We start from the raw sequence: 72089 nt of genomic DNA on the forward strand, positions 1-72089 counted from the left end.
CTAAACTTACCCTATAACCTTGTGGGAAACCACCGCCTACCTGTTATTGTACTGTATAACATTACTCTGATATTGTACTGTGCAACATTACTTTCGTCTGTAAACGAAACAAGATTACTGCTGGATCCCCTAGCCCCCCCCCCCCCCCCCCACCCCCACCCTTCTTCCCATCTGTACCCCCCTCCCCCACTTCATTGTTGATGATGAAAATGTGAAAATTGTCAATAAACATTTCCCAGTGTGACATAAATAAATTAGCATAACTTGGGGCTATGGGGACCAAGTTTGCCCCAAGTTATGCTAATTTATTAATGTCATACTGGGAAAGGACTTTTATTTATCAGGGTCATGAATATGTGGCCAACTTGGTCCTCTATAAAAGATACATTGACAATCGGATTGCTTATGGCAGGGTTAGTGCACTATTCTAGCAACGCTATTGAATTTCAGTTTTCTATATATAAGCAAAGTTAATCTAACAACGTGAAATGATGGTTATCTTAAGTCATATGTACATGTTTCTAGCGTGTTACCACTAATGTTAGGCAGTTACACTACTAGGATTGCTTACGGCATGGTTATAACACCGTTCTTACTTACTTATAATTTCAATTTGTGTTTAAAGCCAAATGTTTAAGCCTGAATTAACATAAAAATGTGCCTCTAATTCATGTGCCCCGCATGTTAAGCGTGGGAAAAAACGGAGGATTGCTTTTGGGGCACCTCTCGACAGCCTGTACAATTTACGTGCACAGTAAAAATAAAGTATTAAAACAAATATACATTGACGACATCTTTATAATATGGAAAGGAACAGAAAATGATTTTAATATATTTTTTAATTATCTTAATCAAAATGAATGGGCTATTAAATTAACCAAACATGTTAGCCACAATTCTATAGATTTTTTTAGATCTAAATATTTTTACTTATGACAACCGAATCAAAACTAGAACTTTTTTTAACCAAGTAGATATTAATAGCTTTATAGAAACAACCAGCTGTCATTATGATCCGTGGTTCCGAAATATACCCAAGGGACAGTTTTTACGCTTAAAACGGAATTGCTCAGAACAAATTGATTTCCAGAACCAATCGTCCCTCCTTAAAAAAACAATTTATACAAAAGGGCTATAAAGAAGAAACAATTAATGATAGTATTAATAATGTTTACCAACTTAACAGATCAGAATTACTCAAATATAAAGTAAAAAAGGACACAGATAAAACTAACCAAATTCCCTTTATTTTTAATTACTGCACTAATATAGGCACCATAAAAAAGGTTATTAATAAAAACTGGCACATTCTCCAACAAGAACATGACATTAAAGATTTCATAGGTGTAGCGTTACTCACCTTTCATAGGTGCCGGCCGCGGTCCTCTCTTCAAGCCGCGCGCGGCTCATCCGACGCTTCAGGCAGGAAGGCGGGCAGTGACCGCGAGATGCGGTCACATGTCCCGCCTGAATCTAAGAGCGCGCCGCGAGTCTCGGGCGCGCTCTTAAAGAGACAGTGGGAGCCTAAATTGCCAAAAGGCTCCCATTGGCCCCTGTCATCCCACACACCCCATACACTTACCTTTTGGGGGTGTGGAAGTGACAGGAGCCAATCACATTAGTTTTGAACCTATTTATACTTACCCTTTTCCCTTAGTTCCTTGCCCTATCGTGGTTTCTGCTACAGTTCCCTTTAGTGCTTGTTGTGTTCAGTTGTGTTTCTCCGTATTTGACCTTGGCTTTGTATTCTGACTTTGTTTTCGCTTTATCCTTGTCTGTACTGTTTGCTGGCTTGCTGATTCCTGTGTACCAGACCCCGGCTAGTTCTCGTTTACGCTGTCTCTTTGTGCCCTTGACCTCGGATCGTTCCTGACTCTGTACTTCTCCTATTACGTCGAGTCCGGCCACTCTAAGGTCCGGTAGACGTATCTCTCCTCTGTGCTGTCTTCTGTTTGGCTGGATCCTGCGTGTAGGGGTATATACTCGTTACAATAGGCCATTACATAAGCCTAAATTTATTTCTAGAAGTGCTAGAAACTTGAAACAGATTTTAACATCAAGCTTTGTTGATAGTGAGAGGGGACAGACTTTTTTGGATGATTGGTCAAAAAGGCAAAAAGTTTTTTTTCACTGTGGGAATTGCAATGCTTGCAAAAACACTACTATTAACAAGAGAAAAAAAGAGAATTTTATGTCTGTAGTCACTAATAAATCTTTTAGGGTGCCTGGTTTTATATCTTGTGATTCTAATAATGTTGTTTATCTTTTAAATTGTAAATGTGGGTTACAGTATGTGGGTAAAACTTCCAGACCCCTTAAAATCCGTATTGGAGAGCATATTAGGAATATAAAAAATGTTTTTTTAAACCATAGTGTCTCCAAACATTTTTTAGAAAAACATAATTCTGAACCTAACGATTTGGAATTCATGGCAATAGAGAGGATTTCAACCCATTGGAGGGGTGGAAACAAAGCACAAAATCTTAGTAAAAAAAGAGAGTTTCTGGATTTTTGATTTACAAACGCTATTCCCAAAAGGATTGAATATTGATTTTGATATTGGCCCTATTTTATAAATATATTTTTTATATTTTACAATAGTTTTTTTTTCATTTTTATTCCTCTCTGTAGTTCCCCATGATATATATATATTTTATCTTATTTTTTAATATTCCTTTTATATCTATTATTATTTTTTAAGATGGTTTAATTATTTTTTACTTTTGCTTCACTCCCTTGGATTTTTAAGATAAGGTTTAAAATAGTTTTATCTCTCTACTATTAATTGTTATGTTTACATAATTATTGGCCTTATTTTTGCCTTTTATTATATTGGATTAACTTCATTTATCTTTTTGCCCTTTTCTTTTCCCTTTACCAATATGGCCGATTATGAGCTTTTTATATCGACTAGGACATATGGACTGAAGTTCCCTTGATTGAAGGGAACTATGATAAGGACGCACCGCCCTTTTTTTCTTTTTTTTTTCTTCTTTCTCCCAAACGGACGCCAACCGGAAGTGACGTCTGTCAGGATCCCGCGAGCGGCTGCGAGGGGAGGCTTCAGTCCGCTCGCGGCACTCACCCTCCAGCCGTCCGCGTCTTCCTCTACGTCCCCCAGCGGCAGCATGCATGACGCTGCATGCTGGGAGACCGCCCATTTTAATAAACGCCGGGGTCAGCCACCTGACCCGGCGTTAAAGGCACAGTGCCTCAATCACAGTGGGAGGTCTAGATATCTCCCACGTGTGATTGTTAATTCTGATTGGAAATTATCCAATCAGAATTAACCTATGGATTTAAATACTTACCTTTCCTGTTCCTCTATGCCCTGTTGTGGTCTTTGCTTGCTAGTATTGCTACTGAATTTGTGTTACTCTCTGGTTACGTACTCTGGCTTGTTTATCTGACTTTGTGACTTTCTCCTACCCTTTGACCTCGGCATGTCTCTCGTTATTCTGTCTTCTGGTTCCCCTTACTCGGCTTGTCTCCTGAATATTCTTTGTGTCCTTAGCCCGGCCACTCTAAGGTCCGGTACTGCACCTTTTCTGTGTGTGTGTTAGCATGTTTGGTTCCCGGAATCGTGAAGATGTCATGATGAAAACCAGAAGTGACTTTACGTTTTAATAACGGAAGTCACATGATTACTACCGGAGTCCAGTCCATGCTGCCATCTTGGAGAGGTCGGTTCCCATGAATACCAATGAGGATACATCACACATCACCATATTGTAAAAGGGATGGCAAAAACGGAATTACCATATATGGACATGCTGGGAGTTTTTTTTGTAATTATGTTCATGTGTTTTACATTTCCACTTTGTTTGTAAGGTATTTCAACCTGTTATTTGCATTGAACTTATCTTCACCTGAGGAAGACCGGTGTATTGGTCGAAACGCGTTGTGCTAGTGCTTCTTGTATTTACTTTTATTTAATAAAGAGCTATTTGAGCTACCTTTGGTTACTGAACTTATATCCAGGTGAAGTGGAAGTTCTCTTTTTCCTGGGGGACCATCATCACTACGGCTACTTACCTGCCCTCATCGTAGAGAGCCGACTTATATGGCTCTCTAAATTGTGAGTGTTTCCAGTTATACCTATATTTGACCATTTTTTCCTATACATGTTGCCCTATGAAGGTTCTGTTATATTTATTACAGATTGTTGCAAATTTATCCATTGTGTGCGCCAACCTCTCTTTTGTATCCAAACTTGATGTAAGTGTTTAAGGTGACATAACACTTGTGTGGTTTGAGACACACTGGGATATACATATTGATTTATACATAGCGCCACCTATACACCTCTTTTTCTGCTTGTAACTCCACTATCGCCTGCTGCTGCTTGCACAGTCTCTCCAGCATGTGCAAGGTGGAGTTCCACCTTGTGGGCACGTCGTATATGAGGCAGTGAGCAGGAAGGCCAAAGTTATGCTGCAGTGCAGACAGGTGAGCAGCAGCAGCAGGGTGAGAACGCTGTTTGACGGTTCTATTTGACTCTCAGATATGAAGTGCACCGCAGGACGCAAATGTACTCTTTAGTGCTCAAAACAAATAGAATTTTTCAAAGTGCGCTGTAAGCACAGTGTTTGACGGCTCGATTCGACTCTCAGATATGAAGTGCACACCCCAAATTTACTTTTTATCACCCAAAACTATTAGATTTTTTCAAAGTGCGCTATAAGCACAGTGTTTGACGGTTCTATTTGACTTTCAGATATGAAGTGCTCCGCAGGACGCAAATGTACTATTTAGCACAAACAAAGTGATTTTTAAACCAACAATGTAACAGTAGTATTTAAGGGTTTTATTAGACTGCAAGAAATGCAGTACGCAAATGTACTATTTAGCACCCAAAAAATTGCAGTATTTAAAAATGCCTAGATGTTGCCCACTGAGCTACCAGAACAGGATTAAAGCCATGTGCCTGGTGCACATGCAGTTGAAGTGCACTGCACTCTCTGTGGCACTGGGCTCAGGGCAGGGTACAAAAATGTAGTATAGCACCCACAAAAATAATCGCTGTAGTTTGAATAATCGTTGTAGTTTGCAGATTCAACGCCAGAATTCTTTCCTAATCTGTCCCTAACAGCTGCAGCATCCTCTCCCTGCACTAATAAGAGCTCATGTGCGTGCGGCGCTACATGACTCCAGCTTATATATAGAGGCTGGGTCACATGCTGCACTAGCCAATCACAGCCATGCCATTAGTAGGCATGGCTGTGATGGCTCCTAAGGGCACACGAGTCAAACGCTTGTTGATTGGCTGCACTACAGACTTTCAAAACGCGCCATTAATTCGCAGAAAAACCGAACTCCAATCCAAACATGCAGTGAAATGTCCGTGTTCCAAAAACCGTAATGTTCGGTACGAACCCGAACTTTGCGGTTTGGGTTTGCTCAACTCTAATCATAACCATTTTTAATGTTTCTAACATGTTCCTATATTCTTTTGTGTACAAGTAATTTGGTTCTATCTACATTGTAGAGTTGACGGGTATAAAAAAGATCAATGACTTTTTTTAGTAACGTTATTATTTTATAAATATTTGTATTGATGTTTTAATTGATTGTGTATTTAATTTTTTTTTTAAATTGTCAAGTGCAATAGGTTCATGTTTTATGTTTCTTGTAATTATGACATACATCTTTGAGGTCTGATAATTCCTTTTTGGGAAAATTAGCATGTTTCATTTTCTGTAATTTTATAAAATAAACTTTAATTGAAATGTAAACATTATGTATTTGTATAATAGACAATATGAGCTTTTTGGACATTTTTAATATATGTATATATATATAAATATATATATTTATATATGAATATATATATATATATATATATATATATATATATATATATATATATATATATATATATATATATATATATATATATATATATATATATAGTGTAGATTGGATTAGCCGTATTAGTCCCGTAGACAAGATGCCAAAATACCAGAGTATTGCAGTATGCAATGATATCTTTTTTATTAGACTAACATAATATTTCAAAGACAAGCTTTCAAGAGTTTTCAGGTCTGAAGCAATACTGATCAATCTGATCGAGTTAAACACTTAAAACAACTGATGTTAGAGAAGGGGAGGGAGGGGGGTGAGTGGATGTTTGGAGCCTTTATCTCTGAAAAAGGCATCTTTAAATATGAGTTTCCATTCACTCACTTTTTATACTAATTTGTACTTACCACAAAGAATTACGGTACACTAGTTTTGTTCATTTTCTACATTTTTTTTTTTTTACATCTCTACATGCTGCCCCAGTACATTCCTTAATGGGTAAGGGTTATCCTCTAAAATTGTTAGTGCTGCACTCACACTTTGTGTTTTTGGTGGGGTATATCAGATAAAAACTGTGTTACTTTATGTTTTGTGCTAGTTACACTATGTTTCAAATAATTGTAATAATCAGATTCTAGTCATTTTACTTAAAAGAGCATTATCTCTCCTCTGTCTATGCATTTTTAGATATATTTTATCACTCTAAGGTACAGTTTTAATTGTATCACTTAATAGCTATTTATAAGGAAGACTGATGCTGCCCAGTATTTATTTTTAAAATCTAATAGGAGAGGGTATTTAACAAATGAATACATGAATGAGGTTACACCCTTTAACTAGCAGCTCTTAGAAAAAAGAGAAACTGCTTTGAAGACTTTGACCTTTGGCAGTAAATCCAGAGATCTCCACAACTATAAGATTATCATTATCTATGTGCAGCTCTGCTGTTTGTTAAAGTAACACTTAAAGTCAAAAACAAACTGAGAGAAAGGGCAAGACAATATGGACACATTTCTTAAAAGATCCTCAGATCTTATAGGATATGTAACATTATCTCAGCCTCTCAGCATCCCATAATGCTTCTTTTAGACGTGTGTATGGCGGGAAATGTTAGTTCTGCTAAATAATTTTTTCTGTATATACATACACATACATACATACATATAGTTAATACATTGCTAAACACACTTACTTTTTTCCCCACCACAACTCTCTTGGTATGTATATGTATGTATATGAATGAATGAGAGCACTCGCTGAATTTTTCAAAAATGTATGGTAGCAAAACAAAAGATCAACGTTTCGACCAACTGGTCTACATCAAGATATTTAAGTGTTGCAGTGAAAGCATATATATAGACAATTAAATAATGTTTGGGCTTACTTACCTAGTGCAGGCGTAGTGACCCGATCTCCAAACCCACCAAAAACATTACCCCATTGAGTGTCTATTGCTCATGTGCGCAAAACATATAGTTACATAATGACATCATGGCATTCAGACGCGCATTAATGAGTGGCGTCTCGTTGTCATAGAGATGCTACAAGATATGTGTGTAGTGATACCGTGAGGAGAAGGGAATGTGACAAAATAAGAATATAGGAGGATGGATGAGGAGATTAATAGAGAATAAATATCTTAATTCAAAATTCAAATAAAAAATAAGGGTAGACATATGGAATCAAACTAGAGAATGTAGGCTCATTGAACAGGGCCCTTCACCTCTCTGTTCCTGTACGTCCAGTTGTCTGATTACAATTACATGTATGTTAGTCCACCAATTGTACAGCGCTACGGAATCTGATGGCGCTATATAAATAATAAAATAATAATAATTATAATAGAGGCTTCGATATGGGAAACTTAATCAATAGAGAGCAAGGATGTGGAGATATGAATAAACCTGTGTTGAAATGTGCAAGGAATGTGAATAGGACGAATGAGGATCAGAAGTGCCGTTCGTTTGTAAAAAAAATGCAAAAAATGTCACTTTTACTTAAAATATCATCATTGTAATTCAGTTTACCTGTTTGAAACACTAATATTTGAGTTCAACGAAGTCTCCCGAGTAAAACGGTACCCCCTATGTACAGGTTTTATGGTGTCTTGGAGAGTTACAGGGTCAAATATAGTGCTTGCAAATTAAATTCTCTGCACTTTCTCATTGTGTTGTCAGGCATGTCAATCAAATTGTAATTAATCAAATCACATAATTATGTTAAAAGATTACTTAAATATACACGTAGAATTTTAATACAGGGAGTGCAGAATTATTAGGCAAGTTGTATTTTTGAGGATTAATTTTATTATTGAACAACAACCATGTTCTCAATGAACCCAAAAAACTCATTAATATCAAAGCTGAATATTTTTGGAAGTAGTTTTTAGTTTGTTTTTAGTTATAGCTATTTTAGGGGGATATCTGTGTGTGCAGGTGACTATTACTGTGCATAATTATTAGGCAACTTAACAAAAAACAAATATATACCCATTTCAATTATTTATTTTTACCAGTGAAACCAATATAACATCTCAACATTCACAAATATACATTTCTGACATTCAAAAACATAACAAAAACAAATCAGTGACCAATATAGCCACCTTTCTTTGCAAGGACACTCAAAAGCCTGCCATCCATGAATTCTGTCAGTGTTTTGATCTGTTCACCATCAACATTGCGTGCAGCCGCAACCACAGCCTCCCAGACACTGTTCAGAGAGGTGTACTGTTTTCCCTCCTTGTAAATCTCACATTTGATGATGGACCACAGGTTCTCAATGGGGTTCAGATCAGGTGAACAAGGAGGCCATGTCATTAGATTTTCTTCTTTTATACCCTTTCTTGCCAGCCACGCTGTGGAGTACTTGGACGCGTGTGATGGAGCATTGTCCTGCATGAAAATCATGTTTTTCTTGAAGGATGCAGACTTCTTCCTGTACCACTGCTTGAAGAAGGTGTCTTCCAGAAACTGGCAGTAGGACTGGGAGTTGAGCTTGACTCCATCCTCAACCCTTCTCATAATATTGTAAAGCGCTACGGAATCTGTTGGCGCTATATAAATTGCAATAATAATAAAAATAACCCGAAAAGGCCCCACAAGCTCATCTTTGATGATACCAGCCCAAACAAGTACTCCACCTCCACCTTGCTGGCGTCTGAGTCGGACTGGAGCTCTCTGCCCTTTACCAATCCATCCATCTGGCCCATCAAGACTCACTCTCATTTCATCAGTCCATAAAACCTTAGAAAAATCAGTCTTGAGATATTTCTTGGCCCAGTCTTGACGTTTCAGCTTGTGTGTCTTGTTCAGTGGTGGTCGTCTTTCAGCCTTTCTTACCTTGGCCATGTCTCTGAGTATTGCACACCTTGTGCTTTTGGGCACTCCAGTGATGTTGCAGCTCTGAAATATGGCCAAACTGGTGGCAAGTGGCATCTTGGCAGCTGCACGCTTGACTTTTCTCAGTTCATGGGCAGTTATTTTGCGCCTTGGTTTCTCCACACGCTTCTTGCGACCATGTTGACTATTTTGAATGAAACGCTTGATTGTTCGATGATCACGCTTCAGAAGCTTTGCAATTTTAAGAGTCTGCATCCCTCTGCAAGATATCTCACTATTTTTGACTTTTCTGAGCCTGTCAAGTCCTTCTTTTGACCCATTTTACCAAAGGAAAGGAAGTTGCCTAATAATTATGCACACCTGATATAGGGTGTTGATGTCATTAGACCACACCCCTTCTCATTACAGAGATGCACATCACCTAATATGCTTAATTGGTAGTAGGCTTTCGAGCATATACAGCTTGGAGTAAGACAACATGCATAAAGAGGATGATGTGGTCAAAATACTAATTTGCCTAATAATTCTGCACTCCCTGTATATATGCATTTATAGGTATTTAAATTCTACGGGTATACTAATGTAATCTTTTATGTAATTATATGTATTTATCTATATATATAATATATGTATATATATTATATATATATATATACATATAACGTCATACAAAGTGTATTTTAATATTAATATATGTACTTATATTAGTATTAAAATACACTTAGAATGACATTCTCTCTCTCTCTCTCTCTCTCTATATATATATATATATATATATCTATATATAAAATACAAATAACCGCAAATATATATTTATATATATAAAAATACTTTTCATTTTATTTTACACATGTCTAAAAAAAATTTCAGACAGTCCCCCTGCTGGTAGATCCACAGCTAGCTATAGGGGGCCATGTGATCGCTCTTTGAGAGCGATCACATGGCCCCCGGGGGCATCATTTGCCGGGGGAGGGTTGTCAGGCAGCCCTCCAGAAGAGGATTGCGGCGGAGGAAAATAATTGCGATCTCCTGGGGCTGAAAGCCGTTACGGCGTTCTATGCCGCCGCAACGGCTTTAAAGCCCTTTTAAGGCGGGACGGCATAGAACGCCATAACGGCGTTAAGGGGTTAAGACGTTTAGGATGTACAGTGTTCAGAGTTTTTATCCAAATCTTTTCTCGTTGTAATAGTGATCTATTCCTATCACCACCACCCTCCTCCCCAACAGGGGTGGTATATGGTCGATCTCCATGACTTTAAGTGTGGGGAGTCTATGATTTAGCTCCAAGAAGTGTTTTGCCACTGGTTTGTCCATTTTCCCATCCCCGTATGCAGTCATAATACCAGACCTGTGGCCACGAATCCTATCACGAAGAGTCAAGTCCATTTTCCCCACATAATAAAGTGCACAAGGGCAAGAAATCAAATATCTAACATGATCCGTGAGACATGTGATCCAATGTTGGATATAGAATCTTTTGCCCGAATTTGGATGTGCGAATGAGAGCCCTGTCAACATGTGCCCATCGGTTACACAACCTGTGCATTTAAAGCAACCTGTTTTGATAACGGTGCTCTTGCCGATGTATTGATCTGGATTATCGCTTCTCACCAAAATAACTCAGATTTTTATTGCGTTTGAAAGCAATACATGGAAACTGGTTGTGTGAAACTCACATTTAATGCGTGCTTTGAAACACAACTCAAGAAGAGATACAAAGTATCGCCAAGCCTCAATAGCAAGCCAGTAACCAATCTCATGCTGATGAGTTGCATTAACAACGAAACAGCTGCCCCTAAGTAACATCACTGCAAAGTTGTGATTTCTGTATTTTCTTTATCTACATAGTTTGAAGTTAAAATTTGCTTAAAATTTCTTGGGCAAGAAATTTTAAGCAAATTTTAACTTCAAACCATGTAGATAAAGAAAATACGAATTCTAATGTTTTAACCAAGTGGTCAGAAACCCAAAAAGGTTTCTATCATTGCGGCAACTGCTATGCCTGCAGAAATACCTATATAAATTAAAAAAAGAAAGTTGATTTTATTTCCAATACAACTAAAAATTATTTTAACATTAACTCTTTTATTTCATGTGAGTCAACTAATGTTATTTATTTATTACAATGTTCATGCGGCTTACAGTACGTAGGAAAAACCTCAAGACCGCTAAAAACTAGAATTTATGAACACATCAGGAATATAAAAATTGGGTTTTTAAATCACAGTGTATCTAGCCACGTTTTAGACAAACATAACTCTAATCCTAAAGAATTACAATTTACAGCAATTCATAAAATACAAACCCACTGGAGAGGTGGCAATAGTGCTATGAATTTAAGTAAAAAAGAATCAAATTGGATATTTGAGCTTCAAACACTATGTCCAAATGGTCTAAACATTGATTTTGAAATAGGTTCAATTTTATAATGTAATTGGTGTTTATGCTTTTAGATTACCAATTTTACTATTTTTTTTTTTTTTAGATGTAAGACACTTTTCTTTTTCTCAATATGTATCAATATGGATATTTTATATGCTTATCTACCTTTGTTTATATATTTCTCTCTTCTCTTATGATTTCTATGCAAAAATGGACTAAAAAATGGAAATTGGGGTGATAATATGAACATTCCCCTACTTTTGGGACACGGCCGTATGTGTAATTACAAATACACGCCCCCTCCGGTGTCACGTGATCGGAGCCATACCACGTGACCGGAGCAAAGTGAAACCGGAAATGCTGATGTACATCCACATGGCAAAGACGCGCGGCCATCTTTGGAAGGTCGCGTGCACCTCTATAGAAAATACTATGCGGCGGCCATCTTGAAGGAGGCAATTACTGCCGGAAACGCTCCATATATGGATATGAGGACGGACTCCACAGATGTAAATGTTTGTTAGTAAATTTACCTATTATGTACACTATATAAGAATGTTGTGGGACTGTATAATGTTATGCACCTGAGGAAGACCTATTGTATTAGCGTGCTTTATTTTTATTCTTTTCTTTAATAAAATTAACATGTGAAAAATGTATTATGTCTTGTTTCGTTTTTTTCTCTCTCTATTTCATTTTCTCTTAGGTCCTCCTCCTTTTTGTCCGACCGGCCGCGTTCCGGTTGCCATGGTAACACCCAAACGGACAGGACGTAACGGAGGGTTAATGAGAATTGTCCTATAGAGGTGCCCGGAAGTATGGCACAACTAAGGAGACGGTGGGGTCTCCAGTTGCCTAGAAACGAGGTACACACGGCCAATCGAATCCCTCTGGTCTAGTCACGTGGGCTAGGCACCCGGGAGTGAATTTACTTCTGTGCAAGAGATCGGAGCGCGCCCGGCGGCGGGAATGGATGAGAATCACCTGGATTCATAAGTACTTTAATTAAGAAATTTCCTATATAAGCCTTTTTATTTTAATAGTTTTGATGTCCTGATGAAAGCTCCATGAGGAGCTGAAACGTTGATGTCCTGTATCAAATAAAGAATATTGAAAGATTGAAAAATTCCTGGAGTGCCGGTATTTACTTGGATATGTGATTATAGCTGCCAGAGCATCAGGTACCAAAAGGTTTTTTCTGGGTTGGAGTGCAAGAATTTTTTCTATTTTTGTATATATATATATATATATATATATATATATATATATATATATATATATATAACTATTTAGCAAAACACTGATAGGCACATTTTCATGTCATTTTTTCCACTGCTCCTGCTATGTTTCCCTCTATTTGTCACTTTTCATTTGATTCGTGAATAAAATCAACATAACCGTTCCCTGGCCATCATTCATTTTTCTCCCCATCAATAATCTCTGTTTGAGGCACCATGAGCTAAAATCAGAATAGTAAATAAATCCATAACAAAATTCCACAGCTAAATTTCAGACAGCCTGAATTTTTTTTTTTCAAACAATTGTTTCAGCTGATCCAAACTGTTCCACCATGAACAATCTAATAGCTAATGTTGCACAATAAGCTGAAATTAAAAAAAATCAAGATAGAAAAAATATTGAAATGTGTCGGATAGAAGATATGTGCTAACTATAATCAGCTACAATTTAAAAACACAAATAAATAAATATGGCAAAATTTGCACTACTCAATTTTTACCATAAGTTTCTTTTTGTACTTTGAACGTTTAACAAAAATCAATAAAGCAAATATAATAGTTGGTGTTATGAAAAATACTGAAATAGTGCACATAAAGTCTATTTTTGCTGCAAAATGTTAAATAGCAGTAACTGATCAGCAATGCCGTTCTAAGGTAATGGGCTACTATGGAAATATAAAAACATATAAAATATTTTTAAGTAAAATTATCTTAGTTGGAAAAATAGCGGAGTTGGTGAATTTGGTTTTGTTTCGCTATTATTTTGAACTAAAATTTCAACACAATTCAAATATTAGTGGAATAAAACAATTTCTATTTTTTCTCGCCTTTAGCACGTACAGATTTCTGAACAATTCGAAACGAATTTCCATCAGAGCTATTGTCAGCTGTTCAAGTACTTATTGAAAACCCTAGGTGGTGCTCAGCACAAATTTGTGCAAAGGCCTGACGTCTATGGATAGGAAGGGAGGGGGCTGAGTAAAAACAAAGCTGGGATTGGTGGAGGGTTTGTCTGCTCATTGAATAACTAGAGAAACGGAACAGTGAATAGACAGACAGTGCAGGACTATGGCTTCCTTCCTGTGGAAGGTCATTAGTAACTACTGGAATTCTGCTAATATCTATCAGATCCTGCATTTAGTGTCCGTTATCTGCACAATACTGGTTCTGCTGAAACTCAGTGCATTTTATAATAGGTGGAAGAAGCTGAGCACAGCTTTGCAGAGCTTCCCTGGACCTCCCAGTCACTGGCTATATGGACATATTCACCAGGTGAGTGCCTGCTTACTCTTAGCGTCAGCCAGGTGAGTGTCCACTTACTTTTAATATCAGGCAGGTAAGTGTTCGCTTGCTAATTAACATCAGCCAGTTGATTATCTACTTACTCTTACTGGTTTATTGACTAAACTCTGAATTGTAGAAAGTCGAGAACCGAATTGCAATTTTTTTTTAAATAGCTGAACTGGTACTTTTTTCAAACTCGGCTATAGCCTCAGGTTGGCTATTTTTGCCTAAATTTTGTAATTCGGATTTCAGCTTGCTACAATTAATGTCAGTGTCTATTTATTATTCACTAAACACCAGCCGTACAAAGTCCGGCGAAAATTACCGATTTCTGATCGCACTGTCAATTCTCAAATTTCTGAATTTCAGCCGATTGTTGGCATTCGGTCCGCCTGAAGTCCAGACCAAATTCAGGCCCGTTCAGAACCTGAATTACAAAATATTGTTAAATAGTGTAAACCATATTCAGGTATTACAGTCCAGATGCCCCAATGTTTTTGCTCCATTAGTTAAAGGGACGTTTGGACTTTATTGAATAACCCCCGTTAGTGGCAGCCAGGTAAGTGTACACTTACGGTATGTCTTTCAATTTGGCTGAAATTTATTAGATTCACTTACAGATGAATTGAAGCCAAAGAAAAATGATTCTATTGATACAATAATTCGAGCACTAGTTTACTCTTAAAAATACATTTCTATACATTTTAATTCATTATTATTTTTCGAGTGTGATGCTTTACATAAAAATAATTCAGTACAAAATTACGAGGAAAAAAGCCAATCTGTGACTTTACCTGAATTGGAGATTTGTTTCCAAATCAGCTGTTTTGGGCTAAATTTTACAATTCAGCTTGCAGCTCACCACAAATCACTGTTCAGTGAATAAACCGATACATGAATACTTGCCTTTTAGTACATCAATACATTTTTATCTCCATAACAATAGTGTTTGATGGTAAAATTATTCAATTTTTGCCATCTGTATTTTCCAATAACTTCATAATTTGGTGTAATTAAATCGAGCATAAATGCATCACGTGCCAGTGTTTATTTTAATAGCGCCGTGACAGGTTTGCTATCTGTGCTGTCATCAAATCACCTTTGGTCTGCTGTTAAAAAGATCCGTTATCGGCACCAGGAGGCAATAAACCTTGTTAACTGCTTTGCTAAATACATGATAATAGATGTCTCATTGGACTGCTTTGCAGGTTACAAAGTCTCTTTGGGGTCATGTAGACTGCTTTACATAGAAACATATCTAGTCTGTGCAATTTTCTAAATACTCTCATTAGTCCCTGGCCTTATCTTATAGTTAGGATAGCCTTATGCTCATCCCACGCATGCTTAAACTCCATCACTGTGTTAACATCTACCACTTCAGCTGGAAGGCTATTCCATGCATCCACTACTCTCCCAGTAAAGTAATACTTCCTGATATTATTTTTAAACCTTCGCCCCTCTCACTATGTAACAATGTTTGGATTTTGCAGACAATGTTCCTGAACTTGGTTGGATATCAGCTAACTGAACCCAGCCAGACAGCTGAACCTGGATTGTTATCATCTAAATAATTTGCCCACTGGGAGTACTAACAGTGAGTGGGCATATAGTTAACACTTGGGGGTGTGAGGGTTAATTATGTGGCATCTGGCCAGAGCTTGTTTGCCAGCCATTACGTTAGTAAGTTCAAATACAAAACAGTCTATTATTATTATTATTATTATTATTATTTTATTTATATAGCACCATCAGATTCCGTAGTGCTGTACAAAGGGTATTATTGGGGTCATACTGCCATCATATTGATATAAGGGAGATTTAGACCTCCCTTTTGCACCCACCTGCCGCATGACACATATATAAGACAAATAGGCTAATGAATGGCCACCAATTGCTGCCCTATCCCATGGGGCCTCTAAAATAACAGTGGGTCTAAGTGCCCCGTCTGTGCAATTAGAAAGAATTGGAGCTCAAAGACGGTTAGAATGTGGTTATACTGGATAAAAAAGTTAGACCCCCTTAATGCGCATACATTGTTATAAGTAATAGGATATTTTAGTGGAAAACCTTTATCTCTCAGGGATGCCTACATGTATTCATGTCTTTATATTTATGATTGCAAATGCTGTACATGTAAATACAGTAATTACAGGTTTTATTTGGAATATTGTCATGTAATGACAGGTCATGTATGTAATGTCAATTTGGGGGAAAAAAACAATATATATTAATAATAATTATTATTATTAATAAGAATTCTGTGCCCCCAACTGTTAGAATTCTGAGGGTGTTTTAAATTAAAATACTGGGGACAGACAGATCACTGTCCATCCCACTTCCCCCACTAAATTAAAAAAATTGGGGGGATATCCTAATGTCTCATCTATGCCCCCAACTGGGTGTATCGAGTGGTGGCTACTAATTTTAAACCAGGGGACCAAGGGTCCCTCCCAGCCCCAACCCATAGGTGGTGGCTGTGGGCTCTAATTAAATAAACAACAGGGGAACATAGTCACCCCACTGGGGACTATAATGAAATATTCAATTGGGGGTGTATATGCCATTGTCCACACAGCCCTGAAATTGTAAAAAAATGACAAGGTCTCAAGCCCCTAGCCACCAGTCAATAAAATAAAGTAACCCTACCAACCCTTACCCTAAAAATAGTAAGGGGGAGCAATACACCTAATACCTGTATTATTACCTGCAAAAAAATAAATAAAATATATCTATCATGTCTTGATCCTGAGGAAAGTCCACAAGATGGACTGAAATGTCGATCCTTTTTAAATGAACCAATAAAGCATTGAAGATTTTATATATATATACTAACCATCAAAAGTCTTCTTTCTTGTACAACTTCATCTTCCAAAAAAAGTTGAATGAGAATCCATTATTTATTAACCCTTTAAATGCTGCAAAATCACCCTCTTTTGATAACATCATTTGTTTGAAATTCCCAGTTTCGTCGTGATGGGAAAGATTTGGATCGTCTTTTGGTCTTTGTGGAGAAATATCCTGTAGCATTCCCTCTGTGGCTTTCCAGATTTGTAGCATCATTGATTGTCACTACCCCTGAATACGCCAAGGCTGTGTTTGCAAGATCAGGTATGGGACAAAAAGGGTAACAGAGTAACAAATACTACTGAGAAGGTGCATCTAAACATATCTGTTGAGTGATGATGAAGAGAGACAGTCAACCCTTAGCCTAGAGGAAAAGACAGACATTTGGCAGAGAAAAATACATCCGTAACACATATTTTGGGATGTATAAACATTCCACAACATGATCAATGTCTGGTATCATGTTCTATAAACCGCCCCAGTTACCAGAAGGGGAATTGCATTTTAACTAAGCTGATTTAGAAACACAGAGGACAATGTATCAGTGCCACTCAGCCACAGGTAATGTAATGTACTTTTTATATAGGAAAACTCCGTCATTCCTGGGCTCAATGTGAGTGATTAACAGAAAAAAAACAATTATCTAAGTTTGCAATTTTTAAACAATTAAAAGTTAATAAAGAAGGAATCAGATACATATAGCCATAAACTTGGGTCCTCATTATTTATTTTTCCTGTAACATATTGCAATTGTCTCATTTATTGTTAAAAGTCCCCCTTTACAAAATTCTAAAGTGCTGTGGAATAAATTGACACTATATAAATGCCAATAATAATAATATATTCCAGTATAACGCAGTGTATATGAGTGTATTACTGCAGCAATAACATGTACAGTAATAGGTGTGTATTATATAACTCCATAAACAATATGGTATGAATGAGTACATCACGAAGCTAAACTATAGTATGCAGTGAAAAATAGTGTAAATCAAACATTTTGATTTTATTATAAATAACTTTTTAGATTACATAAGTGATCATGAAAACACACAAAATATGAAAATGTCCTGCAGTGGCTGTTACTTGAAAATGTGTTTCTTTAAAAAGGCTAATATTTGATATCATTTTCAGATCCCAAATCATCGACAGGTTACAATTTCCTGATTCCTTGGATCGGTATGTAATGGTTACATTTTCAGTTTTGCTTGCAATTCTGTTGCAAATGACTATCACATATATGTAGCTGTAGCCTGTAGCTCGGGTGTTCTCCGAGAGGACAGAGAGATGTCCATCTTAGCTATGCATGCGGTGTGCAAAGGCAAACTCACGAGATGCATTGACCTCAAACTGCAAAAGAGGAAGTACATTTCTTTCTTTGATGTCTGAGATGTGCAGTTGAAATTGCCTACACAAAGACACGGTGCATGGCAAATTCCTGTATGGTAACTTTGATGATACAGGTTTGTTATGGTGTTGCTAATTTTAATAATTTTTCTATAAGACACTGCAAGTGTGATGCCTTTTATTACTTCACTAAGTTGTAAAATAGTAGTAGAATGTATTTTATTGCCTACCTTATTATTTCTAGTAGTATTTAGATAGCGCCAACTTTGTCCACAGCAATTTTATAATATTATTAAGAGGGAAATTTAACAATAAATGGGAGAATTATAAAATGTTACAGGGACAATAGGTTGATGTTGCAGCCAGTGGCGTACACACAATCCATGGGGCCCCGGTGCGAAACTGATCCGTGTACAGACAGAGTGACACAGACCCGCACATACAGAGATACACAGACACTTACAGAGACACATACACACACACATACATACAGAGACACAGACACACACACATACATACAGAGATACAGACACAGACACATACAGAGAGACACAGACACATACAGAGAGACACAGACACATACAGAGACACAGACACATACAGAGACACAGACACAGACAGAGACACAGACAGAGACAGAGACACACACATACATACAGAGACAGACACACACATACACACATATACATAGAGACACAGATACAGAGAGACACAGACATACATACAGAGAAACACACAGACACACACTCATACATACAGAGAGACACAGACACACACATACAGAGACACAGACACATACAGAGACATACATATACAAAATGTATGTCCTTGTGACTTTCCCTGGGGGCTCAGCCTGATGGGAGTCAGAGTTCCCACTCTGACTCCCTCCTCCTCCTTCCTCCCGCGCGGGTCCTGATAGCTGGGAGGAGTGACCGGGGAATTACTTCCTCCCAGCAGTGATGATGTCCAATTCATGTCCATCGGGTGGCCCTTACAGCATGGGCCACCCGATGGACCCCGAGCGGGCTGGGGCCGCAAAACGTGGCAGCTGGTACCTGTTCGCGGGGGTCCGCAGGGCGGCCGGGCCCCCTGGAGTGCGGGGCCAGGTCGCACCTGCGACCCCTGCGACTGTGGTATGTACGCCGCTGGTTGCAGCTTACAGTCTACAGGAGGCGGGGTAAAAAACACAATAGGAGGGGCTTTGATAGGGATAGCCACCAAATGTCAGGGTAGCAAAGTAGCAAAACTGAGAAGTGAGAGTGGAATGTGGCCCTTTAAGAGAGAGCAAGAGACAGGAGATTTGTGAAATAGAAAGCAAATATATCCTGTAATTGTAACAATTCTCACAAACTTAAAAAACAAACAGAAATAAACCTATAGGCATTACATCACACTCCTTCCAGACAATCTTGAACTATAAATAACGGTGTCAATATTTCATCTTCCTCTTTCTTTTTAAACAACGACCACAAAAATCAAATCATAAGACTTGTGTAAGGAAAAAAAACAAAAAAAAAACTGCAGATATCACAGGAACAAACGTGAAGAAATCGGTCCCATAAACAGATTTATTACACCATGAGAAAAAATAGAGAATGTTTGGTTAGAAAAATGCATTATGATGAGATAATATCACCAAGATTATCAGAGAAATATTAAAACTTGTAGCAATCATCAACATCTATCAATACGTGAAACGTAAACTTGTAATTTTGACATTCCATAAATATAAGAAAGTTGGTTTAAAACGGCATAAACTGGGAAGGATAATACTTGCCTGCGATAATTTAATTTATTTTACTATTACGTGAAGCATAGAAATTCACACAATGTTTTCACAGAGATTGCTGGATAGAAAAACTGATTTAATTAACAATTTAATTTATTATTACATTTCCTTATGCAGACAAGTAATGTCCTTAACACTATCAGCAATGCCTGGCAGATAGCCATTCCAAGCAAAAATGACAAAAGTCATTGACCAGATTTGCAAAAGTCTACAGCAGACTGTATGGTAAAAACTACTACTAAATGAATCAGATGAACCAAAAGGGTGTGTGCATGGCCAATGTACTGCAAAATATATACGTTAACATAAATATTATATTTTCTCGGTATTTCTTTCAAAGATAAAGTAAGAAAAAGTAGCTAATCGCAAGAAATGGAATAAAAATCTTCGTTTCTATATCTCTTTATTAGCAAAAGTTGTACCTATCCATAAAAGTGGTGACAATACTTTGGTATCTAACTATCGCCCGATATCATTGCTTCCAGTATCGTCAAAAATCTTTGAAAAATGTGTCCACACGCAACTATGTGAATATTATCAGCCAACAAATTATCTGACCCCTGATCAATCAGGCTTTCATCCAAATCACTCAACTTCGACTGCCCTCTTAAAAGTTTGTAATGACATCCAAATTGACATGGAACAAGGAGACTTAACTTTTCCTTGATTTTGCGAAGGCCTTTCTAGACCCAGTAGACCATGGCATTCTTTTGCAAAAAAGTAAAAACTCAGGCATTGGTAATCGTCCGCTAAGCTGGTTTTGATCTTATGTTTCAGACCGATTGCAATATGTGGCCATTTCTTATAGCGCTTCCTTCCCTCTTTCAGTCATGTGTGGTGTTCCCCAATGCTCCATACTCAGCCCCCTACTATTCACATTATTTATAATTGATCTGCCTAACGTCTGCAAAGCCTCAACTGTACAGACCACACTGTAATCTATGCTAGTAAACCCAAGCTACCGCAGCTTGAGGCTGTGCACCAAAATCAATTCACAGAGGTAGAAAAGTGTATAGCGGATAACAAACACTTTCTAAACACTGACAAAACTGTCACAATGATCTTTGGAACTTTACCTAAATGTAAACTACAAAATCAACAACTGTGTATCAGAACAAATTCAAATAGCACACTGACAGCAGTTGGTTCTTTTAAATATCTAGGTATGTTGCTAGACCTCAATCTATCCTTTGGCCTTCACATTGAAAAAATCGCTTCAAAACTTTACCCAAAACTAGGTGCCCTGTACAGAAACAAATCCTGTGTAATGTGTACAGTAAGGAAACAGATAGTGCAACAAATGCTAATGCCGGTCATTGATTATGGGGATGTCGTTTATGCACCGCAAACCCACCTTAATAAACGTAATACGTTATATAATTTGTTCTGCCACTTTGTACTAGAATGTAATTACTTTACCCACCACTGTGACATGTTAAAAGAGCTAAACTGGCTGTCGCTGGAATCCCGACGCACTCTTCATCTTTCCAGCCTTGTGCATAAGAGCATTTCTGGGAAGCTCCCACCCTACCTGAGTAGAATGCTCTCCCCAGCTTCTCCCACCTCCTATAACCTCTGATCCAGTACTAGCATGATATTTAGCATACCGCAATACAAAAAAAGAAAAATAAATCCCTCTCTAAATATCTCAAAATAGAATGCACCTGTCAAGGTTAAATATATTTCTTACCTGTTCTGTGTTAAATTTTGTATGTATTCTGTTTATTAATATTGTTTTGTATTTTATTGTACCCTATTGTAACGATAAAATATTTTGTGGACTCAGGACATACTTGAAAATGAGAGAAATCTCAATGTATCCATCCTGGTGAATTATTTTATAAACAAATAAATATGTTTTAAATATAGATTTTTTTTTTTCTGCTCCTCATTTTTTTGCTCTTTTTGTCACTTCTCACTTAAAGGAACACTATAGTCACCTAAATTACTTTAGCTAAATAAAGCAGTTTTAGTGTATAGATCTTTCCCCTGCAATTTCACTGCTCAATTCACTGCCATTTAGGAGTAAAATCACTTTGTTTCTGTTTATGCAGCCCTAGCCACACCTCCCCTGGCTATGATTGACAGAGCCTGCATGAAAAAAAAACTGGTTTAACTTTCAAACAGATGTAATTTCTCTTAAATAATTTGTATCTCAATCTCTAAATTGAACTTTAATCAAATACAGGAGGCTCTTGCAGGGTCTAGCAAGCTATTAACATAGCAGGGGATAAGAACATCTTAATTAAACAGAACTTGCAATAAAGAAAGCCTAAATAGGGCTCTCTTTACAGGAAGTGTTTACGGAAGGCTGTGCAAGTCACATGCAGGGAGGTGTGACTAGGGTTCATAAACAAAGGGATTAAACTCCTAAATGGCAGAGGATTGAGCAGTGAGGCTGCAGGGGCATGTTCTATACACCAAAACTGCTTCATTAAGCTAAAGTTGTTCAGGTGACTATAGTGTCCCTTTAATCTGTGAATACAATAAACATTTAGTGTTTTTCCCATGGTCATCAATAAAAACGTCTCTATTGCGCGAGTCTATATGGTGGCACGGAAATTGGGAATTTCGTCAATTGCTTGATCAGCACAAGTCCAGACGACTGTAGATATTTTGTCCATTCGACAATTGACTTTTTCTTTTTAAAATAAAAAACAACTATTTCGTGCAAACAAACCCCCAACTAATTCCAAATTGATTATTCTATGCGTTCCAGACCCTAGTGTAAACCTTCCTTCCCCTACTGACACATTTCCTCAATGTACTCCCTGGGTGAATGCATACGTGCCACAGGATTCGACCACTTATACTTACTGGACACTTTCTAAATATCAATCTTCTGTTCAAAGTGTCCATATGTTTGAGCCTCCATATCAACATTCTATTCCTAAGTAATTGTGTCATAATAACTTATGCCTTTTCTCAATTGTTTCATTTCCAATTTTTGTAAAACTCTTGTGTGTAGGGGACCGGGAAAAATATTGTAATAAATGCTGAACGCATCAATGTGATCCCGCCTAAATATTTTTATGACTAAAATGTAGAGTTTCAGGACTTTACGTTTTTTTTTTTCTGATGACATTGGCATTATTCACTAAAGTAAGAATTCAATGTGAATTAAAAATGGTTTAGATTTATGGTCAAAAAGGTCAAACTGTAAAAGTCCGCTGTGCTGTCAGTTGGGTTACTCTAAATTTTAAATTCTCTTTGAATTCCCTTTGCATTTGAACTTTAGTAAATAACCTTGTTAGTAAAGCCTACTCTGAATGTAGATCAATTCATTGGTAATTATATTCCTCATCAGGGCACTGAAACAAATGTCTCCCAATTTAATAGGAAACCCTAAACTTGTCAAACGTTTTATCATCCAATCTATGTAACTCCGTTAGGTGTCTAATTATCAGGACATCAGGAGAATAATCGTCCAAAAAGATGAATGTGTGGTTGGGCATTCAGCATTCTTATCTGAGGCCCTTCCAAAGACCCTTTGTGGAAAAACACATCTTTAGTGAAAGTTTGTAAAGAGCCGCAAAGGTAGTCATATGGAAACCTAATATATTGATAAAGGAAAATAAAATAAAAATCAATACACTGCTGGAAAAAAAGCCAGGGGAACTTCTTCTTGCTTCTTCTCTGTTATCCATCTAGAGATTCTATCGATCACCTCTGGGATCAATGAAAGCAATCCTAAAAAATACAACTTTAGTATATTTTAAAATATGGTACTTGGTAGAAGCACGCGGATTCTCAGTGATTCCATAAATAGCGTGGGCAAGCGGGAAAGTTTTTTGTTTTTTTTTTAAATGAACAAACCTTGATTTAACTATTGGAATCAGGCATTACATTTATTGTACGTTTATAATTACACAGATAAAGAATGTGGTGTCTCTGACTGATGGATTTCTCTGAATGTTCTTCAAGTCATTATGTTGATTCTCTTTTTTTTTACTACAGGGAAGGGTCTGCTGGTCCTGTCTGGGGAGTCTTGGTTCCACCACCGCAGACTACTCACCCCAGGGTTTCACTACGATGTCTTAAAACCTTACACCAAACTCTTTTCTGATTCTACAAATGTCATGCTGGTAAGTGACAGATGCGCAATGTATCGTTACATTAGTGGTCTCTCAGTGGTCTTTAAGTTAATCAGTGCTCTATCAGTAGTCTATCAGTGTTCACGGCTCATAAATCCCACTCTTCATTAGCCAATTGGCAAGTGAAAAATCACCCAGGTCAGTGTGGAAAGGACTCTCCTGGATTGTAGTGATGGGCAACTTATAAATGGCTAGAAATTTAAAGATCTGAATGTTTTAACTGCTGTGATAAGTAGTCTGTTAGTGTTCAATCTGTAGTCTATTAGTGGTCTGTCTGAGCTATAGGCTGGAGCTTAAAATGTACCCATCATCCAGTGCACCTAGCAAATGTAAAAAACTGAATTTAATGTGCTTTAAAAATTGGTCTCTCCGGGGGGGCGGGGCCTGGCAGCTAAGATGGCCGGACGTGTTTCTTGAGAGCTCCTGCATTAGCGGGCAAACGAAGGCGCATCCTGCAAAAAATACCCACGCTGGCAGCACACAAAGACCCACAAGCGAAGCAGGACTGTACGTGGAGCATAAAGATACCCGACATGTGTCACTGCTCACAACGGGCACACGGACCGACCACGCGGCCTACAATGGAGCGGAGATTAAGGCCTGGGGGAGACGGCCGACCCCTTGGCGTGATACCTGCTCACAAGCGAGTGCTGACTACTGCCCTGCTACCCCCCCCCCTCTGGACCGGTGGGGGACATCCCGGTCCCCGCTGGGGACGGTCACCCCCGCAAAGCGAAACAGCTAACCAAGACTGTAAGCAAACGAGATGGCAGAAACGCGACCAAGATGGCGGCACTGGCACACCCGACGCCAAAAAGCACTCACATCCAGCCGCCCAAGCACACCCAGGAGTTTCTTGCCCGGCTATACCACCGCATACGGACAAAGCTCCACTCTAAGAGCCTCTACCTCGCCATGAAAGCAGCAATGGCGTGGATCCGGCCGTCTACACGGCGACGCCTGAGCGGTAATATACCACGGGCCTCCGGGCCGACCTACAGCCGGAGACAGGGCCGGGAAACGAAGTGGAGGGAAGGGGAGGAAGAGCCCCCAAACACTAACACCCCGCCTCGCACACACCGCGATGAGACCGCAGGGCCCACTCACCACTCAGCTACTCCAGCAACCGACTACCACAGAAAAGCGACCCCACGAACAAAGACACGTGAGCTCCGACCTCATGCCAGCGACGGACAACTACGGAGCACCCCTCCGAAACGAAGAGAGGATGGAGCCCTACAACAGGCACCGGACATCTGGGGAACGATGAGGCCGCCCTGCAGAGGGGACGAGACCAAGCGAGATACCGGGCGCACACCGTACATCGCATTGCAACAAATAGGCACCCAGGCGCCCACGAGAGCACTAAGAGACGATGTAATCTCACCAAGCCGAGGAATTGGTTGACAGTACCACATACACTCGAGCAAAGACTTGCATTTACAACCCAGTTTACTGGTACCAAGAGGGACACTGCTGTTTAAAATCTATTAGAGTAAATGTTTTGGTTTAGATTTTTAGTTATACTCGGTTAATTATAAGCTGTCTGCCTTTACCTAATTGTGTCTAACCCCACTTAACTGCCGGTGATGCAGCATACCCTAGTGATGCCTTGCTAATTATTGGTGACTCCCACTAGTACCCTACTGACCCCAATGCCCAGTATCCCTCCAGCCATGAGAGTACACTGCTCCTATCCTACCATTAGACTTGGCAGCCTAAACCGTCCAGAAAAGGGCAACCGCGCAACCCGCACTAGATACCACTGACCCACAAAATATGCTGGCACTACAGGGGAGGCCCTATCTGCGTTATTTTCATTTATGCCACCAGTTTAAGTTATAACGTAGTTGTTCTTATATCTACCATCGAGTTACCTCACCATATGGCACATGCTAGACAAAACTCTACTCGAGATTACGCTCCTGTCTAAATATTTTTAAAATTATTCCGTTACACTCGTTAGTAATTCTGTGAAACGTTAATTTACTAAAACTGTGCAAATATATGATGTCTTTACAACCGCAAGGGCAACCAGCACAGTCACACCCAGCAATCTATGCACAAGCGTCCCTGCCCAAGCGCTCCCCACCTTATCTGAGCAGCATCCATCACACTACAGCCTCACAGCGAGGAAATACCAGTACGTGAATAATCATATCAAGCTAAACCGTAATTATAATTATAAAAATGTGCATGCATTAACATACCCCATTTCTGTTTTCAAATGTTTAAGAAAAAGTGTGAGGATTGCCTTTGGGGTACCTCAGGCGTGTTGTTATCTTTTTTGCACGACAAAAATAAAGAATTAAAAAAAAAAATAAAAAAAAAAATTGGTCTCTCCCTCACCTGTCCGTTATTTCTGTGCGTTGAATGTTTTGCTGTTGGCATAGATGTCATCTAGTGAGCAACAAGGGAGAATGGGGGAATCCTCCTATAGGCAGTGATATTCCCCCAGAAAATGCATGAATGCTAATGAAACCGGCATATTAGTATGGGAGTTACATTAGTTAACATGACAAAACTGTAACTGAGAAAGAAAGCAAGTGAAATAGTAACAGCTCATGAAGCATTTAAATATATGATTCATGTTTATCTAAATGACATATTATTTTTTTTAGGAACTGATAAATAGAAACATACGTGGGATGTTAGATAAACCTTGCCTGTTATCTACAACATTTATAATGATTTCTTCCTACATTAAATAGTCAATATTATACTAATCCTCTCATGCATTCAACTATTTTATTGTAAATAAATTTAGTTTTGTTGACACCGCAGCTCACCTCGTTTTAACCATATGTTTTTCTACTAAATGTGTTACTTTTGGTAGTTTATAAACCAGTATCATATATTTCAAAATAATTTATGTGCCTTGTCAACTTTCAGATCTATTCTACCCAAATTTAGTTTACCGTAATCATTTCTTTAAACTTTGTAAATCGTTTTTAAAAATATAAATCTAACCCAAATTCTTTGAGTTAATGAATATGTGTCCTCTAGATCCCCTTAGTCCCTTCACTGTTGGTAATAAACATAACTCAATTACACTATAGTTAATGCTGATATTAATCTGATAATATGTATATTTTACATTTATATATTGTTATATATTTAAAATTTCATTCAGGATAAATGGGAATCTCTTTGTAATAAAGATGAATCAATTGAACTTTTTGAACACGTCAGCTTGATGACGCTAGACAGCATTATGAAAACCGCCTTCAGTTACCATAGTAACTGTCAAACCAAAAAGTAAGGCTAATACTTAAAGAATTTTGTCTGAATCACAATTGTTACTGTTACTGTTACTATATTTGTCTATACCTTCTGCTTGCTAAAGTAGGAAATATACAGAATGATGTCCATATTGAGCACTTAGAAGTACTATGCTTGTACCTCGGTGCTCAGCTGTTCAGCTCAGGACATTCTACAAAACTGATTGGTGAAAATTGATGTGATTTGATTTGTAATTTATCTTTTAGTTCACTACAGTTTAGTGGTTAGCAAATAAATTTCATTGTTATCTTATCAAATGTTGATAAAACCAGGGCTGGATATCCCATTAGGTAGAGTAGGTGCCTGCGTACATGTACATATCGTGTAGGAGGGTTTGTGTTTTTTTCTGTTTATAGCACTTATAATGTGCTTTTGTGGAACTGAAGTGGGCTGGTGGGGAGATAAGTACCATGAGCCTTGGCCAGTGTCCTCTGTAGTGCAGTCTGTCTACTATGTTTGAATTCCAAGAGAAAGGCAATTTATTGGAACCAGCAGCTACAAAGCGACGTTTCAACCCCTTAGGGTCTTTATCAAGCTTGCCTTTCTCTTGGAATTCATTTGGAGTGCCTGGATTCATTTTCTATTTTTACTATTACATTTAGTCCATTTTGGTACTGGGACATATCCAGTGAAGCACCCTGGATTCCTGGCAAGGGGTGGAGTGCACTTCCATCAATTTGTTTACATTTATCTACTATGTTTGACAGCAGAGCTGCAGGAACAGTTATGGAGGGTGTAAAACTCAGTGCTGTCCCAGATCCTCCTGTGTCTGTGTGTGAGGCTGGACAGGAAGTAGAAGGTATCACTTCCCATCTGCCCACTAACAGCCTCTCATACAGGAAGTGCTGTGTTATAAACGGTCTTTTCCCTTACCCTAAGTTTAAAAAAGTTTAAAAAACCCAAAACCGAAACAAACCTTTTCCTTAGTCCAACATGTAACCACTCAAGGCCTAAACTAAAAAAACAAACAAAAAAACTTCTCCTTAATCATAGGATTACTCCAACATATAATGTTTAGATGTTTTATGCCTGACATGTAAATCCAGCCCTGGATAAAACTCCAGGTATGTGATCATTTTCGCACTCACAGCTCAGCGCAAGAGGCATTGATTTTCACAGGGTGAATTCAAAGGAAAATTAATGTTTGACCATATATTTTTAACTCACTTGGAATTTATACTTTAGTAGTCACAGCAGTAGCCACAGCAACATGGAATTCCGAATTAACTAAAAGAGCTCATCTATCACGCTTTTCAGTTGATTTGGAATTCAGAGGAAATAGCAATTTTGAAAAAAACGGATCTGAAAGTCTCCAGAAAAACCCTGGAAAAGTAATTCCATAATTTGGGGTTTAGAAGGTTGAGAAAATATCAAGATTTTGAATGTAACTTTTTTTTATTATTCTCTTTTTTTTTTATTGACGTAATAGTAACAAACTACAGAAATTGCAAGGAATGTGCATTTAATTTTTTTTATTTTTTTTTATGTAGAATTGTCAGAATAAACTAAATAGCCAAGGGGACAAACCAGGGGCTTATGTGGCAGTACACCTCTTTTCATAGATTGGTTGTGATGTAAGCCAATGGTTAAGCATTTTTAAATTCTGTGGAATTTATTTCATAAAAACTCTGCCAAACCCCTTAACTCATGTATTCCTGATTCTTTAGGTTTACTAAAATCATTTAGAATACCCGGCTGTATGAACATACTCCCAATACATGAATAATAATGGCTGGGTTCATGCCAAATCCAAGAGATGCCTAATGCTTGGAAGCTTCCTGACATGTTTGGTCCCTGTGATCAGTGAAGGGAGTAGGTGCAGACATGGCATTTCTCATAGTACTGCTAATAAGCTCCCCGTAAATAACGGATACTAAATCCAAACTAACCGTGACTATATGTTATCCATTAATACTTGACGGATCCTTTTTGATGATTGCAAATTCTATTGATAGTTAAAAAACACTCCACGGCCCACATTCAAAAAACATTTAGTATATAAACTACCATTGAAAACACACATGCATTTAATTATATATATTTTTTTCTTAAGGGTATATCTAAAAATAGATTGTAAAAGCTACAGATATCTTGTCTGAAACTGTTGCAAACCCTCCCCTTCTAAACCCGCCCAGACTTCCTGTGGCTGTCCAATCACAGACTTCCCAATTCAGCTCAATGAGAAGTCTTTGCAAGGCAGGAGCTCTGTGCAATTGCTGCCTTTTGAGTTTAGCTCCACTAAGCTAAACAAACCAGGAAATAGCAGGACCATTTGTCTGACAGCAAGGGCGGTGTAACATAGTGTTTAGAGTGATCTTTTAGTGACTGCTTGTTGCTCTCTCTTGCAGGGATAATACCTATATCCGCGCTGTATATGATCTTTCACTTCTTACTCAGACGAGGATTCGAACCTTGCCATATCACAGTAGCCTCATCTTCCACCTAAGCCCGCATGGATTTCGATTCCGCAAAGCCTGTCGCATTGCCCACCTTCACACTGGTGAGTGGAGGTCGTGATGACCAGACCCATCGGCTATGAATGTAAAAAAATCATGAACTCAAACTAAAATGTTATGATACAGGAAATACACATCACTAATTGCAGTCAGAAGCTACCATGTTAAAATAATATGCTCCATATACAATGAGGTCAGAAGAATCTTAGTAATCACCTGTCCTGCTGGCAGAGGCCCAGATCCCAGATTGCCACTCAAAGTGGAACCGTATGGTGAATAGCAAGTATGGTAAGCAAACAACATCATGAACAATCAGTTCAAGCAAACTAGTTGTACATAATATCGTCTGTCTTTGAGGAGCAGAAGAATTAGAAATGTCAAAATTGCTTTTCCAGCACTTTCCAATGATAACGGAACATAGAATGTTAATTATTTTAAAATATTTATTATATATGATTTTAATTAATATTTTCTCCAACCAGAGAAAGTTATTGCAGAGAGAAAAAATCTTTTAAAGCATAAAGAGGAATTGGAAAAACTCAAGCAAAAACGACACCCGGACTTTCTAGACATTTTACTCTGTGCTAAGGTGAAAAGACAATATTATTACTTACCATTCAAAAACCTATGTACATATTGAAAATAGAGGTGGTTTAAACCCAAAAATAGTTTAAATAAAAAAAAACAAGATGAATCACACTCATACATATAGTAAATGTAGTTTTTAACTAAATACTTTAAAAATTTATGTTGTATGAATGATTACAATTGCACATGAATTTAAACTGTTTTTCTTCCTCTATATTATGTATGATACCACTCAGGATTCTGAGCTGATAGGAAGTCTTAAACCAGACACAATATAAGGAGAGGTGGCTACATTTCACTTATAGTTGAATTATTGTATTACTTCAATAATCTCCAAGTGCCAATATCTGTAACTGAGCTCCGAGTACTGCGGCAACTTGGTAGCATCAAATATCCTGTGCATTGTGTATTCAATTGATGTCATTTGGAGAGAACCTGGGCATCGTTGGTGTCTACAGTACCTCACAAAAGTGAGTACACTCCTCGCATTTTTGTAAATATTTTATTATATCTTTTAATGTGACAACAGTGAAGAAATGGCACTCTGCTACAATGTAAAGTAATAAGTCTACAGCCTGTATAACAGTGTAAATTCGCTTGCCCTCATAATAACTCAACACACAGCCATTAATGTCTAAACCGTTGGCAACAAAAGTGAGTACACCCCTAAGTGGAAATGTCCAAATTGGGCCCAATAAGCCATTTTCCCTCATCGGTGCCATGTGACTCGTTAGTGTTACAAGGTCTCAGGCATGAATGGAGAGCAGGTGTGTTAAATTTGGTGTTATCGCTCTCACACTCTCTCATACTGTTCACTGGAAGTTCAACATTGCACCTCATGGCAAAGAACTCTTTGAGGATCTGGAAATAAGAAAAGATGGCCTAGGCTATAAGAAGATTGCCAAGACCCTGAAACTGAGCTGCAGCACGGTGGGCAAGACCATACAGCTGTTTCACAGAACAGGTTCCACTCAGAACAGGCCTCGCCATGGTCGACCAAAGAAGTTGCACATGCTCAGCGTCATATTGAGAGGTTGTCTTTGGGAAATAGACGTATGAGTGCTGCCAGCATTGCTGCAGAGGTTAAAGGAGTCAGCCCGTCAGTGCTCAGACCATATGCCGCAAATTGCATCAAATTGGTCTGCATGGCTGTTGTCCCAGAAGGAAGCCTTTTCTAAAGATGATGCACAAGAAAGCCCGCAAACAATTTGCTGAAGCGCTATGGAATCTGTTGGCGCTATATAAATGGCAATAATAATAATAATAAGCAGACTAAGGACATGTATTACTGGAGCCATGTTCTATGGTCCGATGAGACCAAGATAAACTTATTTGGTTCAGATGGTGTCAAGTGTGTATGGCGGCAACCAGGTGAGTAGTACAAAGACAAGTGTGTCTTGCCTACAGTCAAACATGGTGGTGGGAGTGTCATGGTCTGGGCCTGTATGAGTGCTTCTAGCACTGGGGAGCTACAGTTCATTGATGGACCCATGAATGCCAACATGTACTGTGACATACTGAAGCAGAGCATGATCCCCTCTCTTTGGAGACAGGGCAGCAGGGCAGTATTCCAACATGATAATGACCCCAAGCACACCTCCAAGACGACCACTGCCTTGCTAAAGAACCTGAAGGTAAAGATGATGGACTGGCCAGGCATGTCTCCAGAACTAAACTCTACTGAACATCTGTGGGGCATCTTCAAATGGAAGGTGGGGGAGCGCAAGGTCATCATAGAGGAATGGAAGAGGACTCCAGTGGCAACCTGTGAAGCTCTGGTGAACTCCATGCCCATGAGGGTTAAGGCAGTGCTGGAAAATAATGGTGGCCACACAAATTATTGACACTTTATGCCCAATTTGGACATTTCCACTTAGGAGTGTACTCACTTGTGTTGCCAACGGTTTAGACATTAATGGCTGTGTGTTGTTATTTTGAGGGGAGAGCAAATTTACACTGTTATACAGGCTCTACACTAACTACTTTACATTGTAGCAGAGGGTAATTTCTTCAGTGTTGTCACATGAAAAGATATAATCAAATATTTATAAAAATGTGAGGGTTGTACTCCCTTTTGTGAGATACTATATGTCAGTAAGGATTTAAACATTAATTAACCATTAACCGGCGAACTGGGCGAACCGCCATAGACTTCAATGGACAGGCGAATTTTAAAACCCACAGGAACTCTTTCTGGCCACAATAGTGATGGAAAAGTTGTTTCAAGGGGACTAACACCTGGACTGTGGCATGCCGGAGGGGGATCCATGGCAAAACTCCCATGGAAAATTACACAGTTGATGCAGAGTCTGGTTTTAATCCATAAAGGGCATAAATCACCTAACATTCCTAAATCACAATGGATATGGATTGACACCTGGCATATGACATATTGACACCTTGACATATGGATTGACACCTGTCCTCAGAGACCCTGACACACACTGACACAGAGCAGAATAGGGACTGTTCCCCCTACATAGGGTCACTTGGCAGATATGGATTGACACCTATCCTAAGGATCCCTGATACACACTGACACAGAGCAGAATAGGGACTGTTCCCCCTACATAGGGTCACTTGGCAGATATGGATTGAACCTATCCTAAGGATCCCTGATGCACACTGACACAGAGCAGAATAGGGACTGTTCCCCCTACATAGGTTCACTTGGCAGATATGGATTGACACCTGTCCTCAGGGACCCTGATACACACTGGGGGGGACCTACTGTCCTTCCCCCCGCCCCCACCCCTGCGCGGTGGGTGGGGGCCATAAATCACAATGGGGTGAGGACCTACTGTCCTCCCCCGCCCCCACTACTGCGCGGTGGGTGGGGGCCATAAAAATAATGAGGGGGGTCCTACTGTCCCCCTTGGCCCCCACCCCTGCGTGGTGGGTGGGGGCCCTGAATAAAAATCCCCCCCCCAATCAAAGGTGACTAGGGGTCCCCAAGCCCCTAGTCACCCACCCCCCACCCCAAAAAAGTTACCCCCTACCTACCCCCCTCACCCTAAAAAATAGTGAAGGGGGAATAAAATAACTAACCTGTAAAGAAAAATTCAACTTACCATTTGACGTCCGTTCTTTTTTCTAAAATCTTCTTTTTTCAGCCCCAAAAAAGGCCAAATAAAAAGCCATAAGAACCGACGCAATAAAAATAAAAATAAAATAATCCATCTTCACCCATGGAGGGTTCCGCGCAGACTGAGTTCTGCAGGGCGGGGGAAGGCTTTTAAAAAGCCTTGCACACCCTGCAATTAGGCTAAGAACACTCTGATTGGCTGGTTTAAGCCAATCAGAGTGCTCTTTGTCATTTTACACAGCGTGGGAAAATTCCAAATAACTTTCCCACGCTGTGTAAAATGACACAGAGCACTCTGATTGGTTAGTTTCCAAGCCCACCAATCACAGTGCTCTGTGTCATTTTACACAGCGTAGGAAAGTTATTTGGAATTTTCCCACGCTGTGTAAAATAACAAAGAGCACTCTGATTGGTGGGCTTGGAATCTAACCAATCAGAGTGCTCTGTGTCATTTTACACAGCGTGGGAAAATTCCAAAGAACTTTCCCACGCTGTGTAAAATGACACAGAACACTCTGATTGGTTAGATTCCAAGCCCACTAATCAGAATTCTCTTTGTCATTTTACACAGCGTTGGAAAGTTCTTTAGCAGTGGTGGGGCCCGGGGGGAGGACAGTAGGTTCCCCCCTCATTATTTTTATGGCCCCCACCCACCGCGCAGGGGGGGGACGGGGGGACGACAGTAGGTCCTCCCTCCATTGTGATTTATGGCCCCCACCCACTGCGCAGTGGTGGGGGCCGGTGGGGAGGACAGTAGGTCAGGGGTCAGGGTTCCCCCCTCATTATTTTTACGGCCCCCACCCACCGCGCAGGGGTGGGGGCCGGGGGGAGGACAGTAGGTCCCCCCTCATTATTTGTATGGCCCTCACCCACCAGGCAGGGGTGGGGGCGGGGGAGGACAGTAGCCACCCCCCCCCAGTGTGTATCAGGGTCCCTGAGGACAGGTGTCAATCCATATCTGCCAAGTGACCCTATGTAGGGGGAACCGTCCCTATTCTGCTCTGTGTCAGTGTGTATCAGGCATCCTTAGGATTGGTGTCAATCCATATCTGCCCAGTGACCCTATGTAGGGGGAACAGTCCCTATCCTGCTCTGTGTCAGTGTGTATCAGGGTTCCTTAGGATAGGTGTCAATCCATATCTGCCAAGTGACCCTATGTAAGGGAACAGTCCCTATTCTGCTCTGTGTCAGTGTGTATCAGGGATCCTTAGGATAGGTGTCAATCCATATCTGCCAAGTGACCCTATGTAGGGGGAACAGTCCCTATTCTGCTCTGTGTCAGTGTGTATCAGGGATCCTTGGGATAGGTGTCAATCCATATCTGCCAAGTGACCCTATGTAGGAGGAACAGTCCCTATTCTGCTCTGTGTCAGTGTGTATCAGGGATCCTTAGGATAGGTGTCAATCCATATCTGCCAAGTGACCCTATGTAGGGGGAACAGTCCCTATTTTGCTCTGTGTCAGTGTCTGGGGGGAGTATATGCAGTAATACAGAGTGTCTGGAGGGAGTATCTTTAGTAACACATAGTGTCTGGAGGGAGTATCTGCAGTAACACAGTGTCTGGAGGGAGTATCTGCAGTAGAGTGTCTGGAGGGAGTATCTGCAGTAACCCAGGGTGTCTGGAGGGAGTATCTGCAGTAACACGGGGTGTCTGGAGGGAGTATCTGCAGTAACACAGGGTGTCTGGAGGGAGTATCTGCAGTAATACAGTGTCTGGGGGGAGTATCTGCAGTAACACAGAGTGTCTGGAGGGAGTATCTGCAGTAACACAGAGTGTCTGGAGGGAGTATCTGCAGTAACACAGGGTGTCTGGAGGGAGTATCTGCAGTAACACAGGGTGTCTGGAGGGAGTATCTGCAGTAACACAGGGTGTCTGGAGGGAGTATCTGCAGTAACACAGGGTGTCTGGAGGGAGTATCTGCAGTAACACAGAGTGTCTGGAGGGAGTATCTGCAGTAACAGAGTGTCTGGAGGGAGTATCTGCAGTAACAGAGTGTCTGGAGGGAGTATCTGCAGTAACAGAGTGTCTGGAGGGAGTATCTGCAGTAACAAAGAGTGTCTGGAGGGAGTATCTGCAGTAACACAGAGTGTCTGGAGGGAGTATCTGCAGTAACAAAGAGTGTCTGGAGGGAGTATCTGCAGTAACACAGAGTGTCTGGAGGGAGTATCTGCAGTAACACAGAGTGTCTGGAGGGAGTATCTGCAGTAACACAGAGTGTCTGGAGGGAGTATCTGCAGTAACACAGAGTGTCTGGAGGGAGTATCTGCAGTAACAGAGTGTCTGGAGGGAGTATCTGCAGTAACAGAGTGTCTGGGGGGAGTATCTGCAGTAACACAGAGTGTCTGGAGGGAGTATCTGCAGTAACACAGAGTGTCTGGAGGGAGTATCTGCAGTAACACAGGGTGTCTGGAGGGAGTATCTGCAGTAACACAGTGTCTGGAGGGAGTATCTGCAGTAACACAGTGTCTGGAGGGAGTATCTGCAGTAACACAGAGTGTCTGGGGGGAGTATCTGCAGTAACACAGAGTGTCTGGAGGGAGTATCTGCAGTAACACAGAGTGTCTGGAGGGAGTATCTGCAGTAACACAGAGTGTCTGGAGGGAGTATCTGCAGTAACACAGAGTGTCTGGAGGGAGTATCTGCAGTAACACAGGGTGTCTGGAGGGAGTATCTGCAGTAACACAGAGTGTCTGGGGGGAGTATCTGCAGTAATACAGAGTGTCTGGGGGGAGTATCTGCAGTAATACAGAGTGTCTGGGGGGGTATCTGCAGTAATACAGAGTGTCTGGGGGGGGTATCTGCAGTAATACAGAGTGTCTGGGGGGAGTATCTGCAGTAATACAGAGTGTCTGGGGGGAGTATCTGCAGTAATACAGAGTGTCTGGGGGGAGTATCTGCTTGTAACATTTATATGCACTGAAAAAAAATAATAAATTGAAAAAATAAAATAAAATGGTTGCAGTTTCTGAATGAATCTAAAATGGATGCTGTCCAGTAGGTGGGAGGGTCTGCTAGGGAGGGTGCACTGCTGATTGGCTGGAATGTGTCTGCTGAATGTGAGGTACAGGGTCAAACTTTACTCAATGATAAAGAATAGGGGGCGGACCGAACATTGCATGTGTTCGCCCGCGGTGGCGAACGCGAACATGCTATGTTCGCCAGGAACTATTCGCCAGCGAACCGTTCGGGATATCACTATTAACCATAGGAATATAATAACATAATATGGCCCTCTCTACAAAATGTCTATAGATCGGTAAGGTTTTATGCAGAAATGTCCTTGTTATATTTGCATGCACTAATTCAATAGACCTTTTGTGTACAATGAAAAATATTCTGTTTAGGGATTTACCCTACCATTCCTAGATTTCACTATTGGAATTCTGACCGGAAAAATTCCGGTCCTATTGGAAGGTAAATCGGAATTGGCATGAATTAATTTGTTTTCTTTGGTATTTTAGTCTATCGGTGTCATTTAGATTAGCAACATTCTATTTAAAAAAATACCATCATAACATTATATAAATGGTATATATAAATATATTTTCAAAAGGTAAGGTGGGGCACTGGGTGAATGAGTCATGTTCCATATTAAGCCACATTGACCCTCTCTTTTTTACCTTTTGGAGAATCAGACTTTAAATGCCCTGATCATTGCATAATGTTATATACATCTAACTCGTCTTTACATGAATACAAAGCATTGTAAAAAAAAAAAATAGTATTTACTATTTGTTTCCTATTTTAAATAGGTTTTTAATTTTCTTTTTTCTTTTTGTGCTGATAGGATGAAAAAGGCCAGGGTTTGTCAGATGATGATATTCGGGCCGAGGTGGATACCTTCATGTTTGAAGGACATGATACAACTGCCAGTGGGATCTCCTGGATTTTATACTGCATGGCCACACAACCTGAGCACCAGCAGAAATGTCGGAAGGAGATCAGGGAGGTCCTGGGGAAAAAAGATACTTTAGAATGGTTAGTTTAATGGGCATACTATAGGACTTATGTCTTAGGACCCTGTCTTAGGACTCTGTCTTATTATCTTTATTTAATAACCAGGGAGGATCTAAGCAAGATACCATACACCACCATGTGCATCAAGGAAAGTCTTCGTCTCTACCCTCCCGTCCCATCCGTATCAAGGGAACTTGCTAAACCAATCACATTCTCTGATGGAAGAACTTTACCAGCAGGTGGGTGTGATACACTGTTAATGTTAGGAAATGTTGGGAAAAAGCTTTTATTTTTACATACTCTGTTAATTCGATTTCTTAACTGACAGTTCTTTCACAGCTATTCTTCTGAAAAATATTCACTACGTTCCAAGGTGCAGGTATAAATAAAGTACAAGTAACATTACTAGTGATATCACTACCATCCAATGTTGGATTTGTAATTGATAATACAGAAGTGTACATACTGCGTTATCAGTGCAACTGCAGAAAGGACTGGCTTTGGGTGTTGGGGAGTCTAGTTTTTGTTAAATCACTTCAAAACTTCAATTAGCTGTTGTAGTTATGGTGTTTCTTTAATCAGAACACAGTCAACATTTTGGGTTTTTTTTGGCATGGGAGTGAATAATGTTAATTTAGGAAGAAATGCATAACATATCCTATATTGGATGAAAAAAAATAAATCAAAACTTAGCATTTTTTAAATTGCTCTAATAATACAATTATGGCTCTATCTTGCACGTGACTAGCACAATGATTAATGAAAGAGCCGACTTGTGGAAAATTCTCCAAGTTGGCAAAAAAGCTTTCGAGTTGCAGCAGACTGATGCTGCCCAAGTCAGGTACAGTCAGGTATAGGGGTTCAAATAATAAGACCCCTGGAATGTGAGGATCGTGAGATAAAATGTATCCATCTCTAATGTCAGTTATTTGGGTTTTGTTTCTAGGCTGCATGGTGAGTCTAAATATATTCTGTATGCACCACAACCCCAGCGTGTGGAAGGACCCAGAGGTATGATACATCTTTAAAGCAATTGTAGAATGTATTCAATAAACATGGAATGATTACATAATCAGTTTGCTACATTTTGGCAGGAAATTCAATTACATTTTTTTGATCTTAAGTAAAATGGTGAATGATTGTAAAAATCCAAACTTACTTAATAAAAATAGATAATTAAAACATAATATGTATAAACATTTTGACATGTATGATATATGCCATGTGTGGGGTGAGGTATATGTGCACCGTGGCGAAGGAGATATCACGTTGTACCCAGTCTAGAGTTGTATGGTGTGATAGACTGATTGGTTTACAGTGGAGTGAAAGGTGTGGAAATTGCGTTTTCAATCCTTGGTATTTGTACCCTTGGTAAGTAATGCTTCCATTTATTATAGGTATTTGACCCTTTCCGGTTCTCCCCAGAAAATTCTGCTAAGAGGCATTCCCATGCTTTTGCACCCTTTGCTGCTGGACCAAGGTAACGTTCAGTAACTGGAAGAGATTTTGAGCATAGATGGAGAAATCATGAGTTTAATCAGCTGTGGGGATACGGAGCAAGAACAGTTGCGGTCACGGGTTATACATTTTTAAGTGAAATAAGGAGAAGCAAAACTAAACTATGGGGGGGAGGACAGTAGATCACCCCCCCTCATTCTTATTTAGGGCCCCCACCCACGGCGCAGGGGTCACCCCCCCATCATTGTTATTTAAGGCCCCCACCCGCCACTCAGGGTTGGGGGCTGGGGGAGGACAATAGGTTCCCTCCCCCTTATTTTACTTTAGGGCCCCCACCCGCTATTGTGGGCCAATAGGTTTTTATTTTTGTAAAAAAAAAGTTACAGCCACTGGCTGCTCACTGTTTACTAGACATGTCCCTACTCGCAGTATAGCGAGTAGGGGCTGAATTTACTAATACTAAGTAATCTTTACTTAGTATTAGTAAATGTGGCTGAAAGACCAATTTAGGTCTTTCAGCCTTTTGATAGATAGCTCCCTAATACCGTGGGAATTAGGGAGCTATCTACTAAGCGCAATAAATAGGATCGGAGTTTCATTTATTCAAATGAAATTGTGATACGAACAAAGTCCCGAATTGCGTTCTAACACGAATGGAGAAACTGTTCTCATACCGTTAGGATGCAATTCGGCAGTTTTACAGGCGTTCTGTCTAAGTGACAGGACGTTCGGCAATACTGACAGGAGGCATCGTGGGAACTGGGAGGAAAGCTATTTGCACTTTACTGCATTGACTATCAAAGGGGTGCTCACACAGTTTGTCGTTGCATTTTATTCTTAACCAGTGGTTGTCTTGGGGCCCCAGGCCAGCTCGGAGACCCAAGCAATTGCTTGGTTTGCTTGCCATGTCGCGACAGGCCTGCACATGAGTCAAACGCTTGTTGATTGGCTGCCTTGCAGCTCTTCAAAACGCACCATTAAATTGCAGAACACCGAACCGGAACTGTTACTGAAATGTCCGGGATCGGGGTCAAAAAATCGTAATGTTCAGTACGAACCCGAACTTTACAGTTCGGGTTCACTCAACTCTACCCTTTACCCACTGCACGTGGTTGAGGGGAAGCAGGGACAATTTAACTGATTTTTTTTCTTGGTTTTATGTGGAGTAATTACAAAGTAATTGTTTTAACGTTCCCAATTCACTGCACAGGGGATAGATAATAGAAACTCTCACTCTACCAGCTATAGTCTGAAATAATAGGAAGGACCATATTACCGTGTCTCTCCTGGTTAATAGTCCAGAAAATGAATATGTTCATAGCTAAACAGACACCCAATAGGGATTTATGTGTAATAGATTATTTTGCATAAATCATAAAAGAGCTCACAATCCTCCTGGAACATTAGCACATGAACAGTAAGACCTTTTATCTTAGGTTTTCTCAGTTCTGTTAGAATGGAGCCGAATGTAAGCATTATTTTTATTATTTTAGTTATCCTTCCCTGATCAATGATTTTCCTCTCCTGAGATTACTTTGTATCTGTCTTACATCTTAGAAACTGCATCGGGCAGAACTTTGCAATGAATGAAATGAAGGTGGCCGTAGTTCTGACACTGAAACGCTATGAAATATTACCAGATCCATCCAAGCCAGCTCTCAAACAACCTCAGCTTGTCCTCCGTTCCAAAAATGGCATCCATGTGTTTCTGAAGAAAGCAAGCTAATCAAGGGGTACAACCATCAAATCATTACACATCTGACAACTACATCAATCAGTATCATTGATCTGGATTGTATCCAGTTTCCTTCCTAGGGATGGATTCTGTTAAAAAGATAAACTCAAGGAATGGAATAGTTATCATTTTGACATCTATGGCGATTATTCCAGTTCATTTTCAAATGATTATACAGAATCGAGCTCCTAATGTGTTCAACAAGAATCTGGAACTGAGGAACATTGTGTCTGATAATTGAAGGGATCTTATTCTGTGATGAAGAGACTTAATCAGGTTAATTTCTAATTATGTTTTAAAGTGCTGTTAACTAAGAAATGTATTGTTCTAATATTAAGCTGTAATGGACAGAATTTTAAATACAATTCTTTTAAAGGTATAAAACTGAAACATTTGCATTGCCCTAAAGGGTAAGGTTACGTTATGTTATTTTTCTTTTTATTAATAATGACTTATCCTTCAAGGGGCAATTTTTTGCTGAGTTGAATGAAAATTAAAAGCATTTGGAGAGCTGCCTATCTCTGAGTGTTATTTTTGCTGCAAATCCTCAAGATCTGGTGCCTCTACATTAATGACTTTTGGCCATTGTGATGCTCCTATTATTTTTAGTGGGTGAGCTGTCTTTTCTTTTGCACCACTCTTTACCCTTCTCTATTTCTCTATCTTTTCTCTAAATATCTCTTCTTTTTTTTTTTTTTAATAATGTTTTATTACTTTTTATTATTTTGTTTAACTCACTTTTATTTCTCACATGGTGCATCTCACAGGGACAGGCGTGCCTGTTTTAATTATTATTTAGTGTTTATCGATAAGAATAACTCATGCTTGGGACACTTATTAAATTTGATAGGAATGGATACTTTGCCTCAGATCTTGCTCTTGATAAAGATAAAGGACTCTGTTTTAAGAATAAGACTTCCACCAGTACTTACAGAAAAACAGATAAGAAATAAGGAAAATTAAACTTGTACTTGCCTGGTATTTTTCTTTTTCTAACTATTTATCAGTTTATCATGGCAGCATATACCCCACCCTCTCCCCCCTGTTTTTTCTTTAGCTTGAAATCTTGACTGATTTGTGAAGGAAGGAGGGGCCCTTTATACATTCAGTCGCCTTTTGATTGGTTATTTCCGGTACTGATCCGACTGATGCGGCACTAACCCGTAAGTGATGCTGCCATGATGAATAGATAAGTATGAGTTTAATTTTCCTTATTCTTGGCTAATCATGGCAGCATCACTTATGGGTAATACCGAAGCTCAAACAAAGGGAGAGAAACCAAATTCTTTAAGACCAGACACTAGATAGGTGTAAAATAAACTTCATTTTTATTGAGTTAAGAAACAGAGCAAAGGACTCCCGTCCTGAAGAAAGTTGACATAGAAGAGCTCATGTCCGGCTTTTAATGATTGATAAAGGTAAAAGGAGATGACCAAGTTACTACCTTGCGGATGTCATTTAGAGACAATTAGCCCAAGATGCAGCAATGAATCTGGTCAAACGTGGCTTAATCTTTTCTGAAGGAGGCAGGTTGCTCTTTTGGTAAGCATCTGAAAAGTCTCCAGCAATCCAGTGACAGAGAGTGGAAGCAGCTTCCCCTTTGCGAACACTTGAGTGGAGGACGAAGAGTCTGTTGGATTTCCTGAATTCCATGGTGATAGAGCGGTATTTAATAATGCATCCTCTCACATCCAGCTTGTGTGATTTATTTTGTTCTGGAGTGGATGGAGATTGATAGAAGGCTGGTAGCACCACTTCTTGATGAAGGGGAAATTTAGAAACAACCTTTGGAAAGAAGTCTTTTTTTTTTTGTGCAGCACTGCCCCAGGAATCACCGCTAGCACTCTTCTAGCATCATCTGAGGAGTGGCCAGTGAAGGTATCCCTAGGCTGTAATGTAAACGCTACCTTTTCTCTGAAAAAAATGTTTTACTGCAAAAAGAGAATGATTATACTCACCAGAACACACAATAAGCTGTAGTTGTTCTGGTTACTATAGTGTACCTTTAACATGAACTTGCCATGTATTTTAATAGATGTTTTATTGTTTCATAAAGGGACACTCTAAGCACCAAAACCACAACATGTTAAAGTAATAGATTTGGTGCATAACCCTGTCCCTGCACTCTGACAAATGTAAGCAATGTCCTTTCTGCGAAACGACGTGTTTACATTTTACAGCCTTGCTGCTCAGCCTCCAATGCATTTTATTTTAAACTCTAGGTGGTGCTCGGTACAAATTATTATAGAAAGTATAGATATGCTTGACGTCAGTAGATGGGAAGGGAGAGGGCTGAATAAAAGCACAGCTGGGATTTGTGTAGGGTTTGTCTGCACATTGAACAAGCATAGAAAACAAACAGTGAATAGAAAGGCTTTGCATGACTAGTTACCCACCCTGTGGAGGGTCATTAGCAACCCCTGGAATTCTGCAAATATTTTCCAGATCCTGCACTTAGTGTCACTTACCTGCCCAATAATAACAAAAAAAACATAACAATGTATAGGGAGAGTAAATGATGAATGAGGAATATGTATCAATCATGGTAGGTATAAGACTATCTTATCTAAATCAAATTTACTCTTAGGAATATGAATAGAAATTGACTATGCAAAAAATAACAAGCTTAATTAAAATACAAAACAAAAAACAATTATTAGCTACTCTTAGTTAGGTACAAAATAGACATGGATTTATGATGCAATTACTCTTCTATACCGTTCTATATGCTCAAAGTCCAGTGCAAGTAATTTAAAAAAAAATCATTTACACTTATCAGAATATTCTGTCACCCTAAAAAAAACAAACAGATACATAGTGCAAACAAAACCAAAGAAAAGTAAATTTTGCACTATCCCAAATCCCCGGGGAATATTTAAATAAATGAAGGTTATTTCGTAACTTCAATGGCCATTAGGTGTAAGCCCACCTGCCACATCAAGGCAAACATAGTGCAATATCATTTAATATGTGTGTCCTCTCAACACACTCCAATATAGATCAGCTCTCAAAGAAAGAGTAGCTGTGTCAAACAACTGAGCACAGGAAGGGTCAAGCATTGGAGATTGTTGGATTCAAAAGAAGTACTCCAGAAGAGTATCCATATGGACCACAGTATCGCCAGAATCCAAAATAATAACAACCAGCCAAGTGCAGGTTAGAACGTTCTCTGCCGGAATGAATAGTGTCCGCAATCTAACAAGTAAACATGTAGCCGCTCTGTAGTTCTTGGCAGCTTGCTTGCTGCTATCTATCCAATGCAGACTTCTATGTGCACGGCATCAAATGGCCAGACCCTCTCACACTGCCTGAGTCTGACGTCATGAATAGTTTCACTCCTCCTCCTGGGGCAAGCAAAAGTCTGAATCGATTCCTTGGAAATTAAATTTGTTTTGGGGCGATTCACCGTCGTGCATGTGACCTTTCAGTTCAGATAAATTTCATGCAAATGATAAATTGTGGGAAAATCTATTCAGACAAGCCAAAATAGTGTGAAAATATTATTTATATATTTTGCAGCAGACTGGAAGGCACATTCTCCAACTATTTTGTTCACAGATCAAGTGAGAAGAATGTAACCAGTAGAAGGAAAAAAGGGAGGAGCAGTAAAAAGATCCATGTTTATATTTTTATTAAATATATCATATATACACGGTCAGTAGAAACCGCTAGGTGCAAACCTGTTCATTAGTAGGAAGAGTCACTTTAGACTGGAAGAAAGGAGTTTTTACTTACAGAACAGGAAAGGGTTCTTTACAGTAACAACAGTAACAACATGTCAGGGTACCTGTTGTCTCTACCTCGGAGGAGGTGAGACACTTAGACGTCCGTCCTCTCAGGGGGGCTGACTCACCCGATCCTCGCAGTCCTCCCGGCCGTTTACACGCCGGCCGCGATTGATCCGCCTCCTTTTATGACGCGGCGCTCAGTAGCCGACGTCATGACGACAATCCGTTCCGACCTGTCAATCAAGTCCCGAGCAACGAATCAGGACTCGTCGGGGGCGGGATCATCAATTAAAGAGCCAAGGTATAAAATAGGGTTATGTGTAATGGTTCATTGCCCTGTCGTGGTTCTAGCTAGTCTGGTCACTCAGTGCTCTTATTACGATTTGTCTTTTTGGTTCTGACTCGGCTTGTATTTTTCTACCCTGCTTACCTCTCTTATCCTTTTGACTCGGCTTGTCTCTCGCTTACCTGCTCTCTCGTTCCCTCGACCTCGGCTTGTCTCTGACCATTCTTTGCTTACTCCTTACGTTAGTCCGGCCATTCTAAGGTCCGGTATACGTACCTAGCTCCTGTTTGTATTCTGCGTGTTGGATCCCTGTCCCGATCCTGACACAACAATAAAGAAAGTATCTGCCTAAGTAGGCAGATTAAGATAAAGGACAAAGTGCGCAGTATCAAGCTGTGTCATTTTTATTTCCTATACTAAGCTCTATAGCCTAGGTGACAACTGTAGAAGAAATATATAGATTAAAGGATCACTATAGTGTCAGGAAAACAAACTAATTTTCCTGACACTATCTAATCCTTAGGACCCCCCACCCTCAGGGCCCCCCTTCCTTGATGCTGCAGGGGTTAAAATCCCTTCAGCCACTTACCTTAATCCAGCATCGGACTCCCTCGGCGCTGGTGACCACTCCTCCCCCGCCGACGTCAGCTCCCGAGTGGAGCGAAATGCGCGGCAAGAGCCACGCGCTCATTCAAACAGTCCATAGTTAAGCATTTCTCAATGCTTTCCTATGGACGTTCTGCACACTGGATGCGAATTCCGCATCCAGCGTCGCAGAAGCGCCTCTAGCGGGTGTCGGGAAGACAGCCACTAGAGGTTGGATTAACCCTGCTATGTAAACATAGCAGTTTCTCTGAAACTGCTAAGTTTACATCTGAAGGGTTGAAACCTGAGGGACCTGGCACCCAGACCACTTCATTGAGCTGAAGTGGTCAGGGTGACTATAGTGTCCCCTTAAGAAACAGCGCACACAAACAAAAATACAGTTTGACATTTTACAAGGCTACTTAAAATCACCTACCTTAGCAAACAAATAGGTGTATACAGTTACACCATATCATGTTAAGCCCACCACTACCTCACCAATATCTACCAATATCAGTGGGTCCGGCACTCATTTTAACATTGCAGATCAACATGCTAACTGCAATACATACTGCTATATCTATACTGCATCCTGAGACTCTTCAAATTTATGCTTTCTCGTGGTCACCTCCATAGGGGCACCTATTATGGAGGGGTGGGAGCAAAACAAACAAAAAACTGATCTGGATTCCAAATATACATAGTAAAAAGGGAATTGGGGGAGCACCCAGATAGAACATGTATTCCAAAGTAGTGCTGCTTTCATATCCATATTATAGATTTATATTCAGGAAAACATGCTAGAACCAGCTCTATAATTATCCCTTTCCTTACTAGAGCAATTCACATCAATTATCCTTATATTGCTCAATAAAACGGGCTAGAACTCTGCAAAAAAAAAATGTAAATAGCAGTGAAAATTATTATGTAATAACATACCTGTACAAACATGTTATTGTAACGTATCCATGTTAAAAGAGAGGCTTTAGCTGATTGATGTGTAAAAACTATAGACTTCAACAAGTATAATAATGCATTACGGTTTAACCATGATCCATTGGCGTTTAGCACGCATCTCATAATAACACTGTAAATCTCAGGGTTATTTCCATGTAAAGAAAGAAAGAAAGAAACTTTGACTTTAATTTATGTGAAATTGTATTACTATTACATAACTCATGTGTTCTGATCTTGCCCCTCCCCATCTCATATCCCTTATGATAAGCTAAAGTCCATCTCTTTTCTGTCCTATTTTTATTTTGTAGATTTATGTGTACCTCCCGCTACTACTAGTTTACAATCTCCCCCAACCTTCTAGTCACCCTGCCCCCCAGCACAGGAGAGCATCGTGCATTTAGTTGCAATCCATCACGGTTATAAAGATTGTACCCAAGTGCAAAATCAGTCCAGTGCTCTAAAAAAACCAAAACCCTCCCTTGTACACCATGACTTTAGCCACTCATTAACCTCCGTAATCTCCCACTGCCTATCTTCTGTAGCGAACAGCACAGGTATAATTTCTGAAAATACCACCTTGGAGGTCTTTTTCGTCGGTTTACTTCTTAATTCCCTGAACTCACTCTTTAGGATCCTTAGTTTTCCTCTGAATTGTCATTGGTACCAATATGGACCATGACAGCCGGGTCCTCCCCAATCCAACAATCCATCCACTCTATCAGCAACATGCCGGACCCGATCACCCGGGAGACTGTAAACTGTCCGGTTGAGATGTTTAGGGTGTCAGATTACCCTATCTACCCTCTTAATAAAAGAGTTAAGAATTGAGTCCTCCAGTAATGGTACCCCACCACTACCTACGAAAAGAACCTGCATGCTCCTGAAATACCTCCTTTTACGGCTACACCTGTCATCACAACAATAGTAGATGTTTGTGAGTCAGTGAACTATTTTAGCCTCTTTATGTCGGACAACATATTTGAGCTTATGGTTGAGCAAACCAACTTGTTTGCCAGCCAATAACTTTCATATTACAGAAAAATTACATGTGACACTAATGTTGCAGAAATGAAAAAATCTGGGGCTCTAATCGTAGTCATATGTATTATGAAAAAGCCAAGTATCAGGTCCTATTGGCAAACTCTCTTTTCACATGGGTTATGAAGCATGATTAGGTTTATAAATGCTATACCAATATTGATTTATTTAAAAAAATTATTTTGTTTCAAAATCCTAGCATACAGCACAGTGCGAAAAACACGCAGAGGTTTCCCCCAAATCCTGACAAGTGGCAAAAGCAGTGGAGGCTATTCTTCAGCTCTACAACAGGATGAGGTGCTGGCCCTTTGGTTCACAGATAAGAAGAACGTAAACATGATGTCAACCATGCATGACAAAATACAGTGCCAGTATCTGAGGAAGAACTGAGCAGACGTGCATTGTAGACTACTGATCATACAGATTGTGTGTGTATGATTTCTGGGGTATTGTAGATGATTGTGGGTGTCAGGGAGCCGCATTAAAAATGCAGGAATCTACCGGAACCTCGAGCCGGGAGACTTGAGATGTCTGGACTAATATGCCATGAAGGGAGTAATTCTCATTTCTGGGCCCAGCAAAACAATCTAGAAAAAATTACTAAATGTGAAATGAAAGCCTTATATCTCCTGAACAATATTATATATAAGTGTGGGTACACTTACTATAAAAGAGGTAGATTTTGGTTGAACAGACAAATAGCTCAAATAGGTTTTGTTTTGATTCAGAACATTGACAATTGCTTCCGTCCTTAATGGGTTAAGCAACTCCAAGTGAGCGAGCTCAGTGAGTCAGCTATGGGTAAAAAATTCAGGGACCACTCCCCTTATTAACTCAGCAGCAGCAGACAGGTAGCAAAGACAGCTTTTTCACCCTTTCAAGTTAATCTTATTTACTGAATAAAAGAAATACCAACCAAATACCAATGTTGACAGTTTTTAGTTTTCCAAGGATTAGTTACATAGGCTGAAAAAAATTGTAATAGGCTGAAAAAAAGACTTGCATCCATTCAGATTAGCTTTTCTCTCATCTTTTTTTTTTTGTTCCAAAGAACGCACACAAAAAAATAAAAAAATATCCAATTTAAAGTGTTTTCTTATTTTGCAAGAAACTAGGAAAATATTCCTTCTCAACCCAGAATGACAGTTGGAAAAAAAATAAAAATAATAATAATATTAGTAATAAACCTGGTTTAGTGTGTGCATAGGTAATGGGTATAGATAATACAGGTCTTATCTGACAGTTAACAACCCATTAATACTTAACGTACTGTATCATCTTTATCAGAAAGACATTGTCAAAGTTCAGTAACTGCAGCTCAGTTTTAGAAAAAAAACAAAAAACCAGTTAATAACCCAAATGAATAACTGTAGAAATCTGTTGATGCATTTCATAGCAATTTAGGTTTCATTTAACGGTAGTTCAATAACTGCAATATAAATGCAATACCCTCTCCTATATGATAGATGTATATCATCTCTTCCATGTGATAGATGTATAATCTCTGCCATGTGATATATTTGTAGAGGTATACTATTTGTCATATGATGGATGTATATATTATTATTATTATTATTATTTATAAAGCACCAACAAGTTCCGTAGCACTGTACAATGGGTGGACTAACAGACACGTTTTTGTAACCAGACAAGTTGGACACACGGGAACAGAGGGATTGAGGGCCCATGAGTTTACATGCTAGAGGGAGTAGGGTGTAGTGACACAAAAGGTAAGGGTAGGGTAGAAAAGTAGGTTTGCTAGGATAGTGTTCATTCAGAACGGTGCATCCCTAGAGTAGTCTTGAAGATGAGCATCAGAGGTGGGAGCACGAACTAAAGATAACCTCTCCCATGTGATAGATGCACACGAGGACACGAGGTCATGCGTTTATACCGGAAGAAAGAAGATTTTGTCTAAGGCAAAGAAAAGTTTTTTTTTACTGTAAGAACAATAAGGATGTGAATTCTCTGCTTGAAGAGGTGGTTTTATCAGAGTCCGTACAGATGTTCAAACAGCTACTAGATACATACTTGCAAAAACAGAATATTCAAGGATATAATCTTTCAATGTAGGGTAATAGCTTCTTGATCCAAGGATATATCTGACTGCAATTCTGGGGTCAAGAAGGAATTTTTGTCCTAGTTTGTTGCAAAATTGGAAGTGCTTCAAACTGTTTTTTTTTTTTTTTGCCTTCTTTTGGATCAACCGCAAAAAAACAAATGTGAGGAAGGCTGAACTTGATGGATGCAGGTCTCTTTTCAGCTATGTTTATAATCTCTACCATGTGATAGATGTATATAATCTCTGCCATGTGATACATTTATATAATCTCTGCCATGTGATAGATGTATATAATCTCTGCCATGTGATAAATTTATATAATCTCTGTCATGTGATAGATGTTTATAATCTCTACCATGTGATAGATGTATATAATGTCTGCCATGCGTTTGGATTTATAAATCTCTGCTATGCAGTTTTGTGGATGGTGAAAAAAATAACTTCATCTGAAACTTTTTGTTTGAAATTAACACGAAAAATATTTGAGATGGCCAAATTAAGTCCATATGACGTTTGGCTTGTTCCAATTCCATTAACAAAAAATATATATTCAGGAAATAAATAAGACAAACCAAATTGATGCAGAAATAGGCTAATCAGTGTACTGAAAAATATATACACAATTTCAATGTTATGTGTATATTTTGTAAAACACTGATAAAATGTTACCAATAGAGGGAAAAACTGGCAAGGAGCCAAACATGTTTATATTTATATACAGTGAGGGAAAAAAGTATTTGATCACCTGCTGATTTTGAACGTTTGCCCACTGACAAAGAAATGATCAGTCTATAATTTTAATGGTAGGTGTATTTTAACAGTGAGAGACAGAAAAACAAAAAAAAATCCAGAAAAACACGTCAAAAAAGTTATAAATTGATTTACTTGTCAATGAGGGTATTTGACCCCTTCAACTTAGTATTTGGTGGCAAAACCCTTGTTGGCAATCACAGAGGTCAGACGTTTCTTGTAGTTGACCACCAGGTTTGCACACATCTCAGGAGGGATTTTGTCCCACTCCTCATTGCAGGTCCTCTCCAAGTCATTAAGGTTTCGAGGCTGACGTTTGGCAACTCGAACCTTCAGCTCCCTCCACAGATTATGGGATTAAGGCCTGGAGACTGGCTAGCCACTCCAGGACCTTATTGTGCTTCTTCTTAAACCACTCCTTTGTTGCCTTGGCTGTGTGTTTTTGGTCATTGTCATGCTTGAATACCCATCCATGCCATTTTCAATGTCCTGGCTGAGGGAAGGAAGTTCTCACCCAAGATTTGACGGCACATGGCCCCACCCATCGTCCCTTTGATGCGGTGCAGTTGTCCTGTTCCCTTAACAGAAGAACACCCCCATAGCATAATGTTTCCACATCCATGTTTGATGTGGGGATGGTGTTCTTGGGGTCATAGGCAGCATTCCTCCTCCTCCAAACACGGTGAGTTGAGTTGATGCCAAAGGGCTAGATTTTGGTCTCATGTGACCACAACACTTTCACCCAGTTCTCCTCTGAATCTTTCTGATGTTCATTGGCAAACTTCAGACGGGCCTGTACATGTGCTTTCTTGAGCAGGGGAACCTTGCGGGCGCTGCAGGATTTCAGTCCTTCAATGCGTAGTGTTTTACCAATTGTTTTCTTGGTGACTATGGTCCCAGCTGCCTTGAGATCATTAACAAGATCCTCCTGTGTAATTATGGGCTGATTCCTCACCGTTCTCACAATCATTGAAACTCCATGAGGTGAGATCATGCATGGAGCACCAGACCGTTATTATGTGTTTCTTTCATTTGCGAATAATCGCACCAACTGTTGTCACCTTCTCACCAAGCTGCTTGACGATGGTCTTGAATCCCCTTCCAGCCTTGTGTAGGTCTACAATGTTGTCCCTGACATCCTTGGACAGCTCTTTGGTCTTGGCCATGGTGGAGAGTTTGAAATCTGATTGATTACTTCTGTGGACAGGTGTCTTTTATACAGGTAACAAACTGAGATTAGGAGCACTCCCTTTAAAAGAGTGCTCCTAATCTCAGCTCGTTACCTGTATAAAAGACAAATTGGAGCCAGAAATCTTGCTGATTGATAGGGGATTAAATACTTATTTCACTCATTGACATGCAAATCAATGTATATATTTTTTTAATTTTATTATTATTTTGTCTCTCACTGTTAAAATACACCTACCATTAAAATTATAGACTGATCATTTCTATGTCAGTGGGAAAAAGTTCAAAATCAGCAGGGGATCAAATACGTTTTTTCCTCACTGTACATTTCTTTATGCTCCTCCTTTATCCTCTATTGGTCGCTTCACAGTTGATCTGCAAATAAAATAATTTAGTGACCGTCTCCTAGTCATAAATCATCTTTTATTCTCATCAATGTGGACTTCTGAATCCCAAATCAAAATGAACATGCTCATCCATTGATCCTTTTAGCATTTCATTTGTTTTGTGATTTGGCTACATTTTGACTCAAAGTTCTGGAATCTGATGACCCCCCAACAGCCCTAAATTCAGATGAATTGTAGATTGGAACAAGATGAATCTCCGAATTTACTACCATGTGATAAATGTATAGAATCTCTGCAGTGTGTTATATATAATGTCTGCCACGAATCTGGATCTATATAATCTCTGACGTGATAGATACATTGAATCTCTTTCCATTGATGGCATTAATGAATATTTGCCATGTGATCGGTGAATGGAATCTCTGGTATGTGTGTCAAGAAGCACTGAGTTATAGGGAAGAAGGTAGATTTGAAATAAAGCAGATTGTAAATCACCCCAGGGTAAGTGACCTCTAGGTATGTACCCATGTAAGCATTATTACTGTAAGCGTCCGAAAGGAATGAATCTCCTTCTAACAATAATCTGCTCTCAAAAACAAGATACAAAAATATACAAATATTTCATGATATTCGCAGTTTTGCAGTCACGTGCCAGGTGTTATTATTGTCCAGTGTGGTAAAGGTAATCTTGTTTAAGGAAGTGACTCAGCGTATGTATATATTGTATTTATGGCTATGCAGGGAAAAGGTTGTGTGAACCCTCCCTTCAAGCTCTCTGTACAGAGGTTAGACTGCTAATAAATAAAAGGGCAGAGATTAGTTTGTGGGTGGATATATCCTTCCCTCAGGCATCTCTGTCAGTTTCATCAGCAAGGTGTTACCTAACCTTTTATTAGCTCTTTGAAAATCTGTGGAAACCACATGGATTAAGGATGTGTAAAATGTATTTATACTCAATATCACGCTAATCAAAACACTCTGAATTACCTATCAATGAGCGAAAACTAAACTCAACAATAAACTAAGATTAGCACTAGATAGACAGCATACACGGCCGTCCGAGGGCCAGTTATGGGCCTAATGCAAAACCGGAAAATTAACAGAGTTGTCTAGAAATACATACGGATACAGTGATGGAAAGTGTTGTAAGTGATAAGTTGTGTAAAAGTTAGCAAAGGATAAATATCAGTTTTATAATATACTGTAGGTGCAGAGGTGTAACTAGAAACCATAGGGACCCGGTGCGAGAATTGCCCAGCCCCTCATGTGTCTTATTCCTCCCAGCTGTAATCCAGCTCCTCCATGTGTCTCATTCCCTCTCCCCCCAAGTCCCTCCATATTTTTGTATCTCTCTCCTCCCCAGCCCCTCCATGTTTTCTATTCTCTCTTCCCCCTCAGCCCCTTCATTTGTCCTATTCCCTCCCCCCTAGCCCCTCCATGTGTCCGATTCCTACTCCATCCCAGTGCCTCCATTTGTCTCATTCCCTCTTTCACTCCCCCCCACCATCCTCCATTTGTCTCATTCTCTCTCTCACCCCCCTCCATTTGTCTCATTCCCTCTCCCCTCATTCACTCTGTAACTCTTTTTGGAATGTAGCTTTCAAACATATAGTATATGCATAATGTACATAATTTGTCTGTACATGGACACAATTCCTCTAGCTGCATGTACAGTGTCGGTGTTATAACATATGATCTGTATCTGTATATGATCTGTATCTTTAATTCTCTGCTGTTACTGCAGAGGAAATGTCTATAAACCGTACAGGGTAGTGATGTCATTTACAGTGTCTCTGCCTAAAGCAGAGACATTCATGGAAATGGTGATAGAGCTTTGGGACAGCAATAGAATCTTGTAACAGACGTCTTTTATTGTTTTATACACAAGTTTGGCACAGAAGGATTCATTCTCCAATATATGCTAAAAAAGAACCGACAAACAATCTTAATATCAGACAGACTGTCACGACTAGTAATGTGGTCCAACACGCAGAAACTATGTAAACATATACATAAGTAAGAAAAGGAAAATAATAGGATAGAGCGTAAACCGGACCTTAGAATGGCCGGACTAATACGCTAGAGACAGAGAATGGTCAAAGGGAAAGCCGAGGTCAAGGAAGCCAGAAAATACTCAATACCGATAAGACAAGCCAAGTCAGGGAAACCAGAGATCAGAATAACCAGGGAAACGCCAAGGATCAGGATACCAGGAAATCAGAAACACAGAATCAGCACTTTCAGGAAACCAGGAAACTGAAACCACGACATGGCAAAGTAATGGGGAAAGCTAGGGGTTTAAATACCCCTCTCTAGGCTATGATTGGTCAGAGGGCGACCTCTGACCCCAAAACGTGCGTGTGCGTTGACGTCGTGACGTCACGCACACGTTGGTATAATTCTCGGGGGCGGGGCTAGCAATAGACGCGACCACGCGGTCGGCGCCATCTTGGATCTGGGCGCGATGCCCGGAAGAACTACGTGCGCGGTTCCCGGCTCGCCGACGAGCAGGTAAGCTCGTGTAGTCGGAGCGGTCGTGCCGGTCGGGCACGACCGTGAGGCTCGGCGGGCCGGTGACCGCAACAGTACCCCCCACTCGAAGACCGCGCACCGGGCGGGAAGGACCCGGCTTAAGAGGAAAGCGGTTGTGAAATGACCGGATAAGACGGGGCGCATGGACCCGGTCAGCAGGAACCCAACAACGTTCCTCGGGACCATAACCCTTCCAGTCAACGAGATAGGACAAGACACCTCTGGATAATTTGGAGTCCATGATAGAATGGACTTCGTATTCTTCTTGATCACCCACTACCAAGGGCGGAGGAGGAGTGGATACCCTGGTGTAGCGATTGCAAGTAAGGGGCTTGAGCAGAGACACATGGAAAGTATTCGCTATTCTCATATGAGCCGGTAGTGCCAAAGAATAGGTCACTGGATTAATACGTTGGGTAACTCGAAAGGGACCAATGTACCGAGGGGCAAATTTCATGGATGGGACCTTAAGCTTGATATGTCTTGTGGAGAGCCACACCCTGTCACCTGGAAGATAGACAGGATTAGCGCCCCGTTTCTTGTCAGCTTGGACCTTTGCTCGGAATGAGGCTTTTTGCAGAGCTGAATGGACGGAATCCCAGGTATCATGAATCGATTCTAAACGGGTGTTCAAAGCGGGGATATCTGTGTCTGAGAATGCAGAAGGTAAAACAGTGGGGTGATAACCCTGATTAACAAAGAATGGACTGTGATTAGAAGATTCATGAGTGGCATTGTTTCTGGCGAACTCAGCCATGGGTAAGAGCTCATACCAGTTAGATTGATTGGCATTTATAAAGCAACGTAAATAAGCTTCTAAAGACTGATTCGCCCTCTCTGCTGCTCCATTTGTTTGAGGGTGATATGCTGACGAAAAGGAGAGTTCGACGCCCAATTGTTTGCAAAAGGAACGCCAAAACCTAGAAACAAACTGGGTACCTCTGTCAGATACTATGTTTTTGGGTACACCGTGCAACCGAAAGATCTCTCTCAAGAATATTTGAACTAGATCTTGGGCAGATGGTAATTTTTTAAGTGGGATGAAATGTGCCATCTTCGTGAATCTATCAATAACCATAAGAACTGTATTAAACCCGTTAGAACTGGGTAGATCCACAATGAAATCCATGGCCAAGTGGGTCCATGGAGCACTAGGTATGGGCAGTGGTTGTAACAGTCCAGGAGGTGACCTAGGAGGAACTTTAGAAACGGCACATATTTGACATGCCCCAACATAATCTTTGATATCGTTTCTAAGAGCAGGCCACCAGAATCTCCTGGAGACGGCTGAGAGAGTTTTATGGACTCCAGGATGGCCCGCTGTGAGGTTGTCATGGAACAAATCTAGTACCTTCTTTCGAAACTGAGGTGACACATACAGTTTGTCCGGAGGTTTTCCCACAGGTGCCTGAGTTTGATCTGCTATTATGGCACAGAAGAGTGGAGAAGACACTTCGGAAACAGTAGTGGCAATGAGGCATTCAGGAGGTACAATAGGATATATCACCTGTTCTGGTACTTCATCTGTCTCAAACTGCCGAGAAAGTGCATCTGCCTTGGTGTTTTTAGTACCAGGTCTGTACGTAATTACGAAATTGAATCGGGAGAGGAACAATGACCACCTAGCCTGACGAGAGGACAGTCTCTTAGCGTCCCCAATATAAGCCAAATTCTTATGATCAGTAAAGATCAAAAGTGGCTCTTTGGAACCTTCCAAGAGATGCCTCCATTCCTTAAGGGCAAGTACAATGGCCAAAAGTTCCCTATTCCCTATGTCGTAATTCCTCTCTGCAGGTGTGAGTTTGCGAGAGTAAAATCCACAGGGATGTAAAGGCGTATCAGGACTTTCTCTTTGAGACAGAATGGCTCCAACTCCTGTCTCTGATGCATCCACCTCGAGGATAAATGGTTTGGATGGATCAGGATGGGTCAGGACAGGTGCTGAGGAAAATAAAAATTTTAATTGTTCAAATGCCTCTCTTGCTTCTTTGGGCCAAGATATACAATTTGCTCCTTTTTTTGTTAAATTGGTTATAGGGGAAATCACGGAGGAAAATCCCCTTATGAATTTGCGGTAGTAATTTGCAAAACCTATAAAGCGTTGAGTAGCTTTAAGGCCCTTGGGTAATGGCCACTGTAAGACTGCCTCCAGTTTGCGAGGCTCCATCTGGAAACCAGACGGAGATATAACGTATCCAAGGAATTGTATCTCCGTTTGGTCAAACTGGCATTTTTCCAGTTTACAGTAAAGGCCGTTTTGTAACAGGGTTTTCAGTACAATTCTCACATGATCGTGATGTGTCTCTAGATCTGGGGAATAGATGAGAATGTCGTCTAAATACACTAGAACGAACATGTGAAGGTACTCTCTTAGGACATCGTTAATAAAATCCTGGAATACCGCTGGAGCGTTACATAATCCAAACGGCATAACCAGGTATTCGTAATGTCCCATTCTGGTGTTAAATGCGGTCTTCCATTCGTGACCGTCCTTAATTCTGACTAGATTGTATGCACTTCGGAGATCGAGCTTGGTAAAGACTCGAGCTCCCTTCAATCTGTCAAATAGCTCTGATATAAGGGGAATTGGGTAGGCGTTTTTAATGGTAATCCTATTCAAACCCCTATAATCAATACAAGGGCGTAGGTCTCCTTCTTTTTTAGAGACAAAGAAGAATCCAGCCCCGGCTGGTGAGGAGGACCTACGGATATGACCCTTTCTGAGAGCATCCTTAATATATTCTTCCAAACAAAGATTTTCCTGGGGGGACAAGGCATAGATTCCTCCCTTAGGAGGCATAGTCCCTGGTAATAAGTTTATAGTACAGTCATAAGGTCTATGAGGAGGTAACCCTTCTGACTGGACCTTGTTAAATACCTCTTTCAAATCCATATACTGCTGTGGAATTTGTGTGGTCAAGGGAGGTGTAACAGGAACATTGATGGTGCAAATAGGTTGTGGGATTTGCTTAAAGCAAACACCTTTGCATCTCTCACCCCAACTCACAATCTCTCCTTCAATCCAATCCAAACGTGGATTGTGTTTCAGGAGCCAAGGAAAACCGAGTATTATCGGCACTGTAGGTGAAGATATAATTTGAAAGGTCATTTCTTCAGAATGGAGAATACCCACTGAAATAGTGATTGGTAGAGTTTCGTGTGTGATGAAAGGCTGGGTAAGAGGCCTTCCATCAATGGCCTCGACTGCTATAGGTTTCTCTTTATGTCTTAAGGGCATGAGATGTTTTGCAGAGAATTCTTTGTCTAGGAAATTCTCCGCTGCCCCAGAGTCAATCATAGCCTCACACTGAACAGTAGTGTTCTTGAAAGATAAGGTTACTTTGACAAGGAAACGGTTCTTAGTCAATTTAGGGGACATATACATCACACCTAAGGTCGGTCCCCGTACGTGCCTTAGGTGTGCAAGTTTTCCGGCCGAACCGGGCATGACGATCTTAGATGTCCCTTCTTGCCACAATACATACATAACCCCTCGTTACGTCTGTGTTGTCTCTCTGCCTCAGTGAGTTTAGCGCTACCCAATTGCATGGGTTCAGGTTCCGGAAGAGGAGTTTGGCTACTCACCACTGGGTTAGAGAAACGAGGGGCTATGGACAAATTAGAACGTCTGTTACGTTGTTTGTTTTTCTCTCTCTCTCTGAGCCGGTTATCAATGTCTATCATGTATGCAATAAACTCGTTAAGATTAACCGGAAGGTCTCTAGCTGCAGTCTCATCTTGTATACTCTCAGCTAGACCCTCAGAGAAAGCAGCCACCAGACCACTATTGGTCCAATCAACCTCAGATGCTAATGTCCTGAACTCTATTGCATAATCGGCTACAGAACGAGTGCCTTGCTTGATTCTCATAAGGGCTTTGGCAGCGTTCTTCTCCCTGCCTTTAGGTTCAAACGTAGCCTTAAAGGCCGTAAGAAAAGTATTGTAATCACGGGCTACTGCGTCACCACTTTCCCATAAGGGGTTAGCCCAGGTTAAGGCCTTTCCTGTTAATTGGTTCATCAGATAGCCAATTTTCGATCTATCTGTTGGGAATGAACCTGGGGAGGCCTCAAAGTGGTATTCAATTTGGTTTAAAAAACCTCTAAATTCCTTGGAATCACCTCCATAGCGAGGGGGCGGTGACAAGGTTATGGACGGTGGTTTATGTGGTACGGGAACCACTACAGGTGGCGGAACCACAGGTGGTACCGGAGGAACCTCTAAATAGGCAGTCCTCTGGAGCAAGGTCTGAAATGCCTGGGCAAATTGGTCTAACCTGTGGTCCATATCCTCCACCCTACTCTCACATGCGATCATATGCTTGCATAGTTCTGCAGGATCCATGGCCATGTCGTAATGTCACGACTAGTAATGTGGTCCAACACGCAGAAACTATGTAAACATATACATAAGTAAGAAAAGGAAAATAATAGGATAGAGCGTAAACCGGACCTTAGAATGGCCGGACTAATACGCTAGAGACAGAGAATGGTCAAAGGGAAAGCCGAGGTCAAGGAAGCCAGAAAATACTCAATACCGATAAAACAAGCCAAGTCAGGGAAACCAGAGATCAGAATAACCAGGGAAACGCCAAGGATCAGGATACCAGGAAATCAGAAACACAGAATCAGCACTTTCAGGAAACCAGGAAACTGAAACCACGACATGGCAAAGTAATGGGGAAAGCTAGGGGTTTAAATACCCCTCTCTAGGCTATGATTGGTCAGAGGGCGACCTCTGACCCCAAAACGTGCGTGTGCGTTGACGTCGTGACGTCACGCACACGTTGGTATAATTCTCGGGGGCGGGGCTAGCAATAGACGCGACCACGCGGTCGGCGCCATCTTGGATCTGGGCGCGATGCCCGGAAGAACTACGTGCGTGGTTCCCGGCTCGCCGACGAGCAGGTAAGCTCGTGTAGTCGGAGCGGTCGTGCCGGTCGGGCACGACCGTGAGGCTCGGCGGGCCGGTGACCGCAACACAGACACAGACACAATGCAAGAGAGGTTAAAACTATTTTAAATCATGAATACATTACTTAAAACTGTAAATTTGTCTATAATAGCACCAACAGAAGGGGAACCTAACAAATAAATAATCACAGAAGTTATGAAACCATTAGAATTGGAAATGTAGTTGTGAATTGCAATTCATCCAAATTTGGGCAAATCATTACAAATTCTTGAACTCAGAGTCGTAATCTAGCTCAATCACAAACCAAGCGAATGGCTCAATGAATAATTATTATTGTTTGATTCATGATTCGTGATTCCGCCCCTTGTCGCCAGAAATAAGATGATTGATGACTATTGCCAGGAATTTTACGTGAATTTTACTTCTCATCCTCTTTTTCCCTCTAGTGGTTACACCGACTCTGAACTATTATGTATATATTTTGCAACAACCTGATTCTGCCATCCAAATCTTCTTTTGTTTTCTGATGAAGTGGTTCGGTTCCAAAAAACTTTTTCACCATACACAAGTATAAAAACCATTGAGCTGGAAAATAATAAGACACACGTCCCAGGTAGATATACTACACCGTTCTATAAAGGATAGGAACAGACATACAGTGTCAATCATACCGAGAGCAAAGATCTAAATGACATAAATAATGTAGACATCACATTATAGTTAGCTTTAGAAGAATGGTTAAAGATGTGTTAAAAAAATCCATCATAATCATGTAGGTACTACCACTGAAAGATCTGGGATAGTAATACTCAGGGGAATCAGTGATTTTTACATGTGTGAAGGTAGTGGGGACAATGTAGGTGTGGACCCTCTTACTCATATTCAACTTAAACATAAATAACTAGATGCAAGACGTAAGTGGTGACAAACAGGCCACAGCTATATTTAATAACAATAAATATAATCAACTCAACATATTAATATAATATACCAATAAACATTTTCCAACTGGAACCTTGCCAACCAATCCTAATTATCTTGGGCGCCTGTCCTCCCCCCTCGACCTAACCACCAAACCAGCCTCAAAACTGGCCTTACGTTAACATCAATGCTAACCACTAGCCAGCCTTTGGCTCAGTGGGCACGTCTGTTAACCAAGGGCTAGGGGAGGAATCAGCCCCAATCATCCTTTTCAACTGGACTGCCCCAATTGGCATGGACCTTTTCCATGACAAGAAAAGAGAATTAGCTACACATAAACAAGACAAAAATCCATAATAAAAAGGGGGGAGGGGAAGCTGTTCCCAAACCAAATAATTAAGATGGGAAAAGGGCTCCCTATATACATGACCACCCCATTGTTCTAAACTCCTACCCCCCACTACAGGACCTCCCTTCTCTGTACCTAACCTACACCCCCCCCCCCCCCCCCACTCACACATGCCTCTTTTCCCAGCTAGCCCTGGGTTTGCCTCTTCAGGGTCTATGAGCGCAATTAAGGCTTTGTATATTAATTCAAAGGCAGGGATGGTTAGACCTTTAATAATATAAGATTGGTTTCACATATGAGATATCACATGGTAGGACTGCACTTCTATTGTCTCAGTGTATCCACTATTTACAAAGGATAGGAGGAATAGACTTTTTCATTCAGTTTTCGGCATATTGCAGTTTGTCTAAATGCCATATCTCCGAAGTGCCATACGGACATATAAACAAGCAATGGATTTGCATGATGGCCAAACATGTTTGTTTGCTTTGTGATTTGAGGTTCTGCTTTAGACACCAAAAAAAGAGATTAATAGAAAAAAAATTAAATCAACATTTAGCGGCTGTCGTCTAGCAACCAATCATCTTTTTTCCCCTCAGCAATATGGCACTGTAGACAGAAATCCAAATCACGAAAAAAGCAAAATGGCTCATCCGGTGCCTTTTTCATTTGTTTCATTATAAGTCCATATGGCATTTCGGGTAAATTGCTGATAGCCCAATATTCTGACAAATTTTGATCCATTTGAAACCAAATGCGCAAGTCTAGTAAATACTTCTGTCAGTGTAAAAAAATGTTTTTGTTTTAAATGATGCTGTAAGTTAAAAGGGAATTTCGAATTGTTGTCTAAAAAAGACAAATTGTAAAAATTGTTCAAGCAGTTTGGATGGGGTCTTAGCTCATTATGGATAGCCTAAAATGTGAAATTAATTATGAATTCAGTCTGAATTCCCATCAACTTACACTTAAGTGAACAACCCAGCTAGTGTCCACTTAATAAAACAATAGAATTGCTGAATTTAAAAGTTAAAGGACCACTATAGTGCCAGGAAAACAAACTTGTTTTCCTGGCACTATAGGGTCATTAGGTCCCCACACCCTAATGGCCCCCCTCCCGCTGAGCTGAAGGGGTTAAAACCCCTTCAGCCACTTACCTTTATCCAGCACCGGGCTCCCTCGGTGCTGGCGACCTCTCCTCCCCCTCTGATGTTGGCTCCCGAGTGGAGCCGAATGCGCATGAGCGGCCAGAGCCGCGGGTGCATTAAAAACGCCCATAGGAAAGCATTACTCCATGCTTTCCTATGGACGTCAGCATCTTCTCACTGTGATTTTCACCGTGAGAATTGTGGAAGTGCCTCTGTCAGTGAGTCAGCCACTAGAGGCTGGATTAACCCTGCAGTGTAAACATAGCAGTTTCTCTGAAACAGCTGTTTTCAGCTGCAGGGTTAAACTAGAGGGACCTGGCACCCAGACCACTTAATTGGCACCCAGACCTATAGGGACCTGGCACCCAGACCTATAGTGGTCCTTTAATCTCTTTAGTTAGTACAAAATTATTTTTAAGGACATATACAAAAATAATTTCTAAGGGCACATACAATGTATAATTCAATTCCAAATGAAGTCACTTTGACAAACCTAGTGAATAATTTAAATAAAGATTTACAGATTTACATTTGTTAACCTTTATTCATAACTAAAATATTTCATTAGTTTTATTCAGTTTGTAGCCCGCCTCTGCACTTTTTCTAGTGCCATAATATCCTTCTTTAGAACAGGTGCCCAAAATTGCACAGCATATTCAAGGTGTGTTCTTACCAGTGATTTATAAAGAGGCAAAATTATATTCTCCTCTTGCGAAATAATGCTACTTTATATACATGACATTACCATATTGGCCTTAGCAACTTTTGATTGGCATTTTACATTGTTGATAGTTTGTTGTCTATGACAAACCCCAAATCCTTCTCTTGTGTTGTTATCCTTAACTCACTATTATTTAGGGTGTAATTTGCTTGTGCATTCTTTACCCCAAAGTGCATAACTTTGCATTTTTCTACATTCAATTCCAGCTGCCATTTGAGTGCCCTGTCCCCCAATCTATCTAAATCCCTCTGCAGCAAAGCAATCTCCTGCTCACATTGAATTACATTGTTACCATTTAACTGTTCTGATTTTATTCTAGTAAATAGTTTTAAACAGGAATGTAAATTTATTTAAAGCAAACTTTCACCTAAGAATTTTTTATTTAATCTGCAGTTCTTTTAGCATTCTTTTGAATGTCTGGTAATTACAACCTTTTCCTCCCATTTATTCAGCTTCACTATCTCGCTTGCAGGTTTGGGTACATTGCACTATGACCCTCATGGAAAGGGGCCCTGTGCTGACATCACCAGGCAGGTTTGTGTTACAGTTACTGTATATAAACCTGAGCTCAGTGAGGGCTGCAGCAGCGTCTGTCTGAGACATTACCATGACAGCTGAAGTTCTGCTCGATCTGCAATCTCTGAACGCATGTCAGCTCTGCCAATGGGCTGCCTGGCTTTTAGGCTTTTGGCTGGTTTACACAGTGACCAGGGTGTACCTGAGGAGAAGAGAGCTTGGAGCAGCCTTCAGTCCTTTCCCAGGTCAAAAAACACACTGGCTGTACGGCAACGCGCATGAGGTAAGAGACAAACAGAGATATTTACTAATGTGAGAAATTAAAGTGAATTTCATTAGGCATGTGCATGGGAAAAAATTTCGGTTCGGTTCGGCATTCCGAAATTCGGGACTTCGTCAATTCGTCACTTCGGAACTTCGGCAATTTCTGCACTTCGACACTTCGGAACTTCGGAATTTCGGAACTTCTTTTGCAGCTGCTTGGTAGATAACTCCCTAATTCCCATGGTATTCCCATGGTATTAACTAATAATAAGTAAAGATTACTTAGTATTAGTAAATTATGCCCCTACTCGCTATACCGCGAGTAGGGGCATGTCTAGTAAACACTAGATGCATGAGTGGGGGCTTTTAAACTAAAGGGGGGCCTATTGCCCCCCCTGGCCTCCTCCCCTGAGCGGCGGGTGGGGGCCCTAAATTAGAATAGGGGGGACACCTATTGCCCCCCCTCAGCCCCCACCCCTGAGCAATGGGTGGGGGCCCTAAATTAGAATGAGGGGGGGACCTAATGTCCTCTCCCATGGCCCCCACCCATGAGTGGTGGGTGGGGGCCCTAAATTAGAATGAGGGAGGGACCTAATGTCCTCCCCCTGGCCCCCATCCCTGAGCGGTGTGGGGGCCCTAAATTAGAATGGGGGGGACCTAATGTCCTCCCTCCTTGCCCCCACCCCTGAGACATCGCTGAACTAAGGAATTCTTTATATATATATATATATATATATATATATATATATATAGATAGATATAGAAAGAATTCCTTAGTTCAGCGATATCTAGCCTTGACACAACATGCTTGTGAACTCTTTTGACTGAGCATCATGGGAAATAGAATTCACAAACACCTGTTTGCCACAGTTAGCCATCACGCCATATGCTGTCCCTTCCCATTCACATCATTTGCAGTATGCATGCTTTTATGCTCCAAACAGGTTACTTGCTACATTGCAATGTTGAACGTTATCATCCATTTTGCTGGCCAATCCACCAACTTAAAAGAAAAATGTGATAATGTTTTCAATATAATGTGAAATAAAATATTACATGTTCTAGCTTAAATGTACATTATTCTGTATTTTGTAATGCATCTCAAAAACTCCATGTGTTTTAAATCTTTAAATTGTGCATGGTTTTAGCAGATAAGTAGTGTTTCTAAACAAAGAAAACTAAGATGGCCGCCCCCACAGAGCAATGGTAAGCCATGAGATGCAATAAAATAAGTGACTCATTTAATTAATAATTTACCTGGAGAGAGGAAGACGTTTTCTCTTAGTTTGGAACTCAGCATTTGTTACAAATGTAGACATTTTGCTCAGTACCCCTTAACAAATACAAAGACCCACACAGTTAAGGATGAGGTATAGAAATGAGTCACAAAGCCAAAAGTTTAACATTAGCAATATGACAGGAATTTAGATTTTTAACATAAAAAAAGGTGTTCAGTGCAAAAATATAATTTAACCATTGGATAAAAGAATGATACATAAATAAAAGGTAACTAATCCTCTATGATTATACAGAGATCTACAATATCGGAACCCCTAAGAGAGAACAGAAAAACTCCCTTGTGCCACAAAAAAACATGTTTTTGTTTTTTTACTGTAACACCCACCGCCAAGGGACAAAATATTAGGTTTATTAATTAAATGTATTTTCTGTACTACTAAAACCCATGTGATTTTTATAAGTAGACTGTAATTATTCCTACTTTTCCAATATTTAGGGAGAGGTCTACAAGTCTTGAATGGACCAAAGTGGCAACAACACCGAAAGCTGTTGACTCCAGGTTTCCACTATGATGTTCTGAAGCCATACGTCGAGCTGACTTCAGATTGTACTAACGTTATGCTGGTAAGGACAATCATTTAATCTCATCCAGTCTTGGCACTGGGGGTACAGGATTATGTCACATGTAATTAAAAAACATACACAATCAAAACTTTGTCTCCGTCACTTACAACTTAATATATGTCTAACTTTGCCAACCCGAAGACCTTAGGTTGACAAAAATGTAAATCACTTGCTTATGTTTAATAATCTTGAAAAACTGTTCATCTTTTATATTTAGTCTATTTTTCTTCTTTTTTGGTTTCTCATCATTAAAGGAAAAGTGGGAGAAGTTAGTCTCCAATAAGAAGCTAGTGGAGCTTTTTCACCACGTCAGCCTGATGACGCTGGACACCATCATGAAGTGTGCCTTCAGTTACAATAGCAACTGCCAGACTGACGGGTGTGTACCATGTACATTTTGTCTAATGGATTAGTAAACCTATATCCAATATACAGATAGACAATATGATACTCATGCATTCAGAGCTTTATAATTGCTCCCTTGCTGTTTCGGCACTCAGAAATTCCATGTCTGTAAATTATGGTTAGAGCTTAGAGTCCACATATAATGAAGACAAAAGAAACATTTAGACATGTGCAATTCGTTTCGGGCCGAATATGTATTCGGACAAATTTCGGGAAATTCCCACGGTATTAGGGAGCTATCAACTAAAAGGCTGAAAGACCTATATTGGTCTTTCAGCCAAATTTACTAATACTAAGTACTAAGCCCCCCCCTTATTCTAATTTAGGGCCCCCACCTGCCGCTCAGTTTAAAAGCCTCCACTCGCGCGTTTTTAATTTTTTTTTATAGTCATACTATATTTAAAGCAACAAGTGAATTGTAGGGTTTCTGCAGTGAGGTTTAGTCAGACCAGGAAGTGATTGAAGCTTTTTAATGGGTGTGCTGAGAATGTTTAACAAACTTCAGTCCAACAGCAAATTGTATTCTAGTGCTTGGCAATAGTTTTATTCATAAGTGAATTCAACCATTTTGCAAGGTAATAGAATAAATGGTGCGGATAATACTAACTTCTAAATAAAATAAATAAAGTTTGTTCATGCCAGACACTGTCTGATAGGTTGCTGTCTGTTGATGGTAGTTAAACCTTCTATGGATGTCCACTAGACTTTAGAATTCAGTTTCAGGTGAATTGTAATTCAGGAAAATGCTCCTATCCGTGTACTGTAAAATAAATACATACTATAATATTATATGATTGGCACTGATTGGCCCATTTTAACACTCATTTTGGTTTGCCATAAAGTTTTTCCAAATATTTTTCATGGATTATTTGGACAGCCAGACTTTCAACTAAATGAGTGTCTAACATCCGAAGTAAATTTTACTGTTAAGAACACGTGGAAGCATAGCATCTCCCTATGATATGATCTAGCAAATGATGATCTTGAAACAGAAGTGATTTTTGAAAGTTGCTGAGTTTATGAATACCAGAATCTAGGGAGACTGGAAGAAGGAAGCTCCTTGCATCAAAAACATCTCTGACATTGGTCTAGGTTCTTATAGGGCTTGCAATCTAGTAAAGATTCTCTAACAATTCCTTGTAACAAATATTTGTGTTTCCCAACAGGAATTGCATCGGACAGAACTTTTCAATGAATGAAATTAAAGTGACCTTAGCGTTGATTTTACAGAGATTTGAACTGAGTCCGGATATTGAAAATGAACCACTTAAAGTACGTCAGCTCGTCTTACGTTCTGTCAATGGAATCCACCTGAACCTGAAGAAGGTAGAGACTTAAGAAAACGGAGAGACATTCAGAAAAGAAAACACACTCTCATGAGAACAACTGACTTTTACAAAGGATGTAAAGATTAAATATTTTATTTTTAATGGATGGCAAATATATATTGTATGTGGCATTCTGCCGTTATAATAAATCAGACTAATAAGAAATACATAGAACAACCAGTTATTTCAGACAATACAACCTTACAGAATGTATTTCATATGCAAACGTCATAGAAACTTCTTAAAATGTTGTCTGCCAACTTCCGTATATGAAAAAAACAAGAAAATATATAATACAGCGCTAAAAAAATACACTCTTTTGGGGCAGCGATACTTTTTAGTTTGAGTGGTCCTTTAAAAAAATCCTAGTTTGAAGAAATACAGAAAAAAGTTGTGCCCAACAAATCTCCTTAATATAACATATAAAGTTAAAAAAGCATGTTTCTTATTAGCAGTTCAATGTATTAAGTCTTTGTAGCCACGAGGTGGTGTACTGTTTTTTTTTTTTTAATCAAGGGCTGTTAGAGACACAGTTCAAATCTCAGTCTTTAACCCCTTAAGGACCAAACTTCTGGAATAAAAGGGAATCATGACATGTCACACACGTCATGTGTCCTTAAGGGGTTAAAAAATAACACTTAATGTCAGCAAAAGCTTTATTATTATACCGCGATCTCGCTAGTAGCTCTGAGAGTTTCATTTACGCAGAATTAGAACAAAAGATAATAGCAGATAGTGTGAGTTCAATTTTTTAGATTTATAAAAAAAAGATGTTGCCATACTCACATATGTTGGAGCTAATACATACTCACATATGTTGGAGCTAACACACTCGTCTTGCAAATTAGACAGCATAGCTGGAATAGCTGTCCCTTCACTTTGAGACACCAGAATCTGTGCAAAAAAAACAAATATGAAGAAACACAATAATAAAACACCAATGGTGTTTGCATGCAAGCAACATGCACAACATGCAAGAAGTATATAAGAAATATCGGTGATTAATACTATATTTGGGTATGTCTGAATGTCATATACTTGTTATTTGAACACATTAATATTTCTTTAGGTTTGCAAACATCAAAGACTAAAGGAGCGAATATAGGTTTCTTAGACAACCTGCACACACCTACACAACATGAGGTTTCTATATGCTGGATAGTACCGGTAACACGGTTGTCAAGACCATATATCAACACGTTAGTGTTTCTCATATCAAGGCTACAAGCTACTATTATATATTAAAAAATACATTAAAATTAAATTTTATTAAAATCTTCAAACATGTTTTTTTTTTACTCTTTTTTTTTTAGAGAGCTTGTAGGAATTTTTTAGATCAACAAACAGTAATTTGCTTCAGAGACATTTTCATAGTTATGTTCTAAGTTATTTTAAAATGTGTCAATCATCGGAAAAGAGAAATTTGCCTTTATTTTTACTTGTTTGTTTAAAAGTAGAAAATGAAAGTATTTAATTGACTGGCTGCACCAGGGCCCGCCAGCTCAGGGGGCCCATTGGGTGGCCCTAAGTGCATGTGTAAGGAAACTAAGTTTAGCCAAACCGCGTTCGGTAGTTTCCTCCCGAAAGGTCAGAGTCTAAGGTAGTGCGAGCTTGATTCGATAGTTACAGGAAACGAAATCCATACGAAATAAAACAGCTGCATAAGATAATTCCCTTGTTACAGCATACGAATTCCAAATAACAGTCAGAGTCCAGGTTCAGGATACAAGTAGAACTAACGTTTATTCACACACATGGCTTTTTATGCAGGTCCCCATGCAAGGGGACATCCCACAGGGAGGAGTAACATTTATCCAATCCCGAACAGTAAAAATATAAAACACACCCAATACAAACAGGCAGTTCCCTCCCCTAGTCCTGGAGATAATCAGGTCTGATATAGTAACAACCTAATTATCTCCAGGCTGAAAATTCACTATTTTCCCCAATTTCTGGAACACCCCTTTATACCTGGGGTATCCCCACAAATACTATATCCCCTGATAGCCCCGATCCGGGTGACCAACATATCCAAATTTCACCCGGATCGGTTCAGGGGTTCGCAAAAAGTATGGAAGTCCTTTGTGACCGGTTCACTGTGGGCGGACTGCCCAAAATAGTTCCAGAGGTTCGTGTGGTTTTGCCGGTCACTTCAGAAAAAGGGAAAAAATGCATAAAAGTAGCGAATGAATTCCCCTGGCTCCTAGCAGCGATTGTTCCCCTCATTCGTGTGCATATTTGTACCGAATAGCGCTCTCCTAGCTAATCGGTATCACTAGTTCCAGCGTTCGTATGATTGAGACCGGTGTTTGGGAAGTCGAGTGTCCGATTTTAGTTCCAGACACTCGACGACCAAGTCCCGCTGCCTTTGTTTGGCGAAAAAAAGATGGCCGCGGTTTTCTCTGCCACGTGGCGTTCGACAGTACGAACGCTGACCGCACACATAGAGGGTGAAAGTGATGCCGGCTTTGAAGTTAAGTGAGCCAGGGGTGGTCTCTGTTCGGCAGTCCCATCTGCCGAATGAAAAATACACAAAAAAGCAAGAACTATGCAACAAAATATCGAATAATATAGTCATTTCTTCACAGCATGTATGCATGTAATGCATGTAATATTGCTTTATTTAATAACAGAGACCTGTCCGAGTCCGGTAAAGCAAGGACAGGGCCCCTGTTAAGCAAGGAATGGGCCCCTTCGAGAGCCAGACTGGACCACTGCAGGCTCTGCCAGCTGGGAGAAAGTGACAGCCGATCACTTCCTCCCAGCCTCTTACTGAGCGTGCTGCGCTGGAGGGAAGGAGGAGACGAAGGAGGCATGCACAGGCAGCATGAAGGGAGAGAGACAGGAGATGCAGCACACCACTATACTCCCTCCACTCAGCCAGCAGCAAGACTCCAAGCAGTCACCCTCCTGAAAACAAAAGATAAGCTAACAGTGATAATGTCACATTGTGTTTGTGTATCTGTGTCACTGTGTGTGTGTAGCTGTGTCACAGTGTGTGTTTAAGTGTGTTTGGGTGTGTGTAGCTGTGTCAGTGTGTGTGTGTAGCTGTGTCACAGTGTGTGTTTAGGGTGTGTGTGTGTCTGTGGGTGTGTATCTGTCACAGTGTATGTGTGCCTGTGTTTGCATGTGTCAGTGTGTGTATCTTTGTGCCTGTGTTTGTATGTGTCAATGTGTATATATGTATCTGTGTGTTAATGTGTTAATGTTTATGTATACCTGTGTAAGTATGTAGGTCTGTTGGTGTGTGTCAGAGTGTGCGTCTATTTATGTGTATACATGTCAGTGTGTGCGCATCTGCGTGTTGGGGTTTGTGTGTGTGGGTATCTGTGTGTCAGGGTGTGCATCTGTGTATGTGTGTGTGTGTACACGTCAGTATGTGTGAAACTGTGTATCAGGTGGTGCATCTGCCTGTGTGTATATGTCAGTGTGTGTATCTGTGTGTCAGGGTGTGTGCATGTGTCAGTGCGTATATGAATTTGAGTGCATGTGTATGTTTATATGTGTGTATCTGTGTGTTAATGTGTATGTATATCTGTGTAATTATGTATGTATGTGGCAGTGTATGCAATGAAACACCAACACAACATGCAAACACACCTCTTCACTCAAAAACCAATGCTACACACATATGTACATATCCCAGCAATCAAACAGTATACAAACACCTCCTTATTAAAACATTAACATTTTATACAATCATCCATTCAACCTAACACCAACACTACACACGAAAGTACACAGATATCATTTTTAAAAGGGTTATAAATTAAACTATAATGGTGTCATACACTGCTCAGCCACAACATCAAAACCACTGAAAGGTGAAGTGAACAACATTGATTACATTATTACCATGGCATCGGTCAAGGGATGAGATGCACAGAAAGTGAACAGTCAGTTATTTAATTTCATGTGTTGAAGCAGGAAAAATGGGCAACCAAAAATATCAAAGTGACTTTGAAAAGGGCCAAATAGTGATGGCAGCATCTCCAAAACAAAAAGTCTTGTATGGTGTTCCCAGTATGGATTGGTTACTATCTATCAAAAGTTGTGCAAGAAATGACAACCAGTGAACTGGTGTCAGGGTCATAGGTGCCAAAGACTCATTGACGCATGTATGATCCAATCACACAGTCGAACTACTTGTAGCTCAAATTGCTGAAAAACTTGTAGACCTTGGGTCCTGCCATTAATGTGGATGTTATTTGAAGTTTATTGGATTTTTTTAAGTATCAAAGGGGGTTACAGAAAGCAAGAAGGGATACAGTAAGGGTCATATCAATTTTACTTCCAAAGCATAATATGTCTCATCACTTTATCACAGTATGTTGCATTATATATATAATATATAAGCAGGTCATCAATTATAAAGACAGGTCACCAATTATACATCAAAGTTTCATCAACCAAGTGGTTATGTCACTAGTGGAAGTAACTGTGTCTGTGCGGAACCTTTGTGGAGACAGAGACTTTATTTCTGGGTGGTTGACTAGGTAGCTCTTATTAACCCCTTAAGGACCAAACTTCTAGAATAAAAAGGGAATCATGACATGTCATGTGTCCTTAAGGGGTTAAAAATGTGTCTTGTTGGGGGCGGAGCCTAGCCGTCAAGCTGGATAGACGCACGGAGCCACAGCTCCTGCTCACAAGCACCGAAAAACGGGGTATTTACCCCCAAAAATCCACAGGAACACCAGCGAGAGGGCAGGCACAAAACCAGGGATACCCGGGGACATCCATAGACACCCGACTCACGCTTTATAATGCCCGGGAACCCGAGCAAGCAGATGGGGCCTACTCACGGTCGAGCCGAGGAGAGGCGGCCGCTCTCTAGTATGCCGAAACCTGGAGTGGGCACCTCAGCGAACCCCCTGTATATCCCCCCCCCCCCTTGGACCGGTGGGGGTTATCCCGGTCCACACTGGACATCTGGGGCACCCGAACACAATATCCCCGGCGGTCCAGCTCCACGTGGCTCAGGCAATATGGCGACTGGCGGCGCCACGCTCACCCAGCACAGGGCTCAGAAACCACTGGGCCTACCAGACCTATCTCGGCGACTAGATGCCATCTTCGCTAAGTTCTGGGACAAGCTGCAGAGACGGCAACAGAGATCCCGCCCCGAGCCGACCCTACCACAGCCGGTCAGAGAGCGGAACCGCGGGTCACGGGAGGCGAGGGGGAAGCCCTCGGGCGCACGACCGCCGCACAAGCTACTTCACCCACACCCTGGCCCACCCGGGCGGCAGACCACAGGGCCGAGAGCCCAGAGGCATCGCCCACACGGACGGAGGACCAAACCTACTAAGCGACAAGCATCTATCAAACCCTCCGTTCCTCCCACAAGTGGAGATTACTCGAACCCCAGGGGCAACCGAGTAAGTGGCCGAGAGATGCCGGTCTGCACGCAAGCCCGGGGCTGGAGGAACACCCTCCCTCGCACCTACAACGGGGTAACCTGCGGACTCCCACTGCTGAACCCAAGCTGCATCCTGAGAGAAGG

The 72089-nt window shown here is 40.3% G+C and overlaps 1 protein-coding gene across 1 annotated transcript; it reads left to right on the forward strand.

Annotated features, from left to right (window-relative positions):
- Positions 1-13806: 13806 nt before the first annotated feature.
- On the forward strand, positions 13807-40825 carry LOC134568992 (cytochrome P450 4B1-like). The gene is made up of 12 exons (XM_063427765.1): positions 13807-14035; positions 17011-17155; positions 18026-18070; positions 23985-24112; positions 27255-27379; positions 29752-29903; positions 30342-30448; positions 37322-37512; positions 37597-37730; positions 38438-38502; positions 38889-38971; positions 40507-40825. Exons 1-12 carry the CDS (start codon positions 13832-13834, stop codon positions 40673-40675), a joined length of 1548 nt encoding a protein of 515 aa, XP_063283835.1. The 5' UTR covers positions 13807-13831; the 3' UTR covers positions 40676-40825.
- Positions 40826-72089: the final 31264 nt, after the last annotated feature.

Source organism: Pelobates fuscus, chromosome 7, assembly GCF_036172605.1.
Source record: "Pelobates fuscus isolate aPelFus1 chromosome 7, aPelFus1.pri, whole genome shotgun sequence".
Taxonomy (NCBI): domain Eukaryota; kingdom Metazoa; phylum Chordata; class Amphibia; order Anura; family Pelobatidae; genus Pelobates; species Pelobates fuscus.

Coding starts and splice junctions, on each gene's coding strand:
- LOC134568992 (XM_063427765.1), top strand. CDS start 13,832: ATGGCTTCCTTCCTGTGGAAGGTCATTAGTAACTACTGGAATTCTGCT. Junction 30,449..37,321: donor ACATTTTACTCTGTGCTAAG/GTGAAAAGACAA, acceptor TTGTGCTGATAG/GATGAAAAAGGCCAGGGTTT. Junction 37,731..38,437: donor TGGAAGAACTTTACCAGCAG/GTGGGTGTGATA, acceptor TTTTGTTTCTAG/GCTGCATGGTGAGTCTAAAT.